General features: G+C 48.8%; 2 protein-coding genes across 2 annotated transcripts; one reads left to right on the top strand and one right to left on the bottom strand.

Annotated features, from left to right (window-relative positions):
* The first annotated feature begins 526 nt into the window (after positions 1-526).
* On the top strand, positions 527-33,680 carry LEKR1 (leucine, glutamate and lysine rich 1). Its single transcript, XM_071437017.1, has 12 exons — positions 527-757; positions 9,652-9,866; positions 13,725-13,844; positions 14,245-14,420; positions 15,131-15,316; positions 24,084-24,165; positions 25,644-25,721; positions 25,954-26,157; positions 27,206-27,287; positions 30,316-30,468; positions 31,416-31,715; positions 33,408-33,680. Exons 1-12 carry the CDS (start codon positions 710-712, stop codon positions 33,678-33,680), a joined length of 1,917 nt encoding a protein of 638 aa, XP_071293118.1. The 5' UTR covers positions 527-709.
* A 7,306-nt stretch (positions 33,681-40,986) lies between these two features.
* On the bottom strand, positions 40,987-53,773 carry CCNL1 (cyclin L1). Its single transcript, XM_071438242.1, has 11 exons — positions 53,445-53,773; positions 53,184-53,258; positions 52,914-53,023; positions 46,835-46,955; positions 46,354-46,418; positions 44,975-45,074; positions 44,759-44,863; positions 44,369-44,510; positions 43,172-43,283; positions 42,961-43,059; positions 40,987-42,136 (listed from the first exon to the last, which is right to left on the bottom strand). Exons 1-11 carry the CDS (start codon positions 53,700-53,702, stop codon positions 41,785-41,787), a joined length of 1,539 nt encoding a protein of 512 aa, XP_071294343.1. The 5' UTR covers positions 53,703-53,773; the 3' UTR covers positions 40,987-41,784.
* Between the last annotated feature and the right edge of the window lie 7,175 nt (positions 53,774-60,948).

Below are 60,948 nucleotides of genomic sequence, written 5' to 3'. Positions count from 1 at the left end.
TAAATTTGGGCTGTCAGGGCAGGCCGGGGGGGGGGGGGGGAGGGCAGAGGTGGTTTTGGGGTGTCAGTAGAGAATTTGGGGAGTCAGGCACAGGTTTGGGATGCCAGGTCCAAATTCGGGACATTGGGGGTGGCTTTGCGAGTGCAAGGCCAAATTTGGGGTGGCAGGGCCGAATCTGGGGTGTCAGGGTTTCCCTTCGGGGTATTGGGGGGCTTCGGGGTGGCAGGGTCGAATTTGGGGTGTCAAGGTTTGTCTTTGTTGTGTCAAAGCCGAATTCGGGATTTTGGGGCCGGCTTCGGGGTGGCAGGGTAGAATTTGGGGTGTCAAGGTTTGGCTTTGGGGTGTCAAGGCCCAATTGGGGATGTCGGGGCCGGCTTCGGGGTGCCAGGACCGGCTCTGGGGAGCCGTGTTTGCCATGTCAGGGCTGGCTTTGGGGTGTCAGGGGGGTTTTGGGGCGCATTTAACCCCGATCCTGCAGCGGCGCTCCCCTCGCCGCCCTCACCTCAGCCCCTGTGACGCGCACGCGCCGTTGCCGCGGTTACGGCGGACGCCGCGGCCACAAAATGGCGGCCGCCGCCGCGCCCCCCCCGCCCCTCACGGGTCCCCCCGGCCGGGACCCCGGCGGGCCCTGACCCCCGAGCCCCGGCCGCTCCCGGAACCCCGAGCCCTCCCCCGCTCCCAGAGCCCGCCGCCCAGCCCGCGGGAGGCCATGGAGCGGCGCGGCCCCGTCCACGCGCTGCCCGAGGAGATCCGCAAGGTACGAGCTGTGGAAATGCCAGACCCCGACACTCGGAGCTCCTGCAGCAGTTCAGGGATGTTGCACAGGCCTGTGAGCACCGGTGCATTGTCTGCACATTTTGGCCCTGGGTTAGGTTGGGTGTTGGGTTTCCTCACTCTTTTGTGCGGTGTAATTACGGTAATTCTATAGGAACCCTGCAGAGGAACACCTGAGTCTGTGCCGGGGCTGTCACTGCAGGTGAGTTTTGGGGAACACCTTGCCCTGTGCCGGGGCTGTCACTGCAGGTGAGTTTTGGGGAACGTCTCGCCCTGTGCCAGGGCTGTCACTGCAGGTGAGTTTTGGGGAACACCTTGCTCTGTGCCGGGGCTGTCACTGCAGGTGACTTTTGGGGAATGTCTCGCCCTGTGCCGGGGCTGTCACTGCAGGTGAGTTTTGGGGAGCACCTCGCCCTGTGCCGGGGCTGTCACTGCAGGTGAGTTTTGGGGAACACCTCGCCCTGTGCTGGGCTGTCACTGCAGGTGAGTCTCAGATTTCCCCTGTTCTGGCGTGTTTTGCTGCCGGGAGCTCGGAAGGACTGCAGAGCATGACATGTTCCAGAGGAGTATCAACACACACAGGGACGGAACATTCCCCTTCCTTTCCCCTCGTGTCTTTGTGTGTTCCTTTGTTTGCCAGACAGATGATTGCCGGTGTAACAGCGCTGCTGTTTATATGGCTCAATTTAGGAGGAGGCTGCACTCAAGTGGAACACGAGTCACTTTTTGTAACACTATCAAGTTTTCACTCTGGCAGTACAACACCCAGCTGTCCTCATTCCTCGGTCTGCAGCTCATAATTGACAAGTCATTTAAAAGCTTTGTGTACTCAGCCTGGAGAAATTCTCCCTGGCTTAGTCCTGGAAACTGTTCAGACAATTTCTGAGATGATTTCTGAGAAATCAAGGATGGGTAAGATGGATAAAGAAAGGGAAAATAAATACTTAGCCTTAAAAAAGAAGAAGGGAAGAAGCTGTGGAACACTTTCAGACTCGTGAGCAGCTGTTTTGGTGGCAGGAAGGATCCCACTAAGTTTGTTAATTTAGCAGTTAGTTTTTTAGCCCCAACGGGGTACAGTGGTGAGCAAAAATCAGTGTAAGCTTCTCCCAGAAACAGTTGTACCAAACTGTTGAACGAGGGAATCCTCCTGGAGCTGGTTACTGCTTAATATTTCCTTTAATGACTTAAAGCTGCAGTTTGGTGGCACTTGGGCCTGTTTTATGTTGGGATCAGTTCCTGAGGCAGTTCCTGCTCCATGTGCTTGGCGTGTGCTGGCACAAGGAGGGAGCAGCAGCCAGGGCAGGCACAGAAATGCAGGGACATGAGTTCTGTCAGCAGCAGTGTCAGTGGCTGCTGGTTACTGTTGAGCCAGGATCTTGGATTAAAATAAGGCATTTAAAATTAATCCAATGCATCAATACAAAATCCATAATAACCCCCTTGTCAAACTTAACAGCCTGAGGGCTGTAATCAGGTTATAAGCAGAATAATATGAACAAAGGGACATTACACAGAAAGAATCTATTAATGTATTAATAGTTTGAATATCTCAATAATTGTAATAGGAATCACATGTGAAACTTGGGTCTTTGTTGTCCATCTGTCCAGGGCTGTTGAGGTTTCAGTTCTGAGCTGCAGGCTTTAAAAGTAATGATGTGACTGATGGGAATTTAGAAAAGAGCAAAAATAGTAAAAAGAGCTTTAAAATCTCCTAAGAAAGGATAACAGAACTGGGTTTGCTCATTCTGGAAAATACCTGAAGGCACAGTAACTGCTCACAGGAGGTGGTGGTTCACTTCCAGGTACAAATGAGTCTTTTCCTCACATTTCTGGGTGTGCTTTGGTTGACTGCTCTGAAACTCTGGAGGAGCTGTCCCAGGCCGATGTGGAATTCTCCCAGTGGCATTGTCACTTCAACTTGTCCCTCAAAGTAATGAAGCAATCTCTGGAGGTGCCACCAGTGCTGGGTACAAAGGTGATCCCACCTTTAACAAAAGATCTGGTGCAGAGGACACAGGATTTGCAGATATGGACAGAGTTCTGCTCCTGTCCCATCCTCCTCGTGCCACCTGTGAGCTCCAAGGCAGCGACAGGCCGGGGTTTGGGATGGGAAAGTGCCGGGGTTTGACACATCCTGTGCTGTGCTCATCTCCTCCTCAGCATGGTTACAAGGCACTACAAGTCATTCCCACCATTTCCTCTCCTTGTATCTGCCATCCTTTCTGCACACATGTGCTCCTTCCCTTCCCGTTCTCTGCTGCCCAGATTTTACAGCCTCTCCTTTGGGATCTCCCTGCCAGCTGTGGCTGGCTGTGCCAGCTGTGGCTGGCTGTGCCAGATGGAGCACAGCACGGGCTCCCAGGGTGGCTGTGCAGGCCCAGGGAGCACATGGGGCTGCAGGGATGGAGCCTCTCAGGCACTGAGTGCTGCCCAGGGTGAGGGATGTGCCCTGGCCAGGCGCTTGGATGGAGGGATGATGGATGGATGCATGGATGCATGGATGGATGCTGGATGTTGGGTTGTGGCATTCACATGGCACCCAGGAGCTGCCTCCCAGGACAGGCTCTCATTTTCCTCTCCTTGGAGCTGCACAAGCTGCTTATCAAGGTTTTATTTTCAAGGAGGTTTTAGTCTAGAGGGAAGGAGATTTCTCAGCATTTTGTTAAAGGAATGATGTGAAGGGGCTTTGGTTCCTCATGTTCTGATCTATTTTGCCTCAGAGAACTGTGTACAAACTTCTACGTGTCCCTGCTTTCTTCTCTCTCTCATTCCTTCTGCTCTCACACCCTTTTCACAACATTGCATGGAAGGAGATTTCTCATTTTTTAAGGGAATGGTAGATGTGAAGGGACCTTGGTTCTTTATGTTCTGATCTATTTTGCCTCAGAGAAGTGTGTGAAAACTTCTACATGTCCCTGCTTTCTTCTCTCTCTCTCATTCCTTCTGCTCTCACATCCCTTTCACAACATTGCATTTCACATTCATTGCAAGATGGGTGCTAAATTAAAAAAAAAATCAATAGGTAAATAAAACATCTACATGTCCATTATTAAAATTTATAGTATTCTTTTATATTTATAGTTGCATACTTCTTGGGAACTAATTGTTAGTAAAGATGGAAATCAGTGGCTTTTAATGCCTACTTGTAATGTATTTACATAGAGTTTCTGTAAGCAGCTCAGCCTGAGAGGTGTCACAGAGCCCAGCAGAGTACAGAAGGGAGTTAGTGTTTCCTTGACCCAATGTCATGGATGTGTATTTTTGGGGACTTCTGGTTTTGTTGCTTGGTTAATGTTTTATTTTGGTTTAATTTTCCCTCAAGGCTTTTATATTTCACCTTGGTAGTTGTTTGTTGCCAGTGGTAGATGAATCATTTTTTTGTGCCTTTGGACTTTAATTAAAGTTCTGTGGGAGTGGAGGGAAATAGGAGGGAAGATGCAGCTTTGCACTGAGGATCTCCCTGAAACAGGAAACAGAACAGCAGCAGAATGACCCAAGTCCTCAAAGCAGCAAACACAGTTGTATTTAATTTCATATTTTATTTGAAAAAAAAAAAAAAGAAAAAAGAAAAAAAAAAAAAAGCTTTGTTACCATAAATCATAAACTTAATAGGGCCGAGATCCCCTGAGAGATTGAGAGCTGTCTGAGGCCAGGAGTGAGGAGCTGAGGCCGGGGCTGTTCCCCACGAGGACAGAGCGTCCTGTGGTGTCCCCAGGCTATCGGGTACACCACAAGCAGCAAGGGGTGCCCGGAGCCTCTCCACACGTGCTGTAGCCCGGGCACAGTATGGGCTCTGTGTGAGCACATCACGGCAGCTTCCCCTCCTCCTGCTCTCTGTGAACCCAGCACTGGGGTTTTCCTGTGGAAGGTTCTGGAACACAGAGTTCCAGCTGTGGCTGGGAGCCCACAGGCCTGTCCCGTCCACCAGGACAGCACAGCTCTGTGCTTGGGACGTGCTGCAGTGGCACCAGCAGGCATTTAAGAGCAGATAAATTTCCAGTTTGTGCCCTCTACATTAGCATGGCAGGATGGCAGAGCCCTTTTCAGCATCCTGCTGGCCCCCTGGATGCTCCTGGAGGTGATGTCCCCCAGCTGCTCCAGTGCCCACGGAGGTTTTCAGCCCTCAGCTGTGGGATTTGTAATGTTCTGTGCTGTTGGGGTGTCAGGCTCCTGCTGTGGGAGTGTTCTGAGTGCTGGGGAGTGCTCTGGGAGAAAATCCTGCAATGGTTTGGGTTGGAAGGGACCTTCAGGTGCCATGGCAGGGACACCTTCCACCGTCCCAGGTGGCTCCAGGCCCCTGGGCACTGCCTGGGTTGTACCCAGATGGTTCAGCATCTGCCCTAAGGGACACTCCCTACCCTCTCTAGGCACTACAGCCAAGCTTTTCTCATCACACCAGGGCTGTATTCTCTATATCCAGGGTTTTCTCACAAAACCAGGGCTGTATTCTCTATATCCAGGGTTTTCTCACAGAACCAGGGCTGTATTCTCTATATCCAAGCTTTTCTCATCACACCAGGGCTGTATTCTCTATATCCAAAGTTTTCTCACAAAACCAGGGCTGTATTCTCTATATCCAGGGTTTTCTCACAAAACCAGGGTTGTATTCACTACAACCAATCTTTTCTCATCAGGCCAGGGCTGTATTCTCTATTTCCAAGGTTTTCTCACAAAACCAGGGTTGTATTCTCTATATCCAAGGTTTTCTCACAAAACCAGGGTTGTATTCACTACAGCCAAGGTTTTCCACCTTTTCTGCACCAGTGTCCAGGCGTGCTGCAGGGACTGGCATCTCCTCACCTCCCAGTTACAGCCAGGAGGGGCTTCCTGACAATCCCACCTAGGGCTGCAGAGTTACTCAGGCAAAGCTCTGGTTAACGATGGGCTAAATCACGCTTTGTGTGCTGTGTTTTGTCATGAGATGCTTGGCGGCAGCCCTGGGGCGGGGTTCTCAGCTGGAACGTGCCCTGCCACATCCCGGGCAAGGTGGGGAGCTCAGGGAAGGGGTGCTGGGCTGTGCTGGTGTTGCAGGCTCGGGGAGTGTGACAGGGTTAGGGTTCATTATTCTGTTTCCTCCAGGCTGCAATGGGTTCAGCTCCCTGAGCTCCCAGTGCTGTTTCCTGTAGGGACACAGGGATTTTCCCAGGGCATGTTTTGGGTGAAGCAACCTCCTGGTTTTGCTCCCAGCCTGTTTCTCCACTGTTCACGTGTTCAAAGCGAGCACAGGGATTTTTATTTTGCAACTGCGATTTTTATGGGCAGGGAGCAAATAATGATGTGAGCAGAGTGGCTCAGCAGTACCATCTGTAGTGCTTTGGGGTAGATGCTGATTGAAAACTTGGCTCATAATACACTTTGTTTCTTTTAAAAGAAGTGAAGTTTCTACTGAGACCTTTTAAAAATATTTCTTTGACTAAGGCAAATATAAATTTCAATCTGGTACCTCCTCATTTTGTATATACATCAAAAAGACTCCCCTTTCTTCCTCAAAAATCAATGGTGTGCTTTGAGTCATCATTTCTTTTTGTGCAGTAGGGATTGACTGGTGTGTCAGAACAGGGACAGACAGGATGAGAAACATGAAAATAATGTGGGAGAGGAGTGAAACAAAAAAGAAAGTAAAATTTGGTAATAAAGTAGAATAAATCAACATACAGAAATAATTCAAGACCACCCAGATGCAGCACAAGGATTATTTATTTTTTCTTGACTTTTTTGTTTCCAGCTACAAGTTTAATTTGGACAAATACGGAGTTTTTTGGTTTTGACCAGTCCTTGCTGATTCAATCTCAGTCCTGACAGATCCACCAAGGGAGCAAGGGCTGTGGACCAAGGAGCACAGGGGGGTGTTGGGAGGAATTTCCCCATGGAAAGGGAGAAATTCCAGCCTGGCCCAGCTGTGGTGGGGTCCCCAGGCGTGCAGGGGTTTCTCAGCCCTGTGGATGGGGCACCCGGGGGCGTGGGTGCTGTGGGATGGTGGCGTTCCATGGCCAGGCTGAGCAGTTTGGGGGTTCTGTGAGGAGTGATCCCTGTGCTGCGTGCTCTAATGCCAAAGCCCTGCCAAATGAGAGAGGAGCTCATCCTCTAAACAGGAATCCAGCTCTCCATCCATCCGGGGATGTTTGTGGGTGGAATGTCAAATTCCAGAGGAGAGGGGTGGTGGTGCACGAGCTGACACACCCTGGAGTTATTTGGTCAAGTTCAAGTGGTACAAATTCCTGTCTCATCGTTCAAAAGGCTAAAAATGGTCCAGACCACCAATTTCTTTTCCTTTTTTCCTTGCAGCTTATGCTCTACAGATGAAACTGAGTCAGACAGATGTAATTTGAGTGATTATCCCTCTTGGCTCAGTCCTCCCCTTGCCTTGGTAGCTAAAGAAATCTTTGTAACCAGGGGATAATATTTCCTTCCAAAACCAACTGCAGAGTGGAAACTGCTCCCCCAGATGCTTTACAGCATCTGTGCATCACTCACAACTGTAGCTCAAAGTCTTATGGATAAATATCTTCCCAGATCAAGCCCTTTGTCCTCAGCAAAACTGGTTTTTCAATTCCTAATTGATTTTTTCTGTTCACTGCTTGTCCTCAGTGCTCACTCAGGACACGTAAGTCCCCTTTCTACTCAGAGCTCTGGTAGTTTCCTTTTCTATTCCTTCCAAACTGATTTTCCCCTGATTTTTTCCTGCTTTGAAGTTAAGATGACAACAGTGTTTTTATCAAATGGAAACAGTGAAATATGGAATCTGAAACCATGATTTTGTGTTTAATACACATCCTTTGTGGTTACTCAGCAGTTTCACTGTTCCAGAAAAGGTCAGAAAAGGTAATTTGTAAGCACAAGAACTGATGAGTTTGTTTCCTACAGATTTTGTTTAATGGTTGGTCAACTTTGGTGTCCAAGAGACAAGGCCTGGTGGAGCTTTTCTCCTGGAAAGACCATTTATTTACAAGGCTGCCAGGGGGCAGGGATAGATGGGATATTGGAATTCTTGGGTCAGATGGGATATTTGGAATTAGGAATTGTTCCCTGTCAGAGTGGGCAGGCCCTGGCACAGCTGGGGCTGCCCCTGGATCCCTGGCAGTGCCCAAGGCTGGGTTGGACACTGGGGCTGGGAGCACCTGGGACAGGGGAAGGTGTCCCTGCCATGGCAGGGGTGGCACTGGGTGGGGTTTCAGGTCCCTCTTAACCCAAACCCTTCTGTGATTCCATGAGAGAGGAACCTTGGATTTAGGATGGGAGATCAGGTCAGTGCCTTCCTTGCTCTATTCACGTTCATCTGGGTCCTGGTAATTTTCCAGATACACTGGACAGATGTGCAGGAGTTAAATTAACTGTGGCTGGCATCACTCAGCGTGTGCCAAATCCATTCCTGGTGCCAGGGAGCTGTTCCATGTATTAAGGTGGATATTTGGAAGCTGTTCAATCTGTACACTTACTGCAGTGCTTGCAGGGTAATTATTAATGTGCAGAGCAAGGTCCTGACTTACACAGCATTTCCTATTCTGTGATTTTTTGACTCTGTAGCAAATACTGTAAAAATCCAACCTGATCAGGAATCCTCCCGGATTTTCATTTCACCTGAGGAATGGATGGGAAGGAGAGCACTTCCAGCTGAGCCCAGACAGGGAGTATTTGTTGTTCTATGACTTCATTTATTTTGACATTCAGTAACAAAACTGTAAACTAAGAAGTTTTGGTACATGCACAAGCCCTTTCCAGTTCAGCCCCCTGGTGATTCTATCTTGTTTTTGATGGGAGCAGCAGCGAAAGTTCTCAGCTATTTGTGTGAGCAGCAGCAGTGGCTGTGCTGCACAGAGCACCGTGTCCTCCCTGATAAACCCCCTCCTCCTGTGCTCCCTGCACAGCTCGTTTTGTCCTTTTCCACTCATTCCAGTGCTTTGGAACTTCGGGGTACTTATCCTGAAGAACAGTTTCAGGTTTCCAAGCACAGGCTGCAGCTGCCAGGAAAAATAAACTTGCATTTTCGGCTCCTCCAGAGCAGCTGCGACCAGGGGGGGTTTAAACTGGAGCAACACTAAGAAATGGGGAAATAAAGCCTGTCTAGGGCACCCTAAAACGCTGTTTATCTCAAAATGTATTTAAACTCCTAAAGGTTGTTGTATGAGTCTTCAATTTAAGATTTTTGAAAGTTCTTTTCTTTCCTCTCAGTAGGGTTTCTTTCTGTTTATCCCAATGTCTCAAAACATCATTTTTTTCTTCTGTAAAGCAAAGTTTCTTAATTGGATTTAAACTGTTTGAACAGGTGCTTGCATGTTCCCTGCTTCAAGGTTAATAACCAGCTCAGTTGGAAAAGTCTGTTTCCCAGTTTAATGCATGGCCTTTCCTCTGTGTTTTATAACCAGTCCTGAGTCCTCCATTCCTGGCAAAGGGGGTGCAGAATCCACAGCACCCCAGTGCCACGGACACCACATCAGCATCACTCATCGATTATTTTTGTGAAGATTGTGGACTACCTCACTTTATTCACTCTCCCTCCTCTTGCCTCCTTCACTTGGATTTGAGTTGTCGGAAACCCAGAGAAATAACATTTATCTGGTAATCCCAGATTCATTAATGAAATAGCTTTATAAAACACAGCATTTCATTTCCCATTAATACCTCCAACCTAACTCAGAAGCACTTCAGCATTTCAGTGGGAGTTCCCACATATCAAATTGATGTATCTTGGGAAGTTGCCAGGAAGGAAAAGTGCTGCTCTAGCTGGGGTTCATTTTGTTAATGAAGATCTTTGTCTTTATTTGCTAAAGCAATAACATCATCTGATCTTAGCATTAGATTATTTCTTAGCATGACTGAGGGTTTTTTTAGCTGAGCCTGTTTCTCTGAGACACTCTGAAGCATTTCCTCTCTCTGTAGATGCCCCGGGACCAGACAGTGTGCAAATACTGCGGAGTCAGCTACCTGACACTCCACGAGTTCAAGGTGATGGAAGACAAAGTGAAGGCAATGGAGAAGGAGATTAAAGTTTATAAGGGAAGCCTGGAACGGGAGCAGAGGCTTCAGGCAGAGTTGCAGGCCCTCCACCACGACCTTGAGCGCTGCCGGGCTGAGAGCGAATCCAAGACGGAAAGGTCAGAGCACAGCATCTCCTCTGGAATCCTCTCCTGCGTGTGGCAGGGAATTGCAGCACAAAGCAGCTTCAGATACAAATAACAGTTGTATTTCTGTTCTCAGATGGCCCATGTACACTGTAATACTTGATTTAAATCATCTTTCACAGCGTCCTGGGGAAGCAGGTTCAGAATTCCTGAGCAGTTTAGGAGCAGTCAATATGTGGAAGGTGAAGGAAAGGCCAGAAGCACTCAGAGGGATTTCCCCTGCACACACTCCCAAAGGGAAAAGATTAATATCTCATCTTATCATCTTATAATAAATCTCTAATATTCCAAATGAAATTCCACAGGACTGGGAGTGCCACAGGTCTGAGATTTGGGCTGGCTGTCTCACAGTAAAGAATTCCCAGTGCTTTTCCCTGGCAATCTCAGGATTCCCTCTCTGCAGGGCTGGTACAGAATCCTAAAGCAGTGAGGAACAGTCTGGCAAATGCCAGGGGCATTTTGCTTCACAAACAGGGGGTTTCAAATCCTTACAGATATGGGAAGGCCCCAGTTAAAGGGGGAGTTTTGTACCATGAAACTCCAGTAATTAATGATGGATCTCGGAGCCACGTTTGGATTTTTCAGGGCACAATTAGGACCTTCAAGTGTGTTCTTTCAGCTCATACTTACAGGGTCTGTATCCTTTGCCATGCACACATTTTGGAATCTATTGTTATATTCCATTAATCAATTACAGTAGGACTATAAAGAATTGATGTTTATAGTCAATTAATAAAAGGTACTTTGTAAAAATGCAGTTTGCTCAAGTTTGCTGCTGATGGATTGAAGCTACCAGAAACTCCTGGGTAATTTTTGGCTCATCTGACTAAAACAGACAGAAGTTTTTTTTGTAAGGATGAGGTTCTTATTTTAATTATCAGCTCAGTTTGATTTTTGGGATCCCTAGGAAGGGTGTTCCTTGTGTGACTGCCTCACACCAAGGGATGTAGAGCTGAAGGTGCTCTTGAGATTGGACTGAAATGCTTTGGAAACTTGCTTTTTTGGGGAGAATCACTCAAATACTGTTAAAAAATTAATTAATGGATTTAGTTAGGCTTTTGCTTGCTAATATTAGTAATAAAAGATTCATTTTAGAGCACAAGTTCCCACGAAAGTGAACAAAATGCATTTATCTTGTAAGTTACTCATGATGTTTCTTGCAATATCTTTTAAATTTAAAATTTAACATTTTCCACCCCTCCTTCCCGATATTTAATATTTTCTGTGGTTTAATATCTATTTTTAAAGCTTGTTTGCTCCTTGTCCCTTTAACGACCCTGGGTGGCAGCTCTGGTGGCAGCGTGTGAGCAAATGCACTGACAGCACATTCTTCTTGTTGAGGCTCATTTGCCAGAGCTAAACTTTAAATTTTCATTGAGCTGACTTTCTGTAGTAAAGCTGGAACAGTTAATAAAATTTTTATCTCTGCACTTTTCTCCCCTAAGGCTCCGCTTGATTTAAAAGCTGCTGAAATCAAGTGGGATACTTGCAGTAGGTTTCCATTCCAGCCATAAATCAACCATGGTGCCTTGTTAAGAAACTTGGCTGAATATTCCTTATCTTCTCCTTGCTGTCCTGGGCCTCTCTGACTACCTTGTGCTGTGGTATAAACTATTCAACATCCTGGGTCTGGCCAGGCTGACAAATCACTGCTCCCAGAAGCCAAACATGCCTTTTTCTTACTTTTATCTCTGCTAGACCAAGGGATTGAATCTCTTATCAGTTGCAGGCTGTTTCAGGTTTCTGTTCCCTCTAGGTTCAGCTATCCCTGTTGGTACCTGTGGTTAACCTTGAAAGCCACCTGGGAGTTTGCCTGTCCTTAGTTACCTTTCCTTTGGGATCCTGGCAGGATGAGGGGAACAAACTGCACTGATCCTACTGCTCAACCTTATTCTGTGTTAGAATCACCTCAGTCTTGGTAATTAATTCGATTATTATTAATTTAATTAGCGACATTCAGCCTCATCCAGTGCAGGAAATGTAAAATAGATGTAAATGCTAAAGATGTCCTCAAGTGCCACATCCACATTCCAGGGGTGGTGACTTCACCACTTTCTGAACTGAAAACGAGCAGCTCCTGGCTGTGAAATGAAAGTGAGCAGCTCCTGGCTCTGGGCAGCTCCCCGTGTTTCATGGCAGTGAAAATGCTGGGGTGGGGCCTTTTCTGGACAGGGTGTTCCAGGCTGCCGAGTGCCTCTGTCCTGGCTGGCAGTGCCAGCGCTGCCCCGTCCCACCGGGCCAGGGGAGCTGCTCCTCCTGCTCTGGCACCCTCAGGGTGTTTGCAGCGTGTCCTGACACCTCCCTGTGCCCCAGAGCAGCACCGGGGGATGCCAGCACAGGCTGGGAATGCTCTCTGAGATCAGCCTGTGCCTAGCATTCTCCAACTGCCAGCTTCTGACCGTCCACTGCACTCTCCCTTTGTGCTAAAATCCCCCAAATAACGGGTTTATAATGGTCTTGCCTTTTCCACGGGTTCATTAGTGTGTGACTGAGCAGGAAGCATCCCTTTCATGTCAGCTCTGGAATGGAAAGAGGAAGAAAATGTGTCTCTCCTTATTTTCCAGTTTCTTTTTAATCCAAAAGATCTTCAAATGCTCCCCATTCCAGAATGAGAATGGAAAATGAGCATCTGGCTCTCCCTGGCTCCCAGAGTTTGGATTTGTTATTGGTCACTGATAAATCCCCGATTTTTTCCTCAGCTGCAAACTGATTTGAATTCCTGTAGCTGTTTAGGGGATGGACATTTTCTTGTAAGTGACAACAGTTCTGCTCCCAGTCACAATCCAACAGATTTTCTCTCTCCCCTCCTGGAAATTTTCAGGTAGCAATGGGTAAAATTTCCTAAAAAGGTAATGCCAGGAATGTCTTCAGTTTTTTTGGGGTGGTTTTTTTTTGTTTGTTTGGTTTTTTGTTTGTTTTTTTTGTTTGTTTGTTTGGTTGGTTGGTTTGTTTGGTTTTTTGTTTTTTTTTTTTTTTTTTTGTTCTAGGGTTCACAACTGAGCCCCAAAAACTTGCTTTCTAACCCCCAGATGTTCAGTTCAGATTTTGTCAGAGCTCTGCAGATCCAGGTTTCTTAACCAGAACTGATATTGTTTTAAAGGTGCATTTTGGTGCTGATCTGTGTGATAACAGTAACTAATGCACTGTCATAGTTCGGTTTAATTTTTATATATTTTCAGCATAAATCATCCTCATTCTCTTCTGCTGTTTCAAATTGAAGCCAAGGCTGATGTAGTGCTTCTGCCAGCCTTTGGTTTTGTAAAATTCTTGTCTATTCAAACATTACTTATTTACTTGTGGCAATGAGTCACCAGGAGACAAATAGATCATTTTCTCTGTGTGAGCAGTAGGTGTTGAAAGCTTAAACAGGGGCTGGTTTTTAACAGATGCTTGTCACTGGCGTGGTATTTTTGGGGCTGGAAGGCTGCTTTAGGATGGTTATCTCCAGAAAACAGCTGGGGCTGATGTGCTGTGTGGGATTGTTCCTCACATGTACCACAGGAAGGGAACTGGATTCAGCTCTTTTATTCCTGTGCAGTTCCATTCATTTCCTGACAATTATGGGAGCAAGTGCTGAATTGTTGAAAGAGCAATGTTTGAACTGTGTTTATTTACACTGGGATAGCTGTGCCTGAAAAACAAACTGGTGCTGCAAAGACGGTTCCCAAGGTAAATGTTAGAGGTGAGGAACACCTCGAGGGGATGGGTCTGGAGGTGTTTGCTGTGCCTGAGGCCAGCACAGAGCTGGCTCCTGCCCTGAGAAAGCTGAAACCAAAGTTGGGGGTTGATTATTGCTGCAAACAATTCTGATTATTGTCTTTATGTCTCTAGGATAAAAACCCTGACGGTGGAACTGAAAACCAAGCAGGAGGAGATGAAAACTGTGAAAGCTGATTTGCAGTATTTCCAAGAGGAGAAGGAAGCTGCCTACAAGCAGTCACAGGTGCTCAGGTGAGAACCCAAAAAGAAATGCTGATGTTGGAAGTGCTCTGTTTCTTACATATATATTATTTATAAAGACTCACCATAAACCTGGGCATACAGGCATTTAAACATGATTACTCTGATTTCTCAATTAAAAATGATTGTATGGTTTCCTGTACCAGATTTTGAAATGATGAAACAAACCCAGTTTTCTTCATGTATGTATAAAAGCTCTAAACATTTAGATGGAGAAACTTATAATACATATATTCAACACACAGCACACTTCATACACTGAATTATTGTAACCCAATGCAGTATAAATTACCAGATTATGGCAGTGTAGTTGTCAAGCTTAGTCCAATTCCCAAGTTTTATTTCCAGAATAATTTATAAATATACATCTGGTATCTTTTCTTTCTTGCAGAACTACCTTGGAACACCATTGCTCCACCCTGAGCAAGGCTGTCTCACTGTTCCCTTTCATTAGAAGTGAATTAGACAGTATTAAAGAGGTCATCTCCAGCAACATGGAGAACTTTGCTGCCATGAAGGAGGAAATTTTTCGGCAAATAAAAGCCATGAGCAAAGAAGCTCTGACAGGTAAAGCATCCTGCAACCATTTTGGGCAAGAGAAAAAAGGATCCTCCAGGGTGCTGGTCCAGCATCCCCCCTGTGGGAGCTGCTGGAGTGTCCTGCAGTGCTGCCCCCCAAGCTGGACAGGCTGCCCCTCTTCCCTTCCAGCTGGCTGGGAGGGCAAGTGAAGAAAAAGGGGAAAATAATGAAGGTGGAGAATGCAGTCCTGCTGTTAATCGCCCATCTTAAGTAGAACATCAGGCTCTGAGGGTAAAATTCAAAGAATTGGTCTCATTTTGAGTGCAGGACCAGCAAGGACCTCTGGAGCAAAGCCACACCCAAGAGCAGCAGCTCTCCCTGCTCCATTCCTGGGTGAGAACGAGCTCTGCCAAGTGCAGCCCCCCTTATCTGAGGAGTCCTGGGGCCTGGAGGGGCACAGAGCAGCCTCTGGGCTGGCCAGAATTCCCTTGGCCCCTTCCTGCTCCCACAAGGGCCAGGGGAGCTGGAGTGGAGCCTTTCTTACACAGGCTCTGTATCCCTCATCCAACATTTCCCCTTCAGACTAGTGCCACACCAGGAATATCACACCCATCCTCAAATCCAGCTTTCCCCATCAAAACTGTTTAGCCCTACTTATTTTTGCTGGCCTGTGAATGCCATTTTAAAAGCTTTGATGTTCTTGTTCATGACTAACATAAAATAGCAGCAGTCTGCATGGGTTTGTTTTGCCTCCTCAGAAATACCCAAATTGAACCAAAGATTGGCAAAATCCCAGCGGGAGAACGAGTGCCTGCAGGAGAAGGTCAAGCACCTCACTGAGGTGGCTGACACAGTTGAGCTGAAAACTCAGCAGCTCCAAACTTCCCTTCAGCAGGGCAACGAGCTCCAGAGTCGGTGCCGGGAGCTGCAGAAGGAAACTCTGGGTAAGAGAAGTTCTTATCTTTTCTAGCAAAAATCCCAGGGGGGGAAAAAGTGTTTTTAAAAGCACCAGAGTTGTTGTGGTTGTTACTGTGAAAAGACTCAACAGGCCTGAATAAAAGGTGGGTGTCTGCAGTGAGAAGGAGGGAATGTCATTCCAAGGAATCTGGACCCTGCTGGGAGCACCAGGCAGCTGGCTGGGAGGGCAAGGCAAGAAAAAGAGGGAAACAGTGAAGGTGGTGGAACACAATCCTGCTGTTAATTGTCCATCTTAAGCAGAACATCAGGCTCTGAGGGTAAAATTCAGAGAATTGGTCTCATTTTGAGTGCAGGACCAGCAAGGACTTCTGGCTCTCAGAGCAGGACTGAAAAGCAGGACAGGTCAGGCCAGGCCCTTTCCTCTGAGTCATTAACAGCAGACTCCAATGATCTGCCCTTGATTGTGTCCCAGGAAGCAGAAAATGCTCTTGGGAAGGATGAGAGCAGTGACAGCACTTAGAGTGACACCCTGGGAGCTGTGTGCAGACAAAAACTCACTGCAAAAGGATTATGTATGTGGGTGCCTCTTGGATCTCTTCTCTCTTGCATTCACAGCTCTGGCTCAGAGGTATTTGGGATCTTGGGAACACAAGTGAGGTTGTGCTGCTCCAGGCAGGGTTTGCAGTCCCCAGGCAGGCACAGCAGTGCCCAGCTGCCCTGTGCTCAGCCTGGGGACACCCTGAAAGCAGCAGCTCCCAGTGATGGTCACTTCCCAGTGATGGTCACTTCCCAGTGATGGTCACTTCACTGCTCCTGCAGCACCTGTGGAGACAGCAGGTGTGAGATCCCATCCCTGAGTCACCATCCCTTAGCATGGACATGTCACTCATTATTAGATTGTAATAACAGAATAATATCTTACTATTGAATTATTTATTTTTATAACAATACTGCTAAAAAGCTCCAGCAACGACACCTTCTGTCTTTGTAGAAATTATAAGGAGCAGTGCACATAAATCTCACCAGATGGTCTCTCACACTCTGAAATACCTCATAACATCAAACACTTGTATTGCTGTGTTTATGTGATGGGAAAACTGCCCTTAGCTGGGGTTCCCTTTCCCCTCTGTTTACTCCAGAGGTTGCTGCAAACAATGGGTTCAGGGTTTGTTCATGAGCATGGCAAACAAACACTTCCAGTTTCAGCTTTGCCCCTTTTAACTCCATCTACAATTGCCTGTTCTTATCTTAAAAGAGAGGTTTTCACAGTCTCTATTTTATTACATCTTTTAAAGGTTGTTCAATGTGTTCCATATTTTTGGGGCGCCTGCATGGCTTCTTGGATCTTCTGAAAACCTGAATTTGCTTCCTCCCTAAATTGGCATGTTGCACCAGCCCATCACAATTAATTATCACAGAATCCTGGAATGTTTTGGGTCGGGAGGGACCTTAAAGCTCATCCCATTCCCCCCCTGCCATGGGCAGGGACACCTTCCACTATCCCGGGCTGAAAATTTGCAGTGAAATATAAAACAACTGAGATTTTATGGAGAAAACACAACTGAAAACACAGCTTATTCCATATATGGAATTCACACAGAATATTAGGACCCTGCAAAATCTTAATGATGAGTAAAAATACCATCTAAGCTGGTTGATGTTTTATGTGATACATTTTAAGATTGATTAATAAAATGTAGCAGTCACTTGCTAATAAATGAGTTATTAAGGAGCAGTTAAACGTTTGATGTGGGTATCCAGAAGGAGTTTCAAGGCAGGAAAGCTGCTGGCTCAGGCATTTGGATTCCACCCTTCCTGAATGGATCAGTAAAACACAAATCCAGCAGGATTTCAAGGGGTCTGGCTCTAGGGAACACATTGCTGGATCAGGGTAATAAACCCAGTTAATGCACTGCTGATAAAAATGGTTCTCTTTGAAATACCAAACAGAGCTTTTTCATGAAACAATCATTAAATATGAAATGAGTTTGCCATTGTATTAAAATAAATGAGTGGGAACAAACAGCATCTTACTGGAAATCAGTTCCAGGGAGTGGATTTGTCCTGTCCAAAGTGGGGTGTGGAAATCAGCCACATCCTGAGTGTCCATGCTTTGGGGGGAGCTTGGGGTTTTGCCTTATTTTGCTTTTTTTCCCTCCCACAAACTACCCCAAAGTCCCTCTTTGAAATAATTTGACACTCCAGAAATAATAAAAACCACCAGGATTTGTGATTTACATGTTTTTAAAGGATTTTCCTTTCTGCAACCAATATTTTGAAGATTATTCTGTTGCATATTTCTCACAGAATTGTAAAGTCATGATTATTTCCCACCCCAGCAGGCATTTGCAGGGGCCAAGCAGTTGTTTCTGGTGTTGTTTTTTGCTCTCATGCTTGTGGAGGCTTTCTGGAGATTCCCTTTGTGGGGGATTTGTGGGATCAGTTGGATTGCTGGCTTCAAGGCCCTTTTCAGCCTCACAGAGCATCACCCAGTTGAGGGAGGTGACAGGTCTTGACAAGTGCTCCACACAGGGTGAGGTCTGCTGGGGAATTGTTCAATCAATCAGAGTCCCCAGATCAAAAACCACTAATGGTGATAATGTGTCTGTGTTCTTGGTGCTGGCTGCAGGAGCACGGGCTCCTAAAGGATTTCTGCTTTCATTTTATTACCAGCTAGATCCTTTACTTCATCACAAATCAAAAAATCATCCTTCTTCCCCAAAGTCCTTGTGGCTTTTCTTTAGCTCATGACAGCTCTGGCCTTGCTCTGGATGGGTTGAAATTGCTGGTGATGCTCCCAAAATCTGAATTTTCAGTCTTTGGCTGCTCCTGCTCCACAGGCTACTCCAGCTCCCAGTCTAAACCTGGTGGTCTGCTGCCATGATGAGGCTGATGAGAGAGGATGGAAAACTGCAGCTGGAGAGGGGAATGCAAGCACTCCTCATGGGAAGGAGAGGGAATGCAAGAATTCCTCATGGGAAGGAGAGGGAATGCAAGCATTCCTCATGGAAAGGAGAGGGAATGCAAGCATTCCTCATGGAAAGGAGAGGGAATGCAAGCATTCCTCATGGAAAGGAGAGGGAATGCAAGCATTCCTCATGGAAAGGAGAGGGAATGCAAGCATTCCTCATGGAAAGGAGAGGGAATGTTAGCACTCCTCATGGAAAGGAGAGGGAATGGGAGCATTCCTCGTGGAAAGGAGAGGGAATGGTAGCCCTCCTCATGGAAAGGAGAGGGAATGTTAGCCCTCCTCAAGGAAAGGAGAGGGAATGTTAGCCCTCCTCAAGGAAAGGAGAGGGAATGTTAGCCCTCCTCAAGGAAAGGAGAGGGAATGGTAGCACTCCTCAAGGAAAGGAGAGGGAATGTTAGCCCTCCTCAAGGAAAGGAGAGGGAATGTTAGCCCTCCTCAAGGAAAGGAGGTGTTTTCATCTCCTGGAGCGTCTTTAATGGCACTTTAAAAACCACTGTGAAGAGCTTTGAAAATGCAAAGGGGGAAGAGTTTCCTGAGCTGTAGGTAGTGCAGACAGCACTGTTCATGCTCCAAGTGCTGTTGAAATGTATTTTTTTATGAATTCCAGCTGTGGTGGGAAGGCTGGGGAGGGTCAGAGCTGGGGGGTGCAGGGCTGCTGGTGGAGCAGAGAGAGAGGCAAAGGCTCATTAGAGCTTTTCAGCAGCCTGAGTGCCACAGGAGGCACAGGAATCCATGGCAAACAATCCCAGCTCCTGCCAGGGGCTGGGACCAGGCTGCTGCAGAGAGTGACTGAGGGAAGGGCCACACTTTGCTTCCAGAGGAGAAGCAGGAATCCAGGTTCTCCTGTGGAGCCAGGAGAGGAGAAGCTCCAGGGAGAGCTCAGAGCCCCTGGCAGGGCCTGAAGGGGCTCCAGGAGAGCTGCAGAGGGACTGGGGACAAGGATGGAGGGACAGGAACCAGGGAATGGCTCCCAGTGCCAGAGGGCAGGGCTGGGTGGGAGATTGGGAATTCCTGGCTGGGATGGGATTCCCAGAGCAGCTGGGGCTGCCCCTGCATCCCTGGCAGTGCCCAAGGCCAGGCTGGACACTGGGGCTGGGAGCACCTGGGGCAGTGGGAGGTGCCCCTGCCATGGCACTGGGTGGGATTTAAGGTCCCTTCCAACCCAAACCATAATTCTGCATTAAAGGATGTGTCTTTATTGTCTTTATTTTATTTTGTCTGCTTGGCCTAAAATGCTGAGGGTAAAAAATTATCCCCAAGGAAAATTAAGGTCAGAATCTCCATTTTTTTCCTGTTTAGTTTTTCCAGTATTTCAAAGTAATTTTAATGTGTAGGAGAAGCAGGTCTGTAGGAATTGTGACATATCCCAGTTAGCTTGGCTTCAAACAGGCAGGAATACAGGCAGAAAATTCAGGCTTTAGACCCAGGCCTTTGATGGTGGAGTGTGAACTCTGGCCATGGAGGAGCAAATCCAATCCTTCTGAGTGCAGGCATGCTTGCACTGTGTCACTGGGGGCGTGGGAGGGGAGCAGGCTCTGCCAAAATAACATTTTTTCCCTATTTAAGGATTTTGAAGGTCTTGGAGATTGTCATGATTGCACGGTTGCAGTTGTTGGTTTATTCTGTTGAGGCTGCCCTTGGTTTGTGCCACTCAGAACTATTTAGGATCCGGTCCCTTTTTCTGCTTTTCTCTGCTGGTTTTCTGCATGAAGGTGTAAGAGCGAGGCACAGGCCCATGGAGCCCAGCCTGGCAGTGGTCAGCAGCAAATGCTGGGGGAGATAAACCCCAGCCCTCCTCCCCTGGCACATCCTCCCAGTTCCTGGCAGCTCTGGGTGAGTTGGACACTTCCTGATGGCACTGCTGAGGTCTCCTGAAAGGATCGAAATCTGGAGTCCATCCCTGGGCTCCTTCCAGACTTTTGTGAGTCACAAATTAAAAGAAGGACTTTGTTGTGTAGACAAAAAAAAAAAATTATCATAGAGAACACAGTACATGAGCTATTAGAAATACAAAGAATTAGTTCTGTTCTGTGCAGGGCCTTGGGGTGTTACTTCACTGCTTTGGTCTCCTTAGAAACACGTGGTGAGGCAACGTTTTCCTGCCTGACACTGTAATTTTTCATGCATGTATTTCATATTTCTCACAGATTGCCTGCTATGCTCTTTAAATAAATGTACTGGGAACTATCTGTGTTAAGTGTACATCTGAATTTGCCTGGAATTGGTGTTCTGAGAAAAATATTTTTGCCCCCTTTGGCGCAGCTGATTGGCCAAATTCAGGGCCCATACAAGGGGTGGTTATTAAGTAAGTTTTAAATAATTGCTACAAATTCCTATTTCCCAAAATCCACGAGGAATCCAGCACGAGGGGCTGGGTTCCAGTGTGCCTTGGCCAGGGATCTGTGTGCTCTCAGTTCCAGTTCCTGGACCATCCTCAGCTCTGAGCTCCCAGTGGGTTCCAGGCTGGTCCCTGGGGCTGAGAGGGCCCAGGGGAGGGTGGAGGATCCCAGGTGGGGATGGCAGATGAGCCTCAAGCTGTGGCTGCTCCTTCCCTGGAGGTGTCCCAGGCCAGGCTGGGTCAGTGGGAGCACCTGGGACAGTGGGAGTGTCCCTGCCATGGCAGGGCTGGAGCTGGATGGGATTTAAGGTCCCAGCCCAAACCATCCTGGGGTTCTGGATTCCATGATCTGTTTGAGCAGTGCTTATGAACCTCCCCATGAAATCTGAACTTCAGGGAAATAATCTTCTTTTTTGTGCACATGTATGAAACATCGAGCTTGTATTTAGATTACCCTCAAATTGTCAGCAATTATATTGGTTTGGATTTTGTAGGTTTTGCAGGAAAAGCAGAAAATTACACAGCTCTACCACGTGTGCCTCTGATCCGGCCTCCCTGGGAATCTGTTAGGAATTAGCTGTGGAGCTGATGGCTTCCAGAGCGGCTGCTTACCCAATGTGCTGCTTATTATTTTCATTTTTCACTGAAAACTTTACCAGTTGTTGCTGTTTCCAGGCAGGAGCTGGGGCACCGTGCCCTCGGATGCAAACTGGGTGGTTCAATTCCTGCAAGCCAGCTGTGGGCAGGCTCTGCTGCCTGCTTTGCACACACCAGGGGCTGCAGTGATGCAATCAGCCCAAGGAAGAGGAAACAGCCCCCAGTTTGCTCTGTTTCTGTTTCTGTGGTTCCGCAGGTCCTCGTGCACGCTCGGGCCGTGCCCCCGGCCCCTGTCCCTGTCACAGCCCAGCTCACAGAGGTTACTGGAAGGTTGGTGACTGTGCTGGGAGCCATTCTGAGTCACAGCAACAAGTCAAGCTCAGCAGGAATGAAACTGAGATGGGTCTGGCTTGCCGGGTCTTTGAGCCGTGGTGGTTGCTGCAGCACTGGGCCCAGTATCAGTATTACACAGTGGGAGCTCTTTCTGTTGGCTTTGCATGTTTTGCACTTGGCTTTATTTTCATTACCAGAGAACATTTTTACATAAGGGTTTGAATACATTTTCCTCTGTTGAGCAGGTTTGCAGCACAAGTTTCCCTTTGTATTGCCATTCTCCTCATTAGCTGCCTCATTTTTACCATGGTTTTCACTGGAATCTGCCTCCATGGGTGTGGGACTTTCTGCTCACCAGCTCCCATTGACTTTGGTGGGAATTCTCTCAAGAGAAGACTTGCAGAAACTATTTGTGTAATTAAATCCATCTCTTCCCTCATGAAAAACTCCTGTCCATGCTCAGTGAGCATGAAAACTTCTGAGAACAAATGGAGTGAAAGAGGAAACAGCTTTGAGGGAGACCACCCAAAGTACAGAACCAAACCAAGCATCATCCCTCTCCTTTTCCTTTATTCCAGAACTTGTGTCCACACTCCCACACTGAGGGAGAAGAGAAAAGACCACAGTTATTAATCATTGGCAGAAATATTTTAAAATAACAATTCTAAAAAAGGTCAGAGAGAGTTGTTTGGGAAAATCTTCTGCACAGCAGCCTGTGAGGATGGGCAGAGGGTTCTGCTCCTTCTGGTGTCCACCCACACCGACGTGGGCTTCGTGTGTTTGCACAGGGTCACGTTCCTGCTGGCAGGGCTGTGCTCACATCTGCTGGGCAGCTGCAGCCACAGCTTCTCCCTTTCTGCAGGAATTCCCACAGGCTCTGCCAGGAATGGAAGCTGGGTTCCTTAGCTTTGGGAAGGGCAGGACAGGGCACGGCTGAGGAGTGCCCAGTGAGGGCACCAGCAGGGACTGGTGTGTCCAGAGGGAGCTGGGCCACCACTGCTGGCTCAGGGAGGAAGGAAAGTGCCACCACTGTCACAGCCTGGGGCTCTGCTCACCTCGGTCCAGCTTCCACCCATGGCAGGGACAGCACCTGAGGGCTGTGCCACAGGTGCAGTACACAAAAATTACTGATTTGTTTGTTGTTTGATTTGTTTTGGCACCCACAGCAGGTGGTGGAGAAGCTGCTTCTACAATTAACTTCCATGATTTTTCCAAGGGTTCAGAAAAGTCCAAGAAATTTTACTTTTCTCTTCAAAAAGCTCTTTATAAATGCTGATAGTTTGATAGATCCAACAGGTCCTGTGTGTTTTACCCTGTATAATTCTCTCCCTGATTTTTTTTGGTTTTTTTTGTTGCAGTCTTATGAACAATTTTCCTTTTCCCTTTACTGAAAAGAGGAGATTCTTCCACTTGTAGGATTTATCAAGATAAGGTGTGGCTGGCAGGAAATCCCACACTGGGATCATCCATCATCATTGCAGGAAATGACTGACAGACACATGTGGGAAAAGTTACAGAAACTCAGGGAATTGGGGTGAAATGATAAATTTAAGAACAGGAGTGACAGATTTGGCTTCTGGGAAGGTACATCAGGGAGCTTTGAAGGACTGTCTTGGGAGCTGCTCCCTTCAGAGACAGGGTCACTTCACTTTGCTGTTGCTTTCTGCAGAATAATCTTGTTTTTCCTTTCACTTCCACACCTGTTGCAACGATTTGTCATTGGATTTTTTTCCAGGTATCTTTTGGTACTGTCCTTTTGGTAGAACCTTTGATTTCAAATCATTCCTAGGTTTCCTGGAAAGGCAGCCCTGGTTCACGAGGATGTTTAGAGATGCCCAAGTTGCTGTGGCTGCCCCATCCCTGAGGTGCTCCAGGCCAGGCTGAATGGGGCTGGGAGCAGCCTGGGACAGTGGAGGGGAGCTGGGGCTGGAGGAGCTTTGAGGTCCCTCCCAAGCCAAGGCATTCCATGATTCTGTGAGATGTTCATGGAGACGAAAATCTGATTAAGCCCTGTGCCGCTGCTTCAGTTTAAAGGGCTTCACATCTGCAAGTTATGGCTGTTCTCAGGGTCTGAAAGCCTAGAAAAGGAGGATATAATTTAACTAAAAAACCAGGGATTGTACTGGGAAAAAGGCAGTGGCTGATGGGAGCTGAGGTGATGTGTTCTGAAGGATAACATGTAGAGGGTAAGACAAGTACAACACCATTTAATTACTGCCAGGGTTTCAGATGAAGGGAATTCCAGGTGAGTTTTGGGGCCACCTTCCTGCATCTGTTTGCTCTCAGCTTTATGTACAAACAATCTGATTTAAAGCAAACAATCTGATTTAAAGCATTTCATGTTTCAGTGCAGTTGAAGTTGGTGTTTTCTGGTGGGATAAAAAGCCCCAAACACACAAACAAACCCCAGCAAAAAGCTGTAAATTCACTCTGCTCGTGTGCCCTGCTCTGCCTGAGGTGGGAGTGAGGAGCTGCAGGTCCCACCTGGAAACAAACCACTAAAGTGGATTAATTTAACATTAACAGAGACACAACCTCGTGTTTTTGCTTTCAGATTTAACAAATCAGGTGGAGACAGCTGGCCTGCAGCTGCAGAAGGTGACAGCAGAGATGGACCACTACAAGAAGCTGTTGCTGTAAGATTCCCATTCCTTGATTGCTTCCCACTGCACATAAAACACATCAACCACTTTTTTCTTCCAGCAAGTCAGAAGACTTTTTCTTCCTGCTTGTCAGAATGCTCTGAGAAGGTTTGGACCAACAGAGGAACTGTTTTATCTTCATCTGATTATTTCTAAGCACCTGCCTGAGCCATGGGAGCAGGGCTGCCTTCCTGCAGCAGGGATTGCTGGAGCTGCAGAGGAGGGAGAAGGAGCCTGATGCAGTGCTTCACCTAACACACAGGTGTAGGAGGCATTTTGGAAAATCCATGGAACTTCAGGATAAAAATGTGTATATACACGTTTTTATGTAGGAAGGAAGGAAGGAATCTATAGTGATAGAGCACTGCCAGAGGGCAGGGCTGGGGGGGATATTGGGAATTAGGAATTGTTCCTTGGGAGGGTGGGCAGGCCTGGCACAGGTTTTCCAGGGAATTTGTGGCTGTTCCTGGATCCCTGGCAGTGCCCAGGCCAGGCTGGATGGGCTTGGAACCACCTGGTCTGTGCAAAGTGTGGGTGGAACAAGATGGGCTTGGGGGTCCCTTCCAACCCAAACCATTGCAGGATTTTCTCCCAGAGCACTCCCCAGCACTCAGAACACTCCCACAGCAGGAGCCTGACACCCCAACAGCACAGAACATTACAAATCCCGCAGCTGAGGGCTGGAAACCTCCGTGGGCACTGGGGGACATCACCTCCAGGAGCATCCAGGATGCTGGAAAGGGCCAGGTTGTGTTTGAGAGGCTCAGGGGTCAGAGCTGGCACTGCCAGGCTCCTGAGCACTCACCTGCACTCTGTGCCCCTGATTCCCTGGAACCTGAGCACAGGATTTGAGCTGCTCTGCACCTCCTGTTCCAGCTCCTGCACTCAGGGGTCTGACCACGAGCGAGTTGCAAATATTTGGGATGCTTAGCAACAAAGTGCTTCAGTGATAATGTAAGGATTGAGTGGGAAACAAAGATGTCATGAACACAGTTAAATAAACACGGAGGGCTTTCCAAGTGTAAATTAACATTTCAGCGTAATATGGGCACAGTTTAATAAAACAACATATTCTATATCTGTTTAAATGTAAATATGAACCTTAACCATGGTTATTAATTGCTGCAATGGTGACATAATGACATGAAACCTGCAAAGTTTCCAGCCCTTTTACCTACAAAATTGGGATTTGTTCCACTTTATTCATTTATTACTCAAAATTGTCATCAGTGTTGCAAGATCTCCCTTCTTGTTTGCAACATTTGTGATCCAGGTCAGGCTGAGATGGCACTGGAAGTGTAACTTCCAATGGCCAGTAACCATTGCTGGAGCTGACAGAACTTTGTGTTCGTGGCCTTTTACCTGAAATGGAAAATGCAAGGAGGAAAATACACCCAGAAGTGATCTCGAGGCTGCTGCAGGAGGAAAGGCTTATTCCTTTGCATAATATCCTCTTTCCCAATGGTTTTTAGGGTGAAGTCAACAGAACTTGATGTCTGTCAAAATGAACTGAAAAAGATCAAATATGAGAATGGAATTGCTGAGTCCAGGTAAATGCTGAAATGATATTTCATATTTTTGAGCAATGACAGCAAACATTTTATTATTTTAATGCAGTTTTTATGCAATAAATAAAAAAAAAATCTGTCAAGTCAGTAGATTTAACTTCATAAAGAACACATGGAGTTTTGGCCAATATTTTATTTTCCAGGCATTATTATTTCTGTCTATGAATAAGAATATAATAACTACAATGCTGTTATCTCTTTATTTCATCTGTAGACTTACGAAAGAGCTGAAGGAAAAGGAGGAATCCCTTCTCCTTTGCCAACAAGCCTGCAAGCATTTACAGGAGGAGGTGGCTGAGAAAGAAAGGAGAGAAGAAGATCTGAAAAGAAGAACTGGGAGATCAGAGAGTGAGCTGGAAACCCTGAAAGCTCTGCTGGGCCAAACAGAGCAGGAGGTGCTGATGCTGAAACAGGAAAGGTAAAGGGAGCTGAGCTGGACTCAGGTGCTCCTGGAAATTCTGGAGATGTTGGAGGTCATTGGATTGGGATTTTAAATTATTATGGGAGAGACAAAACTTGGATGAAGAGAAGAAAAAGTACTGTTAAAAATAAGAGTAGAGAAGTTCTGCTTGGACTGCAGAGCTTCAGCTTGAATTTAATCTGCGCTCCAAAGCCCCATTTTTGCAGCTGTTCAGCTGCTCTTTGTGCTCAAGGTGCAGGGAATATTCAAACTCTTGAAATGCAGAACAGTTGGTGCCTCCTGGCACTTCTAAATGCTGAAATCAAGCCTGTGGCTGTCAGAGTAAAACTGGAGATGGAGATTCTGCTGCAGGTAATTAAATAAAAATGGATTCAGGTTGCTGGGTCCAAAGCAGAGGCACTCAGGGCAAACAGCCCTCAGCAGCCCAGTGCTTTATTTTGCACATCTCAAAGCAATCCCAGGGACAATGGAGCTTTGTTCACAGCTGAGACCCTTCAGAGCCAGGCTGAACTGGTGGGAAGCTGCTCTCACACCTCCCCAAGCACCAGATCCTGTCCAAGAGCCTGGCTGAGGGAATATTGAGGCATTTTGAGGTGGACAAGTTGTTAACAACATCAATGAAAGGAATTTACCCTCTCCAGGAGTCTCGCCCTACAAGCCCCAGTAACAAACAGTTCCTTGAACGACAGAAAGCACTCAGTAGTTTTCATTCCAAACCCATTACAATTTTTAAATTAATGATCCTAATATTCCAAGCTCATGAAATACAAGTTCTGGGTGGAATATTTTAAGTTTCTCTGTGTTCTTTGAGATTTGTCTTGAAAATATCAGAGAAGTATTAAAATGCCATTTGAAGTGGAAGATCAAGCACTGTATTTTCTTTGAAACATTGAATGAAAACATTAAATTCAGGAGGCAAGTGAGTGCATGGTGGGGATTCCAAGTGGTGATTCCTGGGGCAAGGACGAGCAGGACTTCATTTCAAGGCAAGGGGGTTGCAGCAGTGTGGCCAGAGCCCAGGTTTACATGGATTTTGTGTTTTTAGGGAGCTGCTGAAGAGCAGGACGGAGCAGCTGCAGGAGACACTGAGGCAGAAGGTGCAGAGTGAGGACTCCTGGAGGGACAAGGTGACTCTGGGGGCTCTGCTCTGGGGGTTCAGTTCCACACAGGGCACTGGAAAAGGAAACCAGGGAATGATCTCCTCCAGTGCCACGGGTGGTGCAGCCATGGAATCACACACAGCCTGCTTTGGAAGTGACTCAGCCAAAAATTCTGTCAGGAACACACAAATGGTGTTTGCCTTTGGCCTCTGGGGCCTCAAACCCCTGAATTCCCAGGGAAGGGTTTGTTTGGGGAGCCTCCTGTTTCCAAAGGCACATTTAATGTTGGCTCAAGTTCATGGAATCCCAGGATCTCAGCCTGGTTTGGGTTGGAGGGACCCTAAAGCCCCTCCAGTGCCACCCCTGCCATGGCAGGGACACCTCCCACTGTCCCCAATGTCCAACCTGGCCTTGGGCACTGCCAGGGACCCAGGGGCAGCCACAGCTTGTCCCTAATGCCCTTTGTCCAAGGAGTTCTCCTGCCAGCCTCTTCCAGTGGGATTTGGGAAGCTGCTTCCCATGAACAGCTGTCACCATGTCAACCATCTGTGTTTTCATCTGCAGCTTTCTCCATGAGCACCAAAAACCCCTGAACTGAATAAGAAATAAAAATATATTCATCTATTAATAAGAATAAGAAATAAAAATATATTTATGTATTAAAAAGAATAAAAATATATATTAAAAAGAATAAGAAACTAAAACAAGTGCATATATCAGTGAAGGAAAATTTGAAAGCCGAGTTGAACAATAACTGTGACTTGTCTGATTTTAGCCTCACATAATTGGTGACTGAAATTACTGTATTTTTTGTTTCAGTGTCTGAAAGCTTTATTTAGTCCCAGGAAAACTTGGGGACTGGTAGCAATTAGGATCAGTTACATTTCTTTGCAAACCCCTTCCCTTCCCTGTCACAGGATATAATTTGGGAAGGGGATCAGGCTGGCTCCATAATCAGAGGTTTTCAACCTGACATTGAGGACAAAATAAAGATTGGTGTGGGGGAGAGGGAGCAATTTCAGCTTTGGTGTCACAGCCATTAAAATGCAGCCACAGCAAGGCCCCAGAATTCAGCTCAGCAGCCAAAAAAAATCAACAAATTGACAAAGTGACAAGGTTGCCTTTGGTTGGTGCCACTGCAGAGCAGCAGAGGGTCAAGTTTTCTGTTTAAAATACATAAACCTGAAATGGTTTGAGTGGAACAAAAAAAAGTCACTTTCAGGAAGTCATTTAAGAAATAACTCCATTGGAACACAGCAGATTCATGGAATCCCAGGATTACTGAGTTTCCTCTGAGTGCCAGCAGAGCCCTGAGTGCCACTCCAGTCATGCCTGGGCACCTCCAGCTGTGCTCCTGTCCCTCCTGAGCCACCCTTGCCATGGAGAAATCCCTCCTGGCAGGATGGCTGCACACTTCTATCTTCCTGTTTAAATATTAATTAACGAGGGGCATGTAAGTGGCTGTAAATAAATTAGTGGCCAATGTGCTCTCTTGGAACATCAACCTCCACTTTATTTCTGTCCTGGATCTCAGCTTTATTCATTTCAAATATTAAATGGGAAATGTTTTGTATGAATGAGCTCAGGTTTTTATATTGCCTTTGATTGTTTAGTCTGTGGAGTCAAGGAGCCTCCAACAAGTGATCAGGATCTGCAATAATAGGTAGAGTTAATAAATCTGGGAATTTATGTTCAGAATCCCAACTCCCATCTAAGAACATAGAAATATTATTATTATTAATAATAAATAATATAATATAATCATATATACATATAATTATAATCAATAATATATTTCATATAATCATTAAAATAATATATCATTATTGAATAATTATTATATATAAAAATATTAGTATCACATAATATTAATTACTAATATTATAGAATTATAGACTATTTAATATTAATTACATAATAATAATATTTGGAATAATGATAATTATACTAATATAATTATTGTTACTATATTAATATAATTTAACTATAGATAATATAATTTTAGTATCATTACAATAAATTATTATTATTATTATTATTATTATTATTATTATTATTATTATTGTTGTTGTTGTTGTTGTTGTTGTTGTTGTTGTTGTTGATATTGTTGATATTATTATAATAGTCTACTTTGGGCATCCTAGAAATACAGCAATTTTTAAGCTATAACTTAGTGGGGGATTTTGCACCTCTTCCACACCCTGAATTGGGTATATTTTGCTTTAAAAATAATTAAAATATTTCCAGTTTCTCTTTTCCCCCTAAAGACATTGGGAAGATTTATTATACTTCTGCTCATAATAATGTGTGGAATTAGATAATTGTAATTAAGCTCATTGTGGGCTTTTGTGCTTTTAATCGTTGAAATAATTAGGTTTGTGTTGTGCATTTAATGTGCCTGTTGTGCTCTCAGCCTGCTGCAATTAAATCCATCAGAATCAGCTGCTCAAAGGGAATAGGAACAGCCTGGGAAAGGAAAGTGTTCTCCTAAATGCAGCCTTCAGGGTTTCCTCCAGAATCCAGATTTTTCTATTGGGGAAATGATGGCTGAATTTATAATGTGAATTATTGAAGATGCTGTAAAGGGCTGGGAAATTTCACCCAGTATTCCAACTGGAGAAATTTCACCCAGTATTCCAGCTGGAGAAGGGTCTGGGATGAGCTCCTTGTGACCTTGCAGGGCCTGAAGGGGCTCCAGGAGAGCTGCAGAGGGACTGGGGACAAGGATGGAGGGACAGGAGCCAGGGAATGGCTCCCAGTGCCAGAGGGCAGGGATGGGTGGGAGATTGGGAATTGGGAATTCCTGGCTGGGATGGGATTCCCAGAGCAGCTGGGGCTGCCCCTGCATCCCTGGCAGTGCCCAAGGCCAGGCTGGACACTGGGGCTGGAGCACCTGGGACAGTGGGAGGTGTCCCTGCCATGGCTGGGGTGGCACTGGGTGGGATTTAGGGTCCCTTCCAACCCAAACCATCCCATCATCCCATCATCCCATCATCCCATCATCCCATTATCCCATCCCAGTGTGACAATGGCACTGACCCCTCTTGTCCCCCAGCTGGAGATGGACCTGGCCAAAGGGGAGGCTCGGCACAAGGAAGCAATTCTGAAAGTCAGGGAAGAGGCCAGAGTGGAGCTGGAGCTGGAGAGACAAAAACAGCAGGAGCTGATCACAAAGTACCAGAGAGAACACGAGGAGCTCCAGCAGAAGGTGTGCAATGCTCCAGAGAAAACTTGTGGCAGAAGATCACAGAAAACTGTAAAAAATGGGAATGTGAAGGGATAAAACCTCCTCTGTGTGTCATCCTCTCTCTGGATGATACAATGCTTTTTCACAGTCTTTGTATATTTAATTTTTTTTTAATGGAACAAGCTGAAAATAACTATTCCAGTTCAAGTTAATTGGTGTGGAAGTTCTTTCTCATCTCGTATTTTCACCACCAAAACTCCATCTATGTCCCCAGAGTTGCTAATTATATATTTAATCTGACATCATCACTTCTTAAAAGCTTGGGGCTGTTTCAGGCTATGATGAGGTGCCACAATCCCACCCATATTTTCCCCCTTCCCAAGGGAACCCAGCAGCTCCAGGGCCAGTAAAACCTGCTGGGCTGGACTGGTGCTGGCACCACAGTGGGCTGGGAGCTCCAGATCCCCCTCAAGTTTGATGCAGAAATTGAGAAATTGTACCTGGAACCTGAGTTTCCAAAAGGTTTGATACAATTCCTGAGAGAACCTGGGAAATCTGGAAAAACGAAAGGAATGTGATGAGGTTTTATTATTATTTAAAATCGGGGTCGTGGTGATTTAGAGCTGAAAATGAGTTTGGCTTTGTTCACCTGGCAAATGTTTAACCATGGTTTTTAAACCCTGAGGAAACACCGACTTGCAATAAATTTAACTTGAAGTTAAATTTCCCCTTTTATGTCTCTATTTGATCTTGAACACACAAATTAATCTCTGTGTTCCCAGTGAGTGGTGATTAATTTACAGCTCTCTGGTGTCCTCTGAGGGAATTATGTAGATTCAGAGCTTTTTTTTCTCTCTGAGGACCTGCAAGTTTGAATTTGTTGGTTTTTTCCTCAAGTCACCATTTGTCTGCTATTACTTCTCCATATTTAGAGGTACTGAGATTAATTCCTGTCTGATCTCACCCAGATCCCAGGTTTAATATCTAGTGCCACCAAGAGCTTGAGGATGGAGATGGAAATTCTGGAGAAGAAGCTCCAAGATGCCCAAATGAAAGTGGCAGAGAAGGATGGAGACAAGGAAAAAGAAATCCAGAGCCTTAAAAGGCTCATCAGTGAGCTTGAGTTCCAGCTGACCATGGAAAAGAGCAACAATGAATCATTCCTGGATAAACTGAGGAAAGAAATTAAGCACAAGTCAGATGAACTGGAAAAATTAACCCAGGAGAAGACACAGCTGATTCACAGTTTGAGTCAAGTTCAAGAGGAGGTAGGAACAGGACCCAGGAAATGCCTGGTTATTTTTACTTGGAGACATGTGATTTCTAAAATCATTCAAAGGTCTGTGACCAGAAAATCCATTGAAATGCAAAGATTTCTCAGACAAATCCATCATCATTTCCTAAATACGGTACATCACAAAAGATGTGAACTTGTAATTCAGCAAATGCTTAAATTAGTGCTTCATAGAAAAATATATTACTAAAAATTATTTTTCAGATCCTGCAAGACCTTTCTTAGTTGGTAGCCTACATCCCACTGCCCAAACATGAGTAAACAATGAAGAATTCCCAGTTTTTAGAGTAGAAGCCATGGGTATTTCTCATTCCTTGAACTGGTGCCCCAGCTCCCACCAGTGCAGCCACGTTCCCTAACTCAGGAATGCATCAAAATGAATTAAATGCAAAGAGAAATTCAACTGGTTGATATTCTGACCACAAACATTTGCTGAATGCTTGAAATATAGTGGGAAGGGAGGAGAGAGCTGCTCCATGGGAAATGTGGAGTCAGGGACTGCAGATAAGATTAGGCTGGAATGTCCAAAGCAATTCAGTGGCAGGAAAAAGAATTGGTCAACAGTGAAAATAAAACTCTTCCAAGTGAATTGGTGCTGGGGTTGGTACTGGTTTATTCCTTGGAAAGGTTGGGAAAGGTGTGAGTGGAATTCCAGTGAGGCTGTGCCCAATCTGTGCCCAAGGATGGGAGAGAGGGGCCTTGGCAGTGCTGGGACAGCAGGGGGACTGCACGGCCTAACCATGGGTGATTGCATGATTCCATGTGTTCATCCCTGGTTCTACATCTGGTTCCATCCCTGGTTCCATTCCTGGTTCCATTCCTGGTTCCATTCCTGGTTCCACACCTGGTTCCATATCTGATTCCATTCCTGGTTCCACACCTGGTTCCATCCCTGGTTCCATATCTGATTCCATTCCTGGTTCCACACCTGGTTCCACACCTGGTTCTATTCCTGGTTCCATATCTGATTCCATTCCTGGTTCCATTCCTGGTTCCACACCTGGTTCCACACCTGGTTCCATATCTGATTCCACACCTGGTTCCACACCTGGTTCCACACCTGGTTCCATTCCTGGCTCCAGGCTCCAGGCAGGCTGTGCTCTCCCACTGCAGAGGGTTACAGGGAAAAGCACCATTAACCCCTTGGTGTCACTGCACCTCTGTCCATTACTGCCTTCCCTCCCCAAGAGCAGCATTCCCAGTTCTCCCGCTGGGCAGGAGAGCAGGAACAGCTTCTGGGCACTTCCCTGGGATGCCCCACTGGCTCCCCAGGGAACACAGGATGGTGCAGGGCAGTTCCCTGTCCTAGGAGAGTCCAGGTGTGATGGCTGGCACATTCCTGGCGTTTCTCGTTGCAGAATTCCCTGCTGCAGGGACAGTGCTCTGGGTGTGATGGCTGGCACATTCCCAGCCATCACAGAATTCCAGAATTCTGCAATTCTGTCATTGCAGAATTCCCTGCTACAGGGACAGTGCCCCGGGTGTCTCCAGGTGTGATGGCTGGCCCATTCCCGGCGTTTCTGTGCAGAATTCCCTGCCGCAGGGACAGTGCTCTGGGTGTGATGGCTGGCCCATTCCCGGCGTTTCTGTGCAGAATTCCCTGCCGCAGGGACAGTGCTCTGGGTGTGATGGCTGGCCCATTCCCGGTGTTCGTTTCTCGTTGCAGAATTCCCTGCTGCAGGACACGGTGCGCCGGGAGTGCGAGGAGCGCTTCGAGCTGACGGCGGCGCTGGGCCGGGCCCGGGAGCAGGTGCTGGAGCTGCGGCGGCTCAGCGGGACCCTGCCGGGCTCGCCGCGCTCGCTCCCCGCCGGGGATCTCCGCCTCTCCGGAGCCCTGGGCACGGCCAGGGCTGCCCGCGGCCCCGGCTCGGGCCGGCACGGCGGCAGCAGCGCCGCATCCCTGGAGCCTCCCAAGGGAAGGGCGGCCCCGCCGGGATGAGGCACCGGCCGAGCCAGCTCTGACAGCTGGGAAACCACTCCAGCCTCCGAAGGAACAGCTCCCGAACTCATCCATTCCTACAATTCAAAATCTAGTTAAATATTTGTTTATTTTTGGTGCAGTAACTTTTATCTGTCCAATAATTTATTCATGGTGTAATTAAATGCTGGGCGCATTTCAAGATGGGAAAAGTGAAAAGAGTCTCTCCAAGAGGAGCACAAAGAGTAGCACATCTTCAATGAGTGGGACTGAAATCAGAAAATCCCTGGATCCCAGAAGGTTTGGGTTGGAAAGGACCTTAAAGTTCATCCCATTCTAATGTCCTGGCCCTGGGCAGGGAATAATGGCCCAGCATCACAGGATCCAGGAGGGATGGGGCTGGCAGCAGCCTGGGACAGGAACTGGAGGAGCTTTGAGGTCCCTTCCAACCCAAACCAGTCTGTGATTCCATGATTCCATCACCTCACACCTGGGCTCTTATCTCCCTGTTTGTGTCCTGGGGCAGCAGCTGCAGTAAAGGGGAGCGTGGCCAGGGAGGAACAGCACGTAAAATAACGGGAGCAGGAACAGGATCACGGCTCAGGCACGAGGGAGTGGCCAGGTCCTGGAGCCAAACCAAGTCCAGAACAAATATTTCCCTTCTCCCCCTTCCTCCCAGAACCCAGAGCTTCTGCTGCTAAGCAATAAACAAAATATGGAAATGTCAGGGACCCTTTTTTGCTGGCTTTGCAAACAATGTAATGAATCTCACCACGTCAAGGAAAGTTTACCAAGTGTTTTCCATGGTGGGATGACAGGCAGAGCACAAAGTGCCACGGAGGATGTGGACACCTCATTACAGCCCTGACATTTTAGGAAATCCAGCTTCCTGCAGGAAGTTCTTGTAGGAGTGGTGTCAGGGGCCTTGCCCTCCAGGACTCGTGGCACGAGGCAAAGCCAAACAAAGCTCCAGGAACAAACCTGTCCCTGTGGATCCTGCCCTGCTGGCTGTGGGCAGAATTCCAGCCCTTCCCTTGGAGAAAACACCCCATGGCACAGGGCTGTCCTGTCCTGCCCTGCTGCAAAGGCTCAGAGTGCCCCTGGCAGAGCCAGGCTGGTGCCTGCTCTGGAGGGAGCTCCTGCAGCCCCGACCCTTTCCAGAAAGGATCAATCCCCTGTGCCAGGCAGGGCAATGGGGCTCGGTGGGCTGGGGCTGGTGCTCTGTGTGAGCCCCAGACACATCCCTGGTGTGGCCAACCCCTCCTGAGTGACCCTGCCAGGAGGGTGGGCAGGGGGATCCATCCCTGCTCCCAGGGGACAAAGGGACAGCACAAGAGGAGCCCTGGAATCTCAGTCAGTGCCTCAGTGTGGCTCATCCTTTTCCCACCTGAAGTTGCCCAAAGTGTAATGTTCTCCACAGATGATTTGATGGAGAGTCCAGCCCCTGTCTGGTCCTGCTGCTCCTTCAGCAGAAATTGGGATCAGCAGTGGCCATGCACGGCTTGCCATGGATATCACTTCATTCCCACTGGGATATCACAAACCAAAGCTGGGATGATCACTAGACCTTGCTCTGAGGTGTGTGTAGGATCTGGGATCCCGACTGTGCCTTGCAGATGGAGTTTTTCTACAAAAGAAGAAATTGGACTGCAGGAAAAAGCATCTTAGTTCCCAAGCAGTGTTAAAAGTGCATGGAAATAGAAACTGATGCCACAGATCATTAAAATGTATTAATCAGAATAAAAGCATGACTGTCTTTCTTTGTGCTGTGCATTTTCAATACCAAAATAGGAGTAGGATAATGAAACTGGGGAGATTTCCTTTCACAGACAACCCCCCAGAGCTGCATTTTTAGTTATTTAAAACAGACCCTTATTTCCATCATGAAAATTTGATGTTGGTGGTTACAGGTGGATGAGAGATCCCTGCTGAAGGAAGAACAAACCCCAAACAGCTGTGATGGTGTGAAACACTAATCCAGGGGTTTCATCCTCACAGCACACACAGAATTCATTGGGGTGGGATGATAAAAAGGGCTGAGATTAATGCTGGGGGATTTTCACACCAGGAATGTCATTTGTGCGGAGCTGCTCCCAGGTCACGGCCAGCTCCCATGGATTGTTCTCCTTGGCCCTCCAGGCTCTGGAGTGGGGACAGGGCTCAGTGCCAGGGGACTCTGCTCCTGCCCAGAGAGCCAAGGCAGGGGCACGGGTGCCACCAGACCCCTCAGGGGGATGGAGACCCTTCCACGGAGGGGGTTGGCCCAGGGTGTCCCTGAGGCCACTTTTCCAGACCCCACCCTCCCCTCTGCTCCCTGCAGGGGGATGTGGCTGAGACCAGCAGGGCTCAGGCACTGGTGCCAGGCACGGAATTAACTCAGGGTGGGAAACGTCAGGGAAAGGGGGAATAACCCAGGGGGTCCAGATGGGAGGAAAGAGCTGACATCTGGAAAGGAAAGTCTCAGTGTGAGAGAGAGGAAAATGCCCTCCCTGGAGCTGTGCAGCCAGGGAGGATCCCTGCAGTGGTGGAGCCCCTGTGCTTGAGTCATTCCAAGTGGGTGGGAAACATCCATGGAAAATGTCCTGGCAGGAGCAGCCCTGCGCTGCAGGAGCAGCTGAACCAAAGGGGATTTTCCATCTCCTGATTTATGGTTTGTGGAAAGTGGTTTGGTTTGGCCTGGCACCATTCCATGGAGCAATGCCCAGCTGGCAGTACCTGCTTGGAGCTCTGGGGAAAGAGTCCTGGAAGAAATCTGGTGGGCATAGAGGAAAGGAGCCTGGAGAGCCACAGAATGCAGCAGGTTCTTCTTCCTGCTGGAGGGTCACCCTCTGTCCTGCCCAGATGTCCTTCACCATCACCATCATCATCATCACAGACTCTGTTGAGTTGGAAGGACCTTAAATCCCACCCAGTGCCACCCCTGCCATGGCAGGGACACCTCCCACTGTCCCAGGTGCTCCCAGCCCCAGTGTCCAGCCTGGCCTTGGGCACTGCCAGGGATCCAGAGGCAGCCCCAGCTGTGCCAGGGCCTGCCCACCCTGCCAGGGAAGGATTCCTAATTCCCAATATCCCATCCAGCCCTGCCCTCTGGGATGGGATGCCATTCCCTGGGGCCTGAGTTGGAGCCATTCCCTGTGTCCTGTCCCTCCAGCCCCTGTAACTCAGGCACTGCCCTCTCCTGACATCCCTTTCCCCAGTCCAGGGCAGCTGAGCAGCATTTCACTGGCAGCAGAAATCGAGGCTGAAGCATCCCCCAGGCTGAATTTTGGGAGTTCCCTCTGCCCTGCTCCACGGCCGGGGCTGGGGGCGGGCGCTGGGAATTCGGGAATGACGGGCGGGGTGGGGCTGGCTCGGGAATTGTGTTGGTCGGGAGAAGCTCCTCAGGAGCCCGGGGCTGGCCCCGCTCGCCAAACATTTCCGTGAATCATTGGCTTTTATGGAAATCCCTTCCAGCATCCTCTCCCCAGCTGTTTCCTGTGCACTGTGCTGGCCGCAGGGCTTGTTTTAACTTTCCGGGACTGAGCGGTCATTTTAATCACCACCAAGTTCTGAACAAAGAACCACGTGTGCCTTTGGGGGAAAATACCCAAAAAAGGCTCCTCAGGAACAGCTGGGAGGCCCCCGGGCAGGGCAGGCTCCGTGCGTGTAACCCAGGAGCAGCACGGCCCCAGTCAGTGGCTGCCAACCCCATCCTGTTTGCTGGTGTCTGGGTTGAGGGGGTGTTTTTGTGGGTTCCCTCTAAAAATAACCCCAGCATCTCCTTGGAGGGTGGTGGAAGGAAGCAGTAGCTGGAGCTGGATGAGGCACAAATTCACCTGCTCAAGCTGGACACAGGGAGAACTTGGATGTCTGATCTCTGGATGAAAGGCTGGTTCTGGAGACCAGGATTTTCTGTGGATTTTCTGGATTTTGTCAGGATTTTCTGTGTTCACAGAAATCCACAGAAATCCTTTCCTCTGGCTGGCTCTGAGTAAAGATGTTCCAAACCTGCTGAAGATCCATCTGACAGGGAAACAGTCCCTTGTCCACAGGACTTCCATTGGGAGAGGATCTGTGTGTGCACCTGACCCTGGCGGCAGCAGAGACCTGGGGGAACCACGGCTGGCAGAGCCGTGCAGGAGGGCTCTGGAACCAGGGCTCAGATCCCCATCCCAGGATCTGTGGGACATCCCTTCCCCTGGATCACAGCGCAACTCAGGGTTCATATCATGAGCAATTAATCAAAAGCCAGTGCCTGAAATAAGAGGAGAGCAAAACACCTGGGCAGGCTGCTGGCACAGAGCAGGATGTGTGCAGGAGATGCACAAATCCCAAAAGGCAAAAGTCTCCAGGGATCTCTCTTAGCCTGACCCAGGGAAAATTATTCTGGGACCTTAAAGCTCATGATCACCACAACCTGAGAGCAGGAGCAGGACACTCGGTGCTCGGGGTGTCCACAGAGTTGGGGCTGCACTGGACCCCTGGCAGTGCCCAAGGCCGGGTTGGGCAGGGCTGGGAGCGCCTGGGACAGGGGGAGGCGTCCCTGCCGTGGCAGGGATGAGCCGGTCTCACCTGGGGTTACAGGTGGCTGGAACACGTCACTGCTCGCTGGCCACGCCGAGGTCACCGCTGGCTCTGCAGAGGGCAGGGGAAGGGTGGCGATGCTGCCTTTGTGTCCCCAGCTCTGGCATCCCAGTGTCGGCTCCGCTGCTGCCGGGGAAGCCACGAGGAGCCCTGAAACAAAAAGCAGCCCCGGGGCCATCCCGTCCATTAGGGACGGCAGCCAGAGCTCGCTGATCGCAGCCAGATGTCAGAGATAACATCTCCGCTCGTTCTTGCGGTTTCCTTGACGGCAAAGCACTACTGTGCTCTCACCCTGCCTGGCCACGGCATCGGAGCATCCTGGTGGAGAAAGATACGGAATTCTGGAGGGCTGGTTTGGGGCTGGGCTGGCCCGGGGCTCCCAGCTCGGAGAAGCTGCCGGGGGATGCTGAGGGGGAGGAAGGAGGGTGCTCTGTGCCCTTGGAGGGGGTGCTCTATGCCCTTGGAAGGGACAGGGTGACAGCTCCAGCCTCTCCCCTCCACTCTGTCCCGTTTCAGTCACTGTCACCCTGCTGTCTCCTCAGCATGGGGGGCAAACTTTGAACCATCTCCACCTGGCAGACACTGAAAGCGTTTCCTTTTTTAGAGCTATTGAGGCATAGAAAAACCTTCAGGCTTTGATTAAAACCTCAGGTTCTCACCCTTTAAACGGGTATTGAGGCATAGAAAAGCCTTCAGGCCTTGAATAAAACCTCAGCTTCTTACCCTCTAAATCACTTTAAAACGGGGACCTCAGGCATTTGAGTCTCAGCTCCTGATTGCTCCATGCAAACCTGGGTTCCCAAGTCACAGGGAATTTTGGGAAGCTGCAGCAATCCCTGAACAGGGGTAATTAAATCTGTGAGGGCCTTTCAGGACATTCACTTGCTTTAAGGCAATTTTGCTGTGGATTTCCCCCCTCGGCTCCTGCGCACAGGCCCTGGGCCTGCCCAGCCCCTGCCGGGCCTCAGAGGGATCACCCTGGCCTGGAACATTCCAGGGATGGGGCAGCCCTGGCTCCTCTGGGACACCTGGAGGAGCCCAGGCCAGGGTGAGGGATCCCCCCTCCCTCCCCTTTGGGGTCACTCGGGGCTGTCCCCGGAGCTGTCCCTGTCCCTGCTCACTCCCGGGGCATCTCCCACAGCTGGTGGCCGGTGCCACCCTGCCACCCCTGGAGGCCTTGATCCATCCCCGGCTCCCAGCAGCTGGAACTGGGGGCTCCCAGCAGCTGGAATTGGGGTGTCCAGCCGAGGCCATGCCCCAGGGACGGGGCTGCTCTGTCCCCATGGCCCAGGGCAGGACATTTGTCCCCTTCTCACTTCGGTAGCCCTCGGTGTGCGCAGCCCCGGCAGAGCCGGGAGGCTCCGCTGGGCTCGGCAACACTTCCACCTACAGAGGGATCCCAGAACGGCACCCGGGAGTGAGGGGGATTCCTGGGAATGGGGGGGGAACACCGGGAGTGAGGGGGACCCCGGGAGTGAGGGGGGATCCCGGGAATGGGGAGGGATCCCGGGAATGGGGGGGGAACACCGGGAGTGAGGGGAACCTCGGGAGTGAGGGGGGAACACCAGGAGTCAAAAAAAATTGTCATAGCTACTGAGATAAGAGCAGAGTGTAACCTCAGGTGACTCTGGAGATCAGCACAGGTGCTTGAAGTCCATCAGCCCTGCCGAATGATTCATTTCTGTGACTCAGCTCCATGAAAACGTCAAAATTCAGGGATACTTCACATCCAAGTCTTAGGAGAGCCAGGAGCTGTGGTGCAGGGACCGTGCCCAGCAGCTCCTCCTGCCAGGTGCTGCAGGGAATGGGGCATTCAGGGTCCCAGAGCCCCTGGGCTCGGGGAAGGGAAGCTCTAAAGCACAGAGCGGTGCTCAGTGCTCACACAAACCAGGGCTGAGCCCTCCACGGGTCACTCCAGCACAAATCCCACACCCAAGGCAGGCAGAGGTGCTGCTCCTCCAAACCCAGGGTTTCTCTCTGCTCTGGACTATGGGAGCAGCTCTATCAGGGGAAAAAAAGCTCCTTCAATTCCCATAGCAACAACCACATTTTCCTGAACACCACACACACAAACACAGTTGTTACAGACTGAAAAACAATGGTAACCAAGAAACAGACATTTTCTTTTCCTCCTCGAAAATACTCACTCACACTTTCTGCCTTTCCAGAGCAGCTGCAAAGGGGGCCCAGCAGGACAGGGCAGGGATGAACCAACCACGGAGCTCCTGCTCAGGTGTCCTCTCCTTGCTGAGGGCTGTGGAACACCTGCCCAGCAGAGCCTGGCCATGCCCCTGTGACAGGGACCAGCCAGCAGCACCTGGGCTCCATCCAGAATGGGGAGAGCCCAGGAGAGCAGGACAGCAAACACCTCTCACCTGCAGGCTCCAGGTTTGGTACTACCTGAGCAGCAGCTGAAGAATCAGATCCTCCTTTCCCCTTGCAGCTCTCCTGTACTACAGCAGGCACAGCTCCAGGCATGGCCCAGCAGCTCCTGCTCTCACAGGGCACAGCAGCAGCCCAGCCCTGCCTCACCCCGCTGAACTTCAGACAAGTCCATGACCATTGATTCCAACTGCTGCGTGGCTCCCCAGATGCACCCCCAGGAGGACACAAACATCCAAAGCTCTCCCAGTTTTCCCCTCCCAACAGCAGCACACCTACATCCCCAACTCCCACTCAGGCACAGGGGTCAAAGCTGTGGTGTGTAAGAAAACCAAGTTTAGTTTCCACACATTTGGCATCCAACAGGCAGTAAAAAAAAAAAAAAGCTTTATATTTTATTTTTTGTAAAAATCTTTGAACACATGCAGACTAAAACCAGTGTAAGAAAGTCTCCACCATGTTTAAACAAATAACTATACTTAAATATAAGCGTCTGCAATTGACTGGTATAAAAATAATGTACGTTTTGCTTTTTTACAGAAATCCTTTCTCCAGTTCTCAGCTCAATAAACAATACACAACTCTAATACATACAGTGAACCTGATCGTTTGCCACCTCTGGGATACTGCTAAGGTATTATGTGCAAAAGTTGGTAACAGTTTCTTTCCCACGAGAAAAAAAATTCTTCTACACCTTTTAGGAAACCAGATGGGGTTGAAGCTGCTGCAGCCCTGGCGGTGCCCCACAGCCTGTGCACTCCGTGCCGGTGCCAGGGCTGGCCCAGCCCCACAGCCCCAGGGCTCAGCGGCAGTGCCGGAGCTGGCCCAGCCCCGCGGCCCCGGGGCTCAGCGGCGGTGCCAGAGCTGGCCCAGCCCCAGGGTCCCAGGGATCAGTGCTGGTGCTGGCCCAGCCCCGCGGTCCCAGGGCTCAGTGGCGGTGCCAGAGCTGGCCCAGCCCCACGGTCCCAGGGCTCAGCGGCAGTGCCGGAGCTGGCCCAGCCCCGCGGTCCCAGGGTTCAGCGCTGGTGCCGGAGCTGGCCCAGCCCCGCGGTCCCAGGGATCAGTGCTGGTACTGGCCCAGCCCCACGGCCCCAGGGCTCAGCGCTGGTGCCGGAGCTGGCCCAGCCCCGCGGTCCCAGGGATCAGTGCTGGTGCTGGCCCAGCCCCGTGGCCCCGGGGCTCAGCGGCGGTGCCGGCCGTGGCCCGAGCGGCCGCTGCCGTGGTGCTTGCCCCCCTTGTGGGAGCGCTCGAAGGAGCGCGAGCGCTCGCGCCGCTCCCGGTGGTGGCTGCGCTCGTGCCGGTGCTTCTTGGCCGCCTCCGAGTGCTCCCGGGATTTGCTCTGCGAGCGGGAGCGGGACTTTTTCCGCTTGTGGCCGTGCCTGCTGCTGCCCTTGAGCTCCTCGCGGCCGTGCTTGGCCTTGGCGTGGGGCGAGCCGTGGTTGTGGTGCCGCCGGGGGCTCCCGCTGTGGCTGCGCGAGCGGCTGCGCGAGCGGGAGCTGTAGGTGCCCGACAGGCTCCGCCGGTTGTTGTAGCTGTGTGAGAGACAACAACAGTTACAGCATGTCCCCGCGGCGGGAAAAACAGACATCAGCGCTTACAGCTCCCAAGGTACTGCAAGGAATGAGCCTTTGTCCCTCAGGGTAAGTGAGGGAGGACAGGGAATGTCTTGGAAACTGCCCCACGGAAGGCTGGGGTCAGTGATGTGGGATTAAAGGTCCTTCCAACCCCAACCACTCTTGTGAGTCTTTTAGTTGAGCTCGTTTGAAATAAACAGCTCAGACTAAAACCAGAATGCAGCATCTTTTGTCCACCTTGTCTCAAGGGTCTTCTGTCAACACCAGATCACTGACTGGGTGTTGCTTTTTTCCTTCAGTGACTACACTGAGATCTAAGTTGGCAGCCTCCAATGTGAGCCTGAATGTTCTTAGGAAACCCTATTTAAAGCCAGCAGCTCTCACTGCATCCCTCTCTTCCTGTACCACAAGAGGGGCAGAGCCCTGAAGAGCCAGGCACTGCACCAGGGAGCACTGACACAAGGAGGCTGCACACCTGGGGCACTTCTGTCCCTTTCCAAGGGCACTGTGCTCCCACAGACTGCTCTCACTTGTAATGGGATCCTTGTGAGGACTATCAAGGGAAGACTAGCACCAGCCCAGCACCGACTCCCCAGGTACAGTGCAGTTAGGACAGGCTAATTTTACAGCCTGAGCTCTCAAGCACAGCCCCACACGCAGCACTGAGAGCCTGAAGTGAAGCCAAGCCTCCCCCCTCCCTTTTGCTGGCCAGCACTCAGGAGTGCCCCTGAAGGCAGCAGCCCCCCAGCCCCCATCCCCATCCCCATCCCAGCCCCACTCACTGCCTGCGGGGGCTGTGGGAGCGCGAGCGGGACTTTGTCCGGGAGCGGGAGCGGCTGGCGCTGCGGCTGCTGCGGCTCCTCTTGCTCTCCTTGCGCAGCCTGCAGGGCACAAACCCAACTGCTCAGCACTGACACACCACAGGGGCTCGGGAGGAGCTCCCTGCACTGCATTTGTACTCAAGCCTTCTCTCAGCAGGAGAGTTTTACCTACCCGTTGTAAGGGCTCTTGGAGGTTTGCTGCCTCTCTTCTGGCTCTTTTTTAATGGTTTTGGTATTCACAGACACTGGAGATTTCTCCTCTGCTTTTACTTCTCTTGGGGAAGCTAGGAATTAAATTTCAATTCAGAATCAGTTCTTTATTCATCCTTTGTTATCAACACACTGTACACTGCTCAGGCACCTTCACCAGGACTTGCACTAAATGTAGCTACGAACTCTACATTTATTATTTCATCCCATCTCTCCACTTGTACTCACTCCTGGAATGGGATATTCGTGGGGAAACCCTCTGCATATGAAGGAAAAACAGCACTGGCACCTTCAGGGCACACAGCCATGCTGGCCTGAGGCCAAAAGGTACAAAACAGAAGCTGCCCTTGCACCCCACAATACAGAATGTGTTACCTTGGCATTTATCTCCAATGCTATAGAAAGGACTAAGCCTGCCCAGCAAGATTAGATTTCATCTTTACAATAATGGCACAAATATAAATGAGTAACAAATAAAATTATCCAGTTAATATGTCAGTCTGTCTCTACAGACAGTTGGTACAGCTCAGAGATGGATTCACCTTTCATGGAAGGGCTGATAAGAGCCCACCAGAGCCCCTGCTTTTAAACTGTTCCACCCTCGGCTCCCTCCTTGCAGAAAACACTTCCCTTGCTCCATCAGAAATTCACACTGCCCAGCCCAGAGACCTCTGAAAACTCAGGACTCTTCAGGAGAAACCATGAGAGCTCAGACAGACTGGCCAGTTCAAAATACATGTTGCAGTTAATTCCCTGTGATGCCAAGGCAGTGCTGGGCCTCTCCCTCCTCCATTTCCTGCCCACCAGCTGTCTGCCCTCACTGCACCAAGCAGTTGCCAAGCACATTAAAAGCCATCAGGGGCAGGAATTTTCACAGATACCTACTGCAAAAGGGGCCATGAAGGCTACTGCAGCACCCCCAAATTAAATCCAAAAAGCCATTCTTCACATCTCAGAACACACAGCAACTTCTGCTTCATTATTCTCTTAAGGGTGCATATTATTAATGTATCACTCTCACATCTGGGGAAATGTGGAATAAAGCATCTCTTTTCTTTCTAATCTGGTTTCAAGGTTTTGAGACTGGTTTTAAAATCTATGTTTAAACAAACAAACAAAAAAAACTAAAAAAGTTTTTCTATTCAGAAAACAGACTTACATGGTTTGGATGCAGGAGAAAAGCCACCCAGCGTTGAGAGTGCTGGAGTTCCATCTGGATTTAAACCTTTTGCTTTCAGTTTTGCCTCCTGTAATGCCATTTTCCTCTTTTCTACTTCTTTATCCAGAAATTCATAATTAGGCTGTGGAATTAACAACCAGATAAGAAAGTGAACTAATGTAATTTATATTTCATCTTATTTCTGAAAAATACTGAGTTGGCTTTTAATGATCTGTCCAGTAATGTAACTTCCAGAATTTGTTCTCTCCTTACTGGAGCCCTTCCCATTAGCACATCTGTATTAGGCATTCCCAAACTTTTCTGGACAACCATAACTCAGCTCAAGCTGCACTGAGCATCAAGCAGCAAACCCCAACATGTCAAACTCACCTTCTTTCTGGTATAAAGCTTCAGAGTTGTTAAGCAGATCTCCTGAATCTCCTCTTCCGTGGTGCCAAAGAGCAGGAACCAGTGGGGACGGGTAGGCAGTGGGATCTGAAAATCAAACAAGGAGAAGCTTAGTGGAGATTTCAGGTCAGGTTTTGATGAAATATTTCCATGAATTTCCTTGGAAGCAGAGCAGCAGCAGTGGAGGGCAGGGCTCACCTGCAGGGCTCTAGCAGCGAGGTAAATGCACGCACACGCGATGGTCTCCGGCTGGAAGCGAACAAACACGTTCGTCCGGAGGCTGTCGTTCATGTAATTCCTGAAAAAACAAAGCAGCACCGGTTGGAAATCCTGCTTGCTTTTCTTTTAGAGGATAACAATACTGGAGACTCAATTGACTTTATTATTTTTTCTGTTGTTACATTGAACATGTGATTTCCTTCAGGTTGTGCTGGATGTTTACATGTGTCACTGTGACAGTCTGCAGCACTGCCACCGTTTTAAACGCCACGGCAGTAACGTGTAGCAGAAATCCAAGCAGGGTGGAATGGCCACTTCCTAGCTGAAGTTACCCTGGAAGTGTCCACTGAGTTACAATTTAACAACTGTTTTGCATCTCTCCAGTTGATTGGAGAGCAATGGGTCTGTATTTAAAGATCAATGTAGAACTCAAGAGCCATCAGGAGAGCAAGGTGCATTTTCAACCTGCCGTTATCCAGAGGCTACGTGCAACCCCCAGAGTTTGTAAAACTCTGAGCGCATTTAAATTTGGTGTGCTCTGAGCCACGTTAACTTCATCCAGGGAGATGCACCCCATTTGCTCTCTGAGTGTTGGAAAAGATGTGTGAGTTAGAACTGGGCCCCGACCTCCAGAGCTGCTGCAGTCGCACAGAGCTGGCACTGCCAGTAACACCCGCCCAGAGATGGGGTGAGCAGCAGAGCTCCATGATTTCCAAATTCCCAACATGGGAGAGAGAACAGCAGTCAGTCAGTGAGGACTCTACACCCCCATGCCCAGCCTGGCTGCTAAGTGAACATGCTGCATGCACTGTCACCCTCTGTTTAACTCAAGGGTAAATGTTCAATCAACGAAAGAAACGCTGGCAGAATCGTCCCCCACGTGTCCTTTAACATACAGCAGGTAGGTAACAAAGACATTGAGAAACAGTTGTAAGAGTTACTTCTAGAACCAAATATACAAATCCTGGCGCCAGGACAGAACTAGGAGGTGCTGCCCGATGGCTTTGGGTGACGGCAGTGAATTCGCTGAGGCTTGCACTGGCTTGGCTGGAGAGAAGGGCAGCCAAAGCAGCCATCCCCAGGTCATGGGCTGAGGTGCAGAGGGCAGAGCTCTATGACTTACCAGCAGGGACTACCCTTCAATCAAAGAGTAGAAAAAAGAACAAAGTTAAATTGAGTTCTCCATCGCTACGCTGGAATCAAGCCACGAAAATAGTAAGCAGAAACAAGCACCACGAGATTGTCCAAATGTGTTTGGGTGGTGACTTACATCTCATTGCTTTGCCTAGGGATCAGCAGGCTTGTTATTTCTGCTACTATTTTCCTGGCTAGGAAAAGAATGGAAAATAGCAACTTACCAGGCTGTCTGTACCAGGGTTTGATTACGTTCACATTCTAGGACTTGTAAATACATAACAATGATCTGAGGAATAAGGAGGGGGGAAAGAAAAAAAGAGACTCAGTTTCAACACATAAAGCAGGAGTACGTGTATACATGTATCAAAATGAAATCCAACAGTATGCCCAAAGGATGGGGGCTCCTTCTCTCCAAGCACACACTCTAAGCTCTCATACCAGCCCACCACATTCAGACAATTCTTTATCTCACTACTTTCTGCTCTTTTCAAACCAGCCACCTTTACCCTTTCCCAGGGAAGTGACTTTTTTCACAGTCCAAAGGCTGTTTGCCCAAGTACTCTAGCAAAAGCTTTAATAACTATAGGGGAATAAAGAGAAGAATTCAGGTCATTCTGACACCTGTGTTTCTTGTTCCACAGCTCCCAGTGATGCCACCAAGGTAGAGTAAGAATTACAATTACATTATTACTGAGAACTCACCTTATGAGGATGCTTGACATGAACACAAAATCCCAACTCCTTCAGTACCCTCCTTTCTGCTTTGATTACTTGATTTTTGGTGTTTATGTAGTTCTGATCAAGTATCAGTGGGCTTGGAGTCCTATAGTTTGCAAGAAATAAAATCAAAACTGTTTTGCATATCCAAAAATAACGGCAACTCTGTTTTCCCTTCCAACCAACTAATGGCAACAGAAACCGGTTTTCAACTCCTGCAAGCAAGTTTAAGCATTAATCTTGTGCTGTCCAAGTTTAGATAAACTAGTTTAGTTGCTGCTTTTGGCTAGCTACAGATTAGATGGCTGAGATAAAAAAAAAATAACCTTCTGCTCCTGTGTATGCAAACTGCACTGCTCCAGCTGCTGGAAGGAGTTGGCTTGATGGGGGCACTCCCAAGAACTTCTCCTCTCCGTGCCAGAGGTGGCAGAAGGATTTGCCAGGCAGGATTTCAAAGCAGAAGCCAGACCAGGGTTCTCACTGGCATTAAAGTAGCAACTCATGCCCTAGAAACTGCAGTTTCCTATGCACTGAAGAGCAGCTGATTGGCCCTTCAGAGAAGCCAGCCCTGCCCTGTGATGTGTGAAAAGCACAGGATTAACTTAGGACACGGAGCTGCCTGGGACTCTGGGCCTGCTCCCCTCTCCAGGGGCACCAGGGATGATCCTGCTGCTGTCTGCACGTGCAGAACAACAGCTCACTTCAGAGAGACATTTTAAACTCCAGCACTGGCAATCCTAATTCCTCCCAAATCCAAACCCTGAACTGTCTAGAGCATGTTTAATCCCAAAAACCTTCTGTACACTTGATCACAAGTGTCAAACTCCATTGCATATTTGCTTTGCCCGTGCTTACACTTGACCTTTCAACATTCCACATGGGATATTTTACTCCACTTCCTCCTGAAGACAGACCAGCTTTTTCCCTGTAATACTCCTCACACATTCCATGTGCTTTCCAAAGCAGAATAATGTTTTAGCAGCTCGTTATGCTCTAATGAACCACGGTCTGTGTACACGATACACCCCAAGCACCGGTCACAAATTTATTTTATGTTACCTTCAAAAGAAAAAAAAGTAATGCAAAGTGGATTCAAAACACAGCTTTTGTTGTATCAGACAAAGTATTTCACTGCCAACTGGCAAATTACACGAGTGGATCTCACTTCTCTTCCCTGACAGGTCACAGAACAGAAAAAAAATACTGAAAAAACCAAGGTTCCCACCCAGGAAGGGTTAATTAATGACAAGGCTGGAATAACCCAGTTTATGCCATGACCTCTGCAGTCACCTGGACAGGCACCGATGGCCACAGGCAAAGGACATCACAACCATCTCTAATGAAAGCATCTTCTTGTACCACCATGCACCTGAAGCATGAGCTGTCCCTGCTCTTCCCAAGGGGCTGAGATGCAGCTGCCAGCTCTGGAATGAACAACTGCAGCTTCCTGGTGCCAGGCTGGACCTGCAATCCAACTACTGCCTCATTATTTAAAGGTTTTTCCATGTTCCAGCAGAGTAACTTCTCTAGTTAAGTGTTACTCTCACTCATCAGGGCAAGTTTACAAAGTTTTTCATTTCAGCTCCTCTAAATAAGCCCAAAATCGGGAGATTTTTTCTTCTGTTTATGGTTGGCTGGTTTTCTTTTCTCCCCATAAATTAACTGAAAATGAAAAGTTTTTCAAGCTCTTTAGGATAACTACTTCAATGAGGAGCTGCTTTTGTCCAACACTTCAGCACCACAGAGACAGGCTGAACAGTGCTCTGGAGTGGGACAGTGAACAACCCAGCTGAGCTCTTCCCAGCAGTGAAGCTGATTCACTTCCAACTCATTCCCATCAATTTTACTGGTGTTAATAACCTTTCCTTCAGTACTGCTCTCCACAATTCCATCTCCAGATCACTGGCTTTAACAGGATCTGCAGAGCAGCACCCACAGGAGCTCAGGCTGTGTGTCAGCAGAAAGCTTCATCACAGGTGGGAGATCTCGGGTTACACACTTAGGACAGCCATGACTTCCAGTCCATTAACACAACCTCCAGTGGGACTGCTCAGGATCATCCAGCCCACCTTGCACATGTCCCTGCATTCCCTGAGAGCTCTGGCAGGCAGTTCAGGTGGCTCCAAGTGCAGCAGGACACATGGGAGCCTTGACTGCATTTTAAGTTTTCACTGTCCTTGCACAGGGCCACGGGATCAGCACCAACAGGTGACACCTGGCCCAGGTTCCACAGCACAGGGACAGCAAACCCAAGGTGCCCAGTGTGCTTTGCTTTACTCTGCTGTCCCACACTCCTTTGGTCACGAGTTCTACAGCCCTAAGGAAGCCATGAAAACCATCAGTTTATCCTGACAGGACTTCCACATACAGCCTTTTATCCACTCATGGAAAAAGAAAAATCTGCAGGACACTTTAAGTGTTTTACTGCACCTTATAGCTGGCACAGGTAAGTTCTGCAAGTTCTCTACTGCATTGATTCACCAATTTAACACTTTTGCCATAAGATCTGCAATGTTGGTAAACAATTATTTACAAGTTAGAAACTTCAGAAATTCCCCTTTGAGAAACTTCTTTGTTTTCTACTCCAAAAAAAAGAGGAACTTTGCCAGTGCATTTGCTGCACTTAATTCTCAGTCCAAGAATTATCTTTGGACCAAGTACCAAAGCAGAGAAAAAGAATTTATAAGCTTATATATGAAATATAAGCTTCAAACTCTGTATAGCCAAGGAGTGTTGCAAGTTCCTACTGGGAATCTGTTCCTACAGAGCAGCACTAGAGCTCCAGGCAAGACTTCATCTTTAAGAACAGAGCACACAGTGGTCCCTCTGGGAAGTCCATCCACCACTTAGATAAAAACTTGACTGGGATTCAGATCGTGTAACAACCCAGAAGAATAACACACACTGTAACGTGTTTGTAACAATAAATAAATTACAAATACCTTTTTTAAAAATCACACTGACAAATGAGACCTAAGTTCTCCACACAGCTGCAGCTTCATTTGGTGCAATATTGAACTCTGATGTCTTTGGCATGACTAATACTGGGAGGAGCAGTGCCCTGCGTGGAGTTTTGTTCCTAACGAGCACAGCACCCGTGACAAGTACAGCAGGACACCAGCACCTCAGGTCAGAGCAGAGATCTGTTATGCTGGCCAGTACAAGAACACAGCTCTCTGTTTGTCTCCAGGATCACAGCCACAAGCAGCACAGGTTTGCAGCAGTCTGAAGGCACTAAGGATGTTTGTCATTAATGCAGCCCCAGTGCAGGGCCCCTGAGTGAGGAACAGCTGACTGAGCACCTCAAAGCACCATGTGAGATTACAGCACCACTCCAGTCACATTTCCAGTCTCAGGACCTTCTGCAGCTTTCAGGCACAGTTCAGAGAAATAAAATCAACTTCAAACTACATTCTACATTAAACAACAGTTGCACTTTGCTCAGAACAGAGAGGTTTTGGCACACAGTTATTTAAAAAGCAGTTTTTCCATAGTACGAGCTTTTCTCCATGCACACAAACATTTTTACATGCAGTTCTACATCACATATGCTCGTAAAGATCCCAAAGAAAATATGCTTGTCCAAAACACTTGTTTAGCTTTTTCTTACTTCTCAGCATTAGAAATACCACCTTGGTTGACTACATGTCTCATAAAAAGAAAATTCCAATGCAATTCCCAGTTCTGCAAACAAGTACATAGAAGGGACTGCTTACATCGTAATTGATAAAAATATACAAATTCAAGACTTCTGTACCCTTGTTTTACTGTGAATTCAAGCTGCAATTATACAGAGCCAGAAAGTGGAACTAAGAACCCAAAACTGGTTAAGAAAGAAAGCAAAGCCTGCCCAAACTACCCCAAATTCGTGTGCAGGTCAAGAGCTTCAGTTAACAGAAATGCTAGACTAAAAAAGAAAGTACAGCAGCCTGTTTCAGTTCTGGGTTGTGTATGAGAGACTAACTACAGCCTAAGTGTTAGCTTCAGTAAAAAATAAAATAAAAAAAGGTCAAGCTAGTATTCTAAAAACCTGGACAGCAAAGAAAAAAGCTTATAACAAGATACAGGAGTTCTTCCAAATGGTTCACCAGCGGCCAACCTGTTAGTCCCCCGATTCCAGTGACCTATGCTCAGAGCACTGGCTTCTCCTTGGGGATTTTCGATACTTCACTCACTGTTGCCATGACGACAGCTTCATCTTTATGTACCACTCCACATCACCCAGGCTTTGGTAAATGTAGCTGGTCGCTGTATAGTCGGTTGCAAGGGAAAAAAGAGTTGAAGTTAATAACGTGTACAGGTGATGGGAATTGTCAGCTTGTAAAAAGTACAGAAAAACGTTTACATCCTGCTTGCTAAAAAAAAAAAAAGGGGAGGGGGTTGTGCAAGTCTGAATGTCAGACTGCAGCATTTTTAAGGTTCATTTCATGCAGATTCACTCAGAATCGCAGAGCAACAATACCCATTTCTCCCGAAAATAATGGGTAGCAGTGCACGATTTCTCTGGACATGATGCACTTTAGGCACCACGTAACATGCACAAGTTGGGATTTGGAACAGGCTAGCTGGAAAGATTTAAATTCACAGGTTAAGTTCAGTTTCTCTGATCCTTCACACAGCACAAAGAAACAACTAATTTGTATTCTCGTTGCAAAGAAAAGCAAGGCATATGATTAATTAACCTTCACTGCCTGGATGGAGGCCAGAACGCTACTAATCACTGAGCCTGCTCCAGCAATTCCAATAGCCAGACTCCCTTCCTAAGTGTGGAACACAATCCCACTGAATTCACACCTGGCATAACCTCACACAGCTCTCTCAGGGCCATCGGGGAGAACAGCCTTAAAGGCCAGCCAGAACAAAGCTAAACTCCGAAGTTCAACACCAGCTCTTCCTTCTTGGATCTAGAACTAACTAGGACAACGCCATCAGGAGGCAGAAAAAGCCAAAGCTCCGGCTTCAACAGAAGCATAACCAGAATAAAGATGCCAACAAACAGCTGGCTTCCCTAAGGGATTTCTACTCTGTTTCTCAGAAAAGCTTGCACAACACGAGCTTAAATTCCTGCCGTCACCTGGTGACACAGGGCAAGGAAATGAAGTGTGAATTTAACACTGTAGCTGAAAGCAAAATCCTTTTGTAACTACAGAGTACCTGAAACTTTGAGCAATCAGGCACCAGAAACCAAGGTGAAATCTCCAATCCCAGACTGTGACACTGCTGCCGGACAGAATTGAGGAGATTTGGTGTTTAACAATAACCTAGAGAACTCCTTCCCTTCAACCACGCCTTCCTCCTTTCAATGAATCGGTTATTTGCTTTACACATAAAAACTGCTGCTTTCAACACAAAGAGCAGCATTAGAACTCAGATCTGGGACAGCTCTACCCCAGCTGCACACGGCCAGGTGAGCCCCACTCCACCTGCACAAGCACACCAGAACAACGCCGCTCTCACCTTCTGCACCTAAAAATGCCTTCAGCCTCCCAGACTCAATTACACGCTCCTCACCACTACAGCTACAAACCCTGCAGGCCAAACCAAGCCTTATCTCAGGTACTTTCTAAAATAGCTCTTTTTAAAAGGCATTGGCACCACTGAAAGTTCAACTCCTTCTTAAGTGGTACTTTCTTAACACCACAACCACACTTGGACAGCCACAGATTAACGAGAAAAAAGCATCAGGACTGCTAAGTATGGCTAAAAAAGTGGAGAATACACAGCAACTCACTAACTGGCTACGCACTCCTAAGACTATCTTACAGTAACTATGAGACGCCAAAAAACCAACAAACAGACCTGAAACCACAACCATGGTCCTAAAACTAGAACCAATACTTGCAAATTGTAACTCGTAGCTACGTCAACAACGACAAACGGGTCTACCAAGCGAACAAAAGCAGAAGCAGCCGAGATTGCACTGTACTGCCTACACAGCAGCCAACGGGCACTCCCTTCTCAATTTTAGGTCGTTGAACTTAGCCTGGAAAAATACTGTGAATTGAGAACTGCAGCAAACATTAGTGGTAACAGGTGCTTATGCTCATAACGAAGCTGATCTTACCTTTTTGCTCTTAACTGCCGCAAGTGATGGAACACGTTGATCACGTCCCTTATCCGACGAGGCGCCTCTTCGATTTTGGACGCGAGATTGATGCAGGCCATTGCAACAATCTGAAAAGAAGCCCCGTTTCCGTTAAGCAAACAATTTCCAACCCAGATAAAGAGAGAATTACGTAACTTAGAAGCAAATCCGCCAGGCTCGAAGCGAGCGGCCTGCGTGGCGCGTGGCCGCCCCAGCCGCCCTCTCCCGGTGCCCCCGGGCCGCGCTCACCTCGAAGCTGTGCTTGACGAAGGACTTGGAATAGAAGAACCGATGGAACAGCACCTGCCCCGTCGCCATGGCCACCTGTGAGGGCAGAGCAGGAGGAGGGAGAAGGAGCCCAGTCAGTGCCCTGGCCCAGCCGCCGCCATTTTGTGTGAGGCGCCGCCGCCCCCCCGCGCCGCCTCACGCCCTTCCCGCCGCCACAATGGCGGCGCCCGCCCTTCCCTTCCGTCCCTCCCGGCCCCCCTGGAAGCCCCGGCAAGGGCCCACCTGCGGCAGCCGCAGCAGGATGCCGGCCGCCTGGATGAGCTCGCAGCCCAGGATGCGCAGGTCGGTCTCGCACTGCAGGTCCAGCCCGTCCTGCATGGAAGGGGTGGGCGAGAGCCGCTCCTCGGGGATCAGGGAGTGGTCGATGGTCAGCGACACCTCGGAGTAGAGCCGGTCGCCGATGAGGATGCCCGGAGCGGCGGGAGGAGGCGGCGGGGCGGGGGCGGCGGGCGCGGCGGGGCCCGGGTGCGCGGCGGCCATGGCGGCGGAGCGGGCGCTGGGTCCGGGTGCGTTCCCGGCAGCGGCCGCGCGCCGACTGCGCGGCCCCGCGCGTGACGCACGCGCCAGCGCCGCGTGCGCGGGGGGCGGCGGGAAAAAAGAGTCCGCGGGACACGCCCCGGGACCGGGAACCGGGATGGGAACCGGGAACGGGACCGGCACGGCAAACAGGGGATCGGGACAGGAACGGGAGCTTGTGAAAGCAGTGCAGAATAACGGAGGGAGCGGGAATAGTGCTCCGAATAAAGCCGGATCACCACAGGAGTTGCGGCTGGAAAGGATCTTCCAGGGTCAATCCAGTCCAACTCCTGCCATAGGCAGAGACGTGGTACAGAATAAACATAAAAATATAGAAATAGCGCATAGGTGGTTAACCAGGGCTCGGGATCTGGATCCAAGCCCTGCTTTAGAGGTTTTGGCGCTCGGAATATGTCACATAGGGAAAAAGATCCGTAAACTTCAATAAAAATGCGATTGTGGATTAGTATTGACAAAAAGTGTGCTGCGCCTTTCCACTCTGGAAACATACAGCGGAAAGTTACTTCCAACCTCAATATAACAAAATAAAAATGGACCAATTCTAGTAGTTTTAGCCGTTCTACGTAATAAATTCACAATAAACGAGGAAACATTCCCACATGGCGATATGCGCGGAAGAGCACAGCGGCCGCGCACGCCGCTGCCTCCGGACGCCGCGCTCCCGAACGCTGCGCTCCCGAACGCTGCCCTGGAAGCGTTCAGTGTCAGCGCCAGCAGTGTCTCAGCGTTCCCGGCAGGGCCCGCATGTCGCGACATCCCCCGCCGCTGTCGCGACCACGCGGGACGCGGTCACCGGGCCAGCCCCGGCGGTTGCGTCACTTCTGGGAACAGCCGCAGCACGGCCGCGCGCCCCAGATCCCTCCGCGGCCGTCACCGCACGCGCGCGCCAACGGAGAAACCCCGCCCTCCCGCGGCTCCTGATTGGCTCGCTGGGTTTGAGTGGCAGCGGCACCTGAGGGGCCGTGCCCGCCATGTTGTGTGGGGAGCAGGGAGCCCCGCCTTGCCCGTGTCCGCCGGGGCCCTTGGGAGCCGTCACAGAATCCCAGAGGTTGGAAAAATCCTCCAGCATCGAGTCCAAGCTGTGACGGATCCCAACGCTGGCAACAGCCCAGAGCACCGAGTGCCACGTCCAGCCCTTTCTGGGACACCTCCAGGGATGGGCACTCCAAAGCTCCCTGGGCAGCCCCTGCCAAAGTTTAACTCTTCCCATGGGGAAATTCCTGCTGATACCCACCCTGAGCCTGCCCTGGCCCAGCCTGAGGCCGTTCCCTCTCCTCCTGTCCCTGTTCCCTGGAGCACAGCCCGACACCCCGGCTGTCCCCTCCTGTCAGGAGCTGTGCACAAGGTGCCACAAGGGCCCCCCTGATCCCCCTTTTCTCCAGGCTGAGCCCCTTCCCAGCTCCCTCAGCCCCTCCTGGGCTCCAGCCCTTTCCCCATCTCCCCCAGGATCCACGGGATCAGCCGTGAGGAGGAGGCCGAGGTGCTCATGGTCTGCTCATCCTCCTCACAAGGTGTGGAGCAGCGCCTTGTTTCACACCACAGTTATAGTTGCTAATAAACCTCGCCAGTTTTACAAACATGTCTTTTAGAAAGGCCACCACAGTATGTTTGGTTTTCACCTTTCTTTTCCTGTTATATTTTGAGACTTCAGAGTCTGTAACTATCACCAAAATAGTCGGTTTTTAATGGAAATAAAGCATTTAATTGGGAGCTGTTTTACGTGTAGGTTCATGGCTCTGCAGGGATCCTGGCTATTTGGAAAGGACATTATTTATTATTCACTTATTTGGAATAGTTCACCCTATTTTCCTGGCCCTTTGACAACCTCCCCTTTTATAGATATGTGTTGTACAATCCCTGAGATTTTAAAAACAATTTGACATGGAATAAAAAAATCTCACCACCCACCTGGAACAGTCTTTGGAGCTGTGATAACAGAGCCAAAAAAAGTCCTACGAACCCAAATGCTGGTGCTAAACACCTCTGCAATGGCAGAAGCAATTTACAGCCCACAGAATGCACTGGAGGTTAAAGAAATAGTGGTAAAAGGAGAGCTGGGAGCAGTTGAGTGTGACCCTCGGGTTACCCTGGAGTGAAATCCCGGGTTAGGTGGTATTTGCAGAGGGCAAACTGCACTTTCCATTTCCCTGCCAGGCACCACCGTGTGCCAGAGGGGCTGGAAAGGAGCAAAAACGAGTCATGGAAGCAGCAGGTGTCAGCACAGTGGAATTTGCCCTTTTTTTTTTTTCCATGCACACACCCATCATTTATAGCTTTTAACGCACTCCAGTTTTCCAGGTTACCCTTTGATATTTCAAAAAGCTGGAGAGATTTGCTCTGGCTCTCCGTACGCAGCTCAATCCGCCTGACCGTTTCCTTGATGTTTTTTTTATGTGAGTATTTTTGAACTCGATCAGGACCAGCAGTGCCTCGTCCCCTCGGCAGCAGGAGCAGCGCTTGGTTGCCAGGACACTGCTGGAAAATAGCATCAATCAATAATTGCTGCTTGAGTCATGATGAGGCATTAACGAGCCTGCTCCTCCTGGAAGCCCTTTGGCCTGGAGCTCTGCAGGCCATGGAAGCTCCTCTTCAAATCAGTTGTACACAAATGTAAACTGATTTTGTTCTTCCAGGTGTCTGGTTGCAGTGAGAGACACCAAAGCTCAGCGACAGAAAAAGGGGAAAAAGGAAACACCTCATGGAAAGTGAGTTTTGGATATCCCAAACTCTCTCTTCTGGTGAGCAGTGCCTAAATCCCCTCAGGATTTACACACTTGGCAGCTAATGTTTCCCAGAATAAAATACAAAACGTTTCTTAGAAAATTACTAAGAAAATTACACACAAATTGCAGTGTGCAATTACCTTAACAGAAAAGAAGGGATTATTTTGGGAAAATAAGAATTTGTGATGACAGAAAATCTGATTTCCTTGAAGAATGATGGCTGTAAGAAAACAACGTGACAGGAATTTAGGCAGCAAAATATTTTGACATGAGCTGATATCTAAAAGTTTCTGCTGTCATATCAAATAGACAAGACTAAGGCAATGCAGAATATGCTTAGATCAACTTATTGATCAATTTATTCAATAAATTCTAAATTCTCCGTAGTAAAACATCAGTTGAAAGGCGCTAATTTCCTTTTTTTCCTATCAAGTAATTTAGGAGATTGACTTTAATTCTTCATGCTGAATGTGATAAATTAACTGAGAATCTGGAATTCCCTTCCATCTCAGTCATAAAAATCTGCATTATCAGCTGGAACAGGACTTCTGTGGCAAGTACAGCCCCCGCATGTGTCGAGTACTGGGTTTGCATTGATAGAAAAGTTTGGTGCCAAAAAAAACTTGGCAATGGGATTTATTCCAGCTGGATAAATAGTGTTTTGCTCTGCCAAATTATAACTTGAAGAGAAATTCGTTAGATACCTTTATGAAAGATTGATAGAGACTCCAATTTGGGGCTCTGAATTAACAGCTCAGAGGAACAAGGAGGATTATTTGACATCGTTCCCAGAGGGCGAGTTCTTTAAGCTCTTACTCACCGGTTTTGAAAGAGAAAAGAGGAACCGAGCGGTGGAGTCACACCCTGCAGCTTGCACGGTGAATAACCGGCTGTGAAACCAGCGCAGTCGGGGTACACTTGGCTCTGAATGCTTCTCTGTTTCAGCTTAACCGAGCCTTCACCTTCCAATCCCCCAGTCCCTCCCTGCCTCGGTTTCAGCGGAATTCCTCTCGCTCATTTCTCATTTACTGCAGCGGAGGCGCAGCTGACGACTGGCTTAAAGTACCGAGAAACGATTAAACATTGTTCACGTATGAAAGCAGGTTTGTTTCAATGATTCTGTCATCTAGAACGTAAAATTCACTGTAGAACTGGAAAATTTCTGCTCTTAAAACCTCTTACTCAAGACGTGACATTTGTTGCCTTTTGATTTCTCAGTAAATCTGCATTTTTGTGAGTGTTATACAGATTTTTCGAAGATTTAGTGCCTAAATGAAGCCCATTTCTCTCAGTTCATGAATTTATGGACTCGAGGCTTCAGGTTTCCCATCACAACACATACAGATTGCTTGAACTTCCACCAGAGGTATTGGGAAAACAGGGAAGTAAGGAATACTCACCATGTATTAAAATTAGTTTTTCCTACCTGCTCACCTATCTGCAGCAGCAGTATTAATAGAAACAAATATACAAATATAGCAGTTTGATGCATTTACAAATTGAACATCAGCCTTGAAGTCACTGAAGTTTAAACCTATTTTCCAGCACATTTAGACACCGGTATTCCAGTGCTTTTCTGCACGTGGAATTTGATTTATTGGATCTTATCAAGTCCCCCTGGGGCGCGGATCAGCAGCAATAACGACCTTTAAGGCTGGATCCTTGGGCTCCTGGTGTGCAGAGGTTGGGTGTGAGCAGCTTTAGCCCTTCCCCAGGGTGTGTCCATGCATGGCCTGGCCACGAGCAGTGGGAATTCTGCGTGGGCAGCAGCGGGGGTGGAAGGAGAGCTTTGCACGGCAGTGGGTGATTGCCCCACAGCGTGACAGCGATCTGGTGACACCTCTGCTGCCTCGTGCCTCCCAGGACAGGCGGTTTCTGCTGCGCCCCGGGTTTGACTCAGCACCGCCGGTGACACCCGAAACCGTGAAGGTGTGACAGGAACAAACAGGCTGCTCCAGGCTGCACAGCCGGTCCTGGGCTGTGCCAAACCCTGCTGGCCACCCTTGCGAACGGCGAGAAACGCACAAGCAGCCTGGGTGACACCCCCACCGGTGTGTCACTTGAAATCCCATCCAGCCCATGCTGTGGGTCTGCTGGGGTTCCCAGCTGGGGTAAACTGGGAAAACAGCACCTGGGAGAGATGATGCTGAGCACGGCCCAGGTTCCCAAACCCACTCTGCTTCAGCAGGGGGCTCTTGCATGCTGGATCCTCCTGATGGGGAAAGACCTGAGTAGGGAACGTGTCCTTGGGGTCCATCCCCTCCTGTGTCCTTGTGTGCAGGTGTGGCTGTCCCAAGTCTGTCCCTGCTGAGCGGTGGCAGAGCAGGGAAGGGCAGGTCAGGGCGTTCAGCTGGAGCGGGTCACGGCAGAGCCCCTGGCTCAGAGGGGACAGAGGAGAACAGGCTGTATCCTGCACGGCTCACATCAGGGACAGATATAGCTCCAGCTCCGGCAGGAGCGCATTTGTCACTATGACGAGACCCCTGAACTATTTTGAGAGCTTTCCTCATGAGTCTGCAGCTTGGAAGGACAGAAAAAGAAAGATGAGGCTGGCTTGACTGGCCAGGCTTACCCGGCTCTTGTGGGGCAGGAGCTGAGGAGTGAGTGCCAGCAGGGACAAGGCACCTCCAGGAGCTGAGGAACACATGGACATGGACAACACCACCTCCAGGAGCTGAGGAACACATGGACATGGACAAAACCACCTCCAGGACCTGAGGAACACATGGACATGGACCAAACCAACTCCAGGAGCTCAGGAACACCTGGACATGGACAAACCACCTCCGGGAGCTGAGGAACACGTGGACATGGACAAAACCACCTCCAGGAGCTGAGGAACACCTGGACATGGACAATGAACCTCCAGGAGCTGAGGAACACAGAGGCATGGACAAGCCACCAAGTGCAATGTCTGGTTCTATCATAACTGTGGCACTCAGCCCACAAAGCCCAGCATCACCTGTGCTCACCTGGGCCAGCAGGCCAAGCCCAGGTGGGCATTCCCAAGTCAAATCTCGGGATGCCATTAAGATGGAGTAGCTTTCCCCAGGAATTGCCTCGCTGTTCAGGCTCAGGGCATTGGGAGCCTTGGGGTGTTTCCTGCCCACCCAGACTGTGTCAGCAACCCTGGCACGGCCCAGAGGGTCACCCCAGTCCCAGGAGGGGCACCCCAGTCCCAAAGGGGACACCCCAGTCCCAGGAGGGGCACCCCAGTCCCAAAGGGGACACCCCAGTCCCTGAGGGACACCCCAGTCCCAGGAGGGGCACCCCAGTCCCAGTCCCACCCTGCTGAGCAGCAGGAGGCACAGGTGCCTGTCCCAGGCAGCTCTGGGGACACAGCGTGGCTGTGAGCCCCAAGAGGCCCCGTGTGAGCACAGCCAGGCCACATCCTGCTGCTGGGGACAGGGCTGTCACCAAAGCCCTCTGATCAGATCACGGGGAAGGAAGCATCGAGCTGCAGCAGCCCAGGGTGCCACAGGTGCTTCCCCTGCTCAGACACAGCGCTACAGAGCTGCTTCACCTCTTGGAAACACCGAGCACATCTGTCACCACTTCAGCATTTGCACATTTGCATTTCCCGAGCTGTGATCAGCGCGGGGTGAGGGTGAGGTGAGGTCAGGAGGTGTCTGGGTGCACGGCTGGAGGGGCCAGGAAGGCTCCTGGGTGTTCAGATCTGCTCTGCAAGGGCTCTCCCACCCTCTCCTGCTCTGCTGCTGGGGTTTTGTGGCCACAACTCACTGCTCTGCTCGTGAGGCAGAGCTCTTTTTGTGTATAAATGAAAAAGCTGCTTTAATATTAAACAAGCTGTTACTTCTGTCATCCAAGTGTTAAAATACCAGCTGGCAAAGCAAGGAGGGCACGGAGCAGAGTGAGGGTAGAGCTGGGGTGATGTCAGCTGGCCCCTTCTCTCCCTGCAGGAATGAATTCCTGTCATGGTCTGTGCGCCCTTCAAGCATTTCTTCATGGCTTTGCAAGTTTGTTCTGCTTTTAAAGTGTCTTTTATGCTATTTTTTCCCCCTCAGAGAATGATTCACAGCAGAAAGATCAGGGCCATCAGGTCCTTGCCTCTTCATCTACTGCTCTGCCTGACTTTACTTCTCCTGCAGTATCTGAGTGACCTCTGAGTCAGTGACAAATTCCCCACTGGCTGCAATAAAACCTGAAATTCTGTCCTTGTGTGGGGAGTGGGGCAGCACAAGCTCGTTGAGGTGTGCATTACACTGACACAAGCGGGAGGGTGAGCTCAGGAGGGCACGGGTGAGGAATTCCTCCCTGGCACGGGGTGCCCAGAGCAGCTGCGCCTTCCTCTGCAGCGCCCTGGGACCGTGCAGGTGTTGTCCCTTTAAAGCTCCCTCCCAACCCAAACCATTCCGTGGAAAAGCTCATATGGGACCTCAACATCCGAGAACGTGAAACAGCTTTAATTTTATATCTTACTACGTGGTTTTTGACAGACTTCGCTG

This window comes from Agelaius tricolor, unplaced genomic scaffold, assembly GCF_023055355.1.
Source record: "Agelaius tricolor isolate 1412-34295 unplaced genomic scaffold, bAgeTri1.0.p SCAF_12, whole genome shotgun sequence".
In the NCBI taxonomy this organism is placed as follows: domain Eukaryota; kingdom Metazoa; phylum Chordata; class Aves; order Passeriformes; family Icteridae; genus Agelaius; species Agelaius tricolor.
The sequence above is the reverse complement of the archived record's forward strand: the minus strand, read 5'-3'. Positions and strand labels throughout refer to the sequence as shown.

What these genes read in the sequence shown, in the direction of transcription:
- CCNL1 (XM_071438242.1), bottom strand. Translation starts at nt 53,702, where the DNA reads ATGGCCGCCGCGCACCCGGGCCCCGCCGCGCCCGCCGCCCCCGCCCCG. An exon ending in TCGCTGCTAGAGCCCTGCAG is followed by an intron (nt 44,864 to 44,974) that starts GTGAGCCCTGCC and finishes TTTGATTTTCAG; the next exon opens with ATCCCACTGCCTACCCGTCC. An exon ending in AGCTTTATACCAGAAAGAAG is followed by an intron (nt 44,511 to 44,758) that starts GTGAGTTTGACA and finishes TTAATTCCACAG; the next exon opens with CCTAATTATGAATTTCTGGA.
- LEKR1 (XM_071437017.1), top strand. Translation starts at nt 710, where the DNA reads ATGGAGCGGCGCGGCCCCGTCCACGCGCTGCCCGAGGAGATCCGCAAG. An exon ending in AAGCAGTCACAGGTGCTCAG is followed by an intron (nt 13,845 to 14,244) that starts GTGAGAACCCAA and finishes TCTTTCTTGCAG; the next exon opens with AACTACCTTGGAACACCATT. An exon ending in TGAGTCAAGTTCAAGAGGAG is followed by an intron (nt 31,716 to 33,407) that starts GTAGGAACAGGA and finishes TTCTCGTTGCAG; the next exon opens with AATTCCCTGCTGCAGGACAC.